The sequence below is a fragment of the Bos mutus genome, unplaced genomic scaffold, assembly GCF_027580195.1.
Source record: "Bos mutus isolate GX-2022 unplaced genomic scaffold, NWIPB_WYAK_1.1 CTG393, whole genome shotgun sequence".
NCBI lineage: Eukaryota > Metazoa > Chordata > Mammalia > Artiodactyla > Bovidae > Bos > Bos mutus.
The window spans coordinates 1-63,335 of NW_027219879.1; the positions used below are offsets into that span (position 1 = coordinate 1).

The 63,335-nt window shown below is 48.7% G+C and overlaps 2 protein-coding genes across 2 annotated transcripts; one reads left to right on the plus strand and one right to left on the minus strand.

Annotated features, from left to right (window-relative positions):
• Window positions 1-8,412: 8,412 nt before the first annotated feature.
• LOC102264827 (melanoma-associated antigen 9-like) lies at window positions 8,413-9,048 on the minus strand. Its single transcript, XM_070366980.1, has one exon. The coding sequence runs from the start codon at window positions 9,046-9,048 to the stop codon at window positions 8,413-8,415; it is 636 nt and encodes a 211-aa protein (XP_070223081.1).
• A 3,987-nt stretch (window positions 9,049-13,035) lies between these two features.
• On the plus strand, window positions 13,036-13,821 carry LOC102287773 (melanoma-associated antigen 10). Its single transcript, XM_070366981.1, has one exon. The coding sequence runs from the start codon at window positions 13,036-13,038 to the stop codon at window positions 13,819-13,821; it is 786 nt and encodes a 261-aa protein (XP_070223082.1).
• The last annotated feature ends 49,514 nt before the right edge of the window (window positions 13,822-63,335 follow it).

The following is a 63,335-nucleotide window of genomic DNA, read 5'->3' on the forward strand; positions in this document are numbered from 1 at the left end:
AACAGAGGAGAGACACCCAGAGATAGCAAGTGCCAAGGCTATACAGCAGGAGAAGAGCTGATGTCCAAACCCAGGTCCCTGGATCCAAAAGCCCAGGTTCTGGATCATGTCATTCACATCATGAGCACAAATAGGCAGCCCCTCTGTGTGCCCTATGCACTGGCCCAGCCTATGAGCTACATGGACACACATCCACTCAAAAAAGGAGCCATCCACCCTCACAGACCCGTGGGATACAAATAATTGGCTTCTGTGCCAATGCCTGGGCTCCTGCTATAGGCTTAAGGTACGGAACATGCAAATTCAGTTTCTATATCTTTGTGGTAATGAGAGTTAAGAATCCATTTTAATATCCATTGCTGTGTATCTGACATCTCCATGCCTTGGGAAAGTTAAAAGGATTAAGAAGGCAGAAATGGTCAGAGGAGGAACAGGAAACGAAATACATTACAATGTATTACATATTAGGTTTAGCACCTCATTTTTATATTTACACCCTCCAAGCACTGCATGGAGCTTTCTGCCATGGAAGCTCTTATTACCAACCACTTTTAACTAAAACTGAAGCTGCAAAAAAAAAAAAAAAAAAAAAGACAATCCAATCAAAAAATGGTCAGAACACCTGAATGGACATTTCTCCAAAGAAGACACAGATGGCCAAAAGGCACATGAAAAGAGGCTCAACATTCTTAATAATAAGAGAAATGCAAATAAAAACTCTAATGAAGTATGAACTTACACTGGACAGAATGGCCATAATTAAAAAACCTATGAAGAATAAATGCTGGGGAGGGTGTAGAGAAAAGGGAACCCTTGTACACTGTTGGTTGAAAAGTAAATTGGTACAGTCAACACGAAGAACAGTATGGAGGTTCCTTAAACAATTATAAACAGAACTACCATATGATCCAGCAATCCCACTCCTGGATATATTCCAGGAAAAGACAAAAACTCTAGTTTGAGAAGATACATGCATCCCAATGTTCATTGCAGCACTATTTATAATTGCCAAGATATGGCAGCAATGTAAATGTCCATCAACAGATAAACAAGATAAAGAAGATGTGGTGTACACACACACACACACACACACACACACACACAGAGGAATACTACTCAGCCATGAAAAATAATGAAGTAATACCATTTGCAGAAACATGAGTGGACCTAGAGATTATCATACCGAGTAGAGTACGTCAGAAAGAGAAAGACAAATGTCCTATGATATTAATTATATGTGAAATCTAAAAAGATGATACAAATGAAATTATTTGCAAAGTAGAAACAGACTCAGAGAATAAACTTTTTATTATCAAAGGGGAAAATCAGGGGAAGGGATAAGTTAGGAGTTTGGGATTAACAGATACACGCTACTATGTATAAAATAGTAGTACTGTGGTGCTGGAGAAGAGTCTTGAGAGTCCCTTGGACAGCAAGAAGACCAAGTCAGTCAATTCTACAGAAATCAACCCTGAATACCCATTGGAAGGACTGATGCTAAACTTGAAGCTGCAATATTTTGGCCCCCTGATGTGAAGAGCCAACTTACTGGAAAAGACCCTGATGCTGGGAAAGACTGAAGACAGAAGAAGAGGGTACTAGAGGATGAGATGATTGGATGGCATCACTGACTCAATGGACATGAGTTTGAGCAAACTCTGGGAGAGAATCAAAGACAGGGAAGCCTGGTATGCTTCAGTCCATGGGGTCACAAAGTTGAACATGACTGAGTGACTGAACAAAAATGTATAAAATACATAATTAAGGTCCTACTGTATAGAACAGGGAACTATACTCAACATATACAATAACCTATAATGGAAAAGAATCTGAAAGTATTTATATAGTGAATCACCTTGATGTACACCAGCAACGATGGGCACAACATTGTTAATCAACTATGTGAAAGTGAGGGAGAGTCACTCAGTGGTGTCCAACTCTTTGTGACGCCATGAACTCTACAGTATACAGTTCATGGAATTCTCAGGCCAGAACACTGGAGTGGGTAGCCTTTACCTTCTCCAGGGGATCTTTCCGACCCAGGAATCGAACTGGGGTCTCTTGCATTGCAGGCGGATTCTTTACCAACTGAGTTATGAGGGAAGTCCTGACTATACTTCAAAAAAAAAAAAAAGTGAAGCTGGAAGAGCTGGCCAGCAGATGGCACAACGAGCAAGCAGCACATTACTGTCAAACTCTAGTTTCATTTCAGACGCGAAGCTGGCCCCTTTCCTAAAGCCTCCTCCAGGTGCCATTTGGGAACACTAGGTGGGCAATACAGCAGGCCAAGGCCAGCCTCCCATATCATCTTGTCTTCACTGCCTGCAATACTCCTTCAAAGGCAGTAAGCGAGGGGCCCACACTGCCAAACTCCTCTTGGCGCTTGAAGCTGCCACAGTTCAGGCCACTGGGGAGCTGGTCTGGGCAAACCTGCACCACGTCTTCCTTCTCTGCACAATGCATCAGCAGCAGCCACTCTGCTCAGCCTGGGGGACACTGGGTGCCACAGGGGGCAAATCAACCTTCTGCCGGGAGCCAGGAGAATCTGGGCCCAACGCCCTCACCTGTGTGTGTGTTTGGTCGCTAAGTTGTGCCCTACTCTTTGTGACCCCATGGACTGAAGCACGCCAGGCTTCCCTGTCCTTCACCATCTCCCAGTTTGCTCAAATTCACGCACTCACCTGTGCACCCCTCGTGTATCTGCTGCCTGACCCTGTGTATGGGAGGCACACAAAGCTTTGTCCAATCACTGTCTAACCAAATGACTGAATCAATGAATTCTTCTCAGGCAGAGAGGCAATGGCTTGCCTTTAAAACTGCAAGTGAGAGCATTGACCAACTGTACGCAGGGCAAAGGCCAGATGACTTAGAGTCGCCCGAGTGGGACCCAGGCTAGTGTCTCAGGCCCTTTCCCATGACCTTGATCCAGCTACACACCTGGGCTCAGTTCCCTCCATGGGTCTGACCCTTCTGGGGGCCCTTCCCCCATTTCCCAGCCAAGGAGACCCTCTTCACTATGAGACCCAGCCCGGATGACACTCCCATCTAAAAAGCCCTTGATGTGAGTCAGTGGTTGGTTCCCCACTCTTTATCCTCCCCAACCTCTGCCTCGTTTCAGGCTCTGCACTTTACAGATCTGCCTGGAAGATGTGCTCCAGCCTCCCCACCCCCAAGCCCTGAGTGATGCAGGGGTGAGTGGAGACCTGACGCCCTGCACAGTGGAGGAGCCTCTTGCAGGACGGGTGTCTTGGAATTGAATGTGCTTTGCTTCGTGAGGTCTGGCACCCAGACCTGCCCTCTCACATCAGGCTGTGCTTACACCAGGTCTAGCTGATGGCCAGGTGGCCAGTACACTGGAAGCAGTTCTCTTGCCCAACCCAGTCTGATGAGAAAGACATCAAGAGCCCCTCGCACCAGCCTGTGTGCAGGGCAGAGCGTGGCGCCACCCAGCCAAAGGCACTTGGTGTCCTGTGTGTACACACGGCCACCGCTCAGGCACCAATTCCTTTGTCAGTTCTCCTGCTTGGTCAGTAGTGATCATGAGCCTCAGGCACTGTGAGGGCCCGACCACCAGGGCCCACTGTGGACACTTTCAATGCCTGTCTGTGCTCTGCACCTCCCGACGGGCTGGCAAGAACAGTCAGGTAAACACTGCAGGTGAAGGGATGCCCTGCCCACCTCTGCCTGCTCCCTGTCCCCTTTGTGGTGAGTCCCCAGCCAGCCTCTGGCACCAACTCCCCCCCACCCCACCCCCGGGAATAGCCTCAGGAAGGACCCATCCCGAGGAGGCTGGCCCTGGAGACATCTGAGGAGAGGTGGCGAGATGGGGCCTTGGTATGAGGTTCACATCCCCTGCCCCACGGGTTATGAGGACCCATCCTGTGCACTCAGCCCTGGGCTCAAGGCCACAGCCCAGCTGCTAGAACTTTCACTGGGCTGGCAGTGGGAGAGGAAATCCCTGGCAAGTGAGAAGATCCAGGAGTGTGGGACAAGGGGGAAATAGAGGGAAGTGACTTCTTTGCTCTGCTGTCCACAGGGGGCTGAGCAGCTCAGGGTGAAGAACAGTGAGAACTGGGGGCGGGGGAGCCAGGGTCTCCCCGGTATCTGACAAAGCTTCAGACAGTGGACAAACATCAGCCCAGGATTCTACAGGATTGGCTGAACTTCAAAGACACTGAACATTCCACTAAGGCAGGCCTGACCCACTGGCATCAAAGGTCCTCTTGGGAAAACCTGCATCCCTGACATGAAGGCCAGGGAGACTGGGAGGCAGGCCCCTGAAGACCAGGACTACCCAGACATCTCTGAAATTCTGAGCCTGCAGCAGCAGCCCAACCCCCCACCGGATAAAGAGCTGGTGCCCTCCCACCCCCACCCACAAGGGAGCAAATGGGACTGGAGCCCTCCCTCCCAGGAAGCAGGGGAGCTCGCCGCCCCAAGTTGTGGCAGGACCCACAGCACTACCAGCAGGAGAACCAAGGAACCATGAGAAGAGGTGGTCACCTACTGCTCGGCCACCAAGCAGAGCAAAGTCACCACACAACACAGGCCAGGCTCGCCGGGCCTCATGATGGAGGAGATGGACGACACTCCCACTCCCTGTCCCCACTGCCCAGGGACTGCAGCAGAGTTTGCAGGGTCGCACTGAGTGGCCAGGAGCCAGGGGCCATGATGAGGGCTGCTGCCCCTAGAAGACCAGACCCACAGAGCAGGGCAGGTGGTCAGTACATGGCCTCCTGGGGCTCAATGGATGGGCAACGGATTAAGGTAGGCTCCACAATGACACTGAGGCCAAGGGCAGCCACCCCAGTAAACAGGTCAAGATCCTCATCCATGTTCGGCCCCCAAGCCAATTCTCAGATCTCGAACTGAGGAACAGGGATAGGGTGGGCCTCCGGGGGAAGGACGCTGCAGCACCACAGCAAACAAGGGAATGACCCCAGCCCTTCCCAAAGGGACCTCAGGCTCTTGGTCAGTGACCCTATGTAGGGAGGTGGGACCTTCAGAGGGGTGGATGTTGCCAGACACAGGGTCAACTTGACAATGACGTGACAGACTAGTTAACTCTGACTCTGCAGTCACTTTGGGAGGACCCCCTGGGCTGAGCTTTCTGAGTGGAGGGGGTCAAAGGGCAAGGGACACAAGGCCAGTCCCAAGGAATCATCAGTCGGTCTTGAGCTGGGAGAGTCTGGAATGCAGTATCCCCCAGAGCCACGTGCAGGGCTTAGTGAGACCTGGGCGAACATGTGATATGAGTGAAAGATGGTAAGGCCAAATGGAAACCCTGTGTAAATTCCAGTGAGTAAAAGAAATACACAGAAAAAGAGGAGGGGATACATGTCCCACTGATGAACTGGAGAACCTTCTCACCTCTGGTGGCGCCTCATGGACATTCTCTGCTCCTGACTCCTCACACCCTCTCTGTGCTTAGCCAAGTTACCATGGTGTGCACGCAAGTACTCATAGGGTAGCCAGATGGGTCTCCTGCCCAGAGCACAAGAGTCCATTCACTGAAGTCTTCCCACCATGGGTATGGGATGGCAATGTGCCCTCCAGACCGCCCTCCCTGCTCCTTGATCTCAGAAACAAAACAGCTGGACCTATTCAGTGGGCTGCAGCCTGGTGTCCAGAAGCCCCATCCAGTGCTGGGGGGCCTGGCGCCCGTGTCGTGGCCAACCTGTCCAGATGGAGGACAGTGAAGAGCACATTGTCCCCAGAGTGATGGAGTGATGGAGACATGCAAACCAGCATCTCCCGCTCCCGGGTCAGATGCGATAAAAAGGCCTGTGATGTGAATGTGAGCGGGGCAGTGCCAGAGGCTCACATAAACTCCCGAGGTCCCCCTGGGCGGTGCCCCATCCCCTGGGCAGGGAGCAGCGGCAACAAAGTGGACACCTATGTCCTCTCAAGGAACTGCAGTGAAACTGAGATGAAATCAGAAATGCGGTTGGTTCTCAGGCTGGCCCCTCGATCTGGGCTGCATGGAGAGGGGCAGAGCCAACAGGAGCTGCCCCGGGGACAGAGGGGAAGGCTGGTTGATGTCCCAGAGCTACACGGCTGCTCCTGGGCTTGTCCTGTGGGAGTCCAAGGCCTGGAACTGAAGCTAGGCAGCGACCAAGGGACTGACATGGATGTGAAGGAGCCCTCTCTCACAGGCAGAGTGCTGGATGCCAGGGCAGTGTCTCCTTGAGGAGTGCTCACCCCAGGTGCCAAGCCTGGGGGTGGATGGCGGCCCCCAGCGGGAGGGTCTGAGGGACACGCACCGACCTCTGGGGCACTTACAGCTCCAAGAGACCGGGTGAATAGAGTCTGCCACTAGCCTGCAAACAGAAGAGGATGAATCTGAAACACAACCAACCAGGGCGGGATAAGCACCCAGACCCAAAAGAAGTGCCCAAAACTCAGCACAGAAAAGACACACAGCTCAGTGGAGAGATGGGCAACAGGCATTTCAGAGAGGAAACCGCATCGGCCAAGGAGGACATGCGGGAACCCGAGAATCTGGGTTGAGCCCGTCCCAGGTCAGTGTTGCCTGTAAACGCACAGCAGGAGGAAAGTGGAACCCTCACCAAGCCTCAGAGACCCAGGTGGGGTGGGAGGCAGCACTCCCTGTGGCTCAGTCCCCACATCTGGGCACGTGAGGAGAGCTGGGGCCAGCAGCAGGGAAGGGACTGCTGCTGCTACTGCTAAGTCACTTCAGTCGTGTCCGACTCTGTGTGACCCCATAGACAGGGAAGGGACAGGTGCAGAGAAACGCCACGGAGCAGGTCCTCACAGCTGCCCCATCAGCAGCCACGTGTCATAGGTCTCCAGTTCACTGGGCAAAGTCTACTTCAAAACCAGGATTTGGGAGGAACAGCAGCAGCCCACCAACCATTCACAGGACCCTCACTCATTTTCTGAAACCACTACCAGGAGATTCTGGGGTGTCTGGAGGCTGCTGGAGCAGGGTGCCAGCATGAGGGAGTTGGATCTGGTGACCACTCCGGGTCCTGGCAGTGCTGAGGCCTCAAATCCAGGAGGCAGCCTCTGCCCCTCAACTTGTGGCTGGGAGGCTTCTGCAAGGAGAAAGCAGGCTGCACACTGGAAGGGAAAGCACTGCTCTGCTGACTCAACATTCCCACAGCACCAGTGAGACACCGATCCTGCCTTCCTGGGACTCAGCTAACCTCGGGGGTGGGGGGCAGTCCAGACTTGTGCACAGCAGCCACAGCCTGGGAGGAAGAGGGGGGCAAAGGCAGGCTGCAGGAAGACACAGGGCGCCCCAGAACTCCCAGATGAGAGCACCTGACACTCGGGCGGATGGAGAAAGGATGTTATGGTCCTGCCTGGAAGGAGGACAGTAGGTGGTCAGGACAAGAAGAGCCAGTGGTCCAGGGGCAGAACTGCATGAGAAAGTGTTGGGTCCCGGATGAGCTCTGTGCAGAGTGCATGGCCAGCACAGCCACCCAGAGTGCTGGGCGATGAGGAAGGAGACCTAGGACCACCGGAAGCCCCACCAGGGCACCATGGACACGTTGGGGCTGAAACAGGAGAGGGCTCGGGTATGCTTTCCATCCGGGGCAGATGAGGACAGATGTGCATGCAGGGTGACACAGAACCATGGTATATGAAACACCGGTGGGAGGAGGAGAGACAGGAGGGGTTCAGGCTGGTGGGGGCGCCTAGGCTGACAGCACCGGCCCCAGGCCATGCAGTCTGAGCTCAGATAGTAGCATCGGGGACAGGAAGAGGAGCATTTACTCTGATCAGGCAGTTGGGAGGCAGGGACACAGCAGGGAGGGTGGCAGTCAGGAGCAGAGTTAGGTGGCTGTCCTGGTGGGCTGAGCCCCCAGACGAGAGGAAGAGGTTCGGGCCCTGTGGGGCAGGTTGTCTTGGGGGCCCGGATCTGGGTTCTGGGTTCACCACTTCTCCAAAGCTTCCTCTGAATCCACATTTGAATCTGGGTGACATCAGGGGGATGCCCTGCTGTGGGCTCTCCATCAGTGGATGGGGCGAGTGGAGCTGCACATGGCTTGTTGGAACTCTGACTATCCATGGAGCCAGTCTAGTTCAGGAGCATTCTCTACCCAAGCAGTGAATGGTCAGGGCAGAAGGGCCTCAGAGCAGGGTGGTAGTGCCCAATAAATACTGTCTGGAGATTCTAGAATCTGGATCTTGGGCCAGGCAGCCAATTAAGTGGTCCGCTTCCTTACTTGTCTCATGATGTCACAGAGGTGATGTGGAGAGGCAGCCCTGGCCCAGTGTGGGGAGGGGTCTGGGGACAGAGATGTGATCCCCAGCTTGTCTCTCATCTGAAAGTACAGAAAAGTATGTTTCAGGTTGCCTGCAAAGGCTCCCATCTGCTGCCATGCGCCTTGTTTCAGGGGGCCAGGCCTAGATGGGTTGACAAACATGCCCCTGGCTCCACCCCTACCCTACCAAATACCAAGGCTCTGGGTATCCCTCTTGCACCCACACTTGGGTCAGCAGCTCTCTGGGCTCCCCAAAGACACAGTACACACTCCCAACATACACCCCCATCCTGCTGAGTGCTCCCAAGACTGCCTCCTCAGGGGCCAGGTCTTCATTGTGCATGATCAGGCTGAGGACCAGCACCAGGAGGCTGGCCTTGGGCAGGCTCTGCCCACTGCTCAGCATCTCATCACAGGTGAGGCCCAGGGTGGGGACCATGATGTAGGTGTGCTCCCCGGGGTCCAACTCCTTCACCTCCATGCCAATGACCACCTGTAGGCACTCTGAGGCTTGACTGAAGACCACCAGGAAGTGCTCCTGGTTATCCTTGAGGACCTTCTTCAGCATTTCCGCTTGGGAGGTCAGCTGTTTGGCCAGATACTTGAGGAGAAAGAACTTCATCAGGTTAGCCACCATCTCATTCAGAGCTTCCTGGGGCAAGGCCTCTGCAAGGGCAGAGCAGGAGACTGTGGGGGAAGAGGCTGAGGGGGATGCAGCCTCCCCTGCCTCAGCCCCAAAGAGCTGTGCCTCCACAGGGCCCTGGGCCTTGCCTGGGTCCTGAAGGTCTTCCTCGAGCTTGCTCAGCTCAATCATCTCGACCCATGAGCATGATGCCTGTGATCAAACCACAGAGTGAGGCATGGCGGCAAATGGGGACAGATGAGGACCACAGGCCTGGATGGTGGATAGAAGGGCTGTGAATGGCCTCACCTGAGAACTGCACCCTGGGCAGCCACAGGCCACTTGCAGGTCTCCTCTTGAAGGTGCTCTCAGACCTCACAGGGGCATGCCTCTGGAATGGCCAGTCCCCTGGCTATCTGAAGGAGGAAGTGAGGTGGCTCCCTAGGGTGTGGTCAGCACAGCCCGAGATTTCTGGGACTGACAAGGTAAGGGGATTAGGCCCTTGTGGGGCCCCCTCTGTTCTGGGATGGGGAGCCCTTGGTGTACACTCAGGGCACCCTCCTCACCTTGACTCCTGGCACTGCCTGGACCTCCTCTGCTCTCCAAACTCAGGACCTGGGCCTCAGATGTCTGCCTTCACCTCCTGGTTCCTGCAGCTCCTGTGAGAGAAATGGAGGGGGCACCTCAGTGGTATCCTGTGGCACAGCCCTGAGCATTCTCTGACGGTACGAGGGGTGGACTCTGTGAGGTCCCCTCAGTTGTGTGGTGGGAGGTCCCCTCAGGGCTCCCTTGTAGTGCTCACCTTTCCCCAGCACAACCTGGTCCCTCCCCTCTGGGGGCCTTCAGGAAAACTCAGAACAAGACCTGAGACTGAACAGAAAGCGCTGAGGGGCCCCACATGTGGCAGCACCTGCCCAGGGTCTCCTGCAGCTTCTAGGCTGGGGAGATGTTTGGTCCTCAGCTCCTCCTCACGTCCTGCCTGGCCTCCCAGCACTGACCACAGGGGCAGGAGTCTGCTCAGTCCTCCATTGGGGTTGGGAGTCCAGCTTCTGCTGACCTGAAGCCTCCACCCTCTGCCTGAAAAACCTCACCTCCCGAGGTCCCTAAGCCAGAGGTCAAGAAACTGCTCACCCCACTCTGGGCCCTCCAAGACCCTCTTGCAAGGGCCAAGATCCCTCCCTGTTGGGGTCTAAGCACCTCAGTCCTTCCTTGCATGGAGCCTAGACTCCAGACAAGACCTGGAAGTGTACTGTCTGCCATTTGCAGGTTCCGTTGCTATCAGCAGGTCCCCAGTCTCTCTGACAGGGATGTCAGGCAATGCGGCACGAGGCTGTCCTGCCCGGGGACTACCAGGTTGCCTCTGGTCTGAGATCTGGCTACCCTCAGCCCTCCCTCAGGGTCCTCACCTTGACTTCTGGTAGGACCTGGGCTCTGTCCTCTCCCCACCGTAGTCCCTGCTCCTCACACCAGGTCCCCAGTCTCACAGAACTGGATGTCAGGAAATCAGGACAGACCTAGTGTGCTCTTCCCACCCTGAGGGCTCCCAGGGCTGATGGAAGGGACAGGGATCTGTGGAGTTCCATCAGCCTTACCTTGGGATCCCTAGAATCTCCACTTGAGGTCCCTTCATTCTTCCCTCAGGGACCTCACCTTATCTCCAGGTAGGACTTCAGATTCTTTCCTCTCCCCTCCCCTACTAACGCCCCAACCCTCATACCAGGACCCCAGTCTTTCTGAGATTTGGATGTCAGTAAGTCTGCTCTCTATACTAGGACACCAGTCTGAAATCTGGATATTAGGAGTCAGACCCCTGTACCAGGTTCCCCAGTCTCTCTGAGACCCAGACGTCAGGAAATGCAGCATGTGCTCATCCGCCTTATGTCCTCCCAGAGCCCACTGTGCTCTTGGGTCCAGGGTCCCCTAAAGTCCTCCCTCAGGGTCCTCACCTTGACTCTCAAAAGAACTAAGATCTTTCCCTCTGCCCATCTGAGGCCCTGCCCTGCTGCTGCTGCTGCTGCTAAGTCACTTCAGTCGTGTCCGACTCTGTGTGACCCCATAGATGGCAGCCCACCAGGCTCCCCCGTCCCTGGGATTCTCCAGGCAAGAACACTGGAGTGGGTTGTCATTTCCTTCTCCAATGCATGAAAGTGAAAAGTGAAAGTGAAGTAGCTCAGTCGTGTCCAACTCTTAGCGACCCCATGGACTGCAGCTTACCAAGCTAATGTCTCTGAGAAACAGATGCGGAAGTCAGAACAGGCTGCCAAGTGCTCATCCTACCACCAGGGCGGCCCAGGGCTGACAGCAGGGTCAGGGGTCTGTGGGGTTCTTTATATCTTCCCTCAGGGACCTCATCTTGATCCCTGGCAGATCTGGGGATGCCCCTTGTGTTGACTGGAGGCGGGACCCTCACATCAAGGCTCAGGGAGCACAGAGGGTAGATGAGCACATGCTGCATTTCCTGACATCTGGGTCTCAGACAAACTGAGGATCTGGGAAAGGGGGTGTAGCCTCAGGTGAGCAGAAGGAAGAAGCCCAACTCCTCCAGGGTTTCAATTTGAGGACCCTGAGGGAGACTGAGGGGACCCTGGACCCCAATCAGAGGAGACCTCAGAGAAGCCTGTAGCTGCTGTTGGTCCTTGGCGGCCCTGGGATATGATGAGCCCAAAGTGCGTGGTCGCACTTCCTGACATCCGGGTCTCTGACTGGGGACCTCGCATATGGGGCGGGGCCTCAGGGGGGCCGATTCCCAGGTCCTGCAGGGTTGAAGACCCTGAGGACCCTGAAGAGGGACTAGAGGACCCTGGACCCCTAATCAGAGGAGACCTCAGAGAAGCCCATCTCTGTTGTCAGTCCAGGGCAACCGTGCGGGCAGGATGAGCGCAACAGGCATGCGCTAACCTCCTGACATCCGGGTCCTCAAGAGACTGGGGTCCTGGTATAAGGGGCGGGGCTTCAGTTGCGGAGAGGTGAGAATCCAGGTCCTGCGGAGGCAAGGTGAGGTACCTGAGGAGGACTGGGGGGACCCTGAGTGAGGACCGACAGAACCCCACAGATCCCTGCCCCTGTAGTTGGCCCTGGGAGACTTTGCGGTGAGAGCACACTCGGCCTGTCTGACTTCATAACATGCGAGTCTCAGAGCAACTGGAGGCCTTGTGAAAGTGGCGAGGTCTCAAAATGGCGGACGGGACAGCCCTGGGTGCTGCCTGGAGTCCAGGCTCCATGCAAGGAAGGACTGAGGCGGTTAGACCCCAACAGGGAGGGATCTTGACCCTTGCAAGAGGGTCTTGGAGGGCCCAGAGTGGGGTGAGCAGGGTGAGCAGTTTCTTGACCTCTGGCTTAGGGACCTCGGGAGGTGAGGTTTTACAGGCGGAGGCTTCAGGTTGGCAGAGGCTGGACTGAGCAGACCCCCTCCCCTGTGGTCAGTGCTGGGAGGCCAGGCAGGACATGAGGAGGAGCTGAACCGAGCATCTCCCTAGCCTAGGACCCGTGCGAGGCCCTGGGCAGGTGCGGCCACATGTGGGGCCCCTCAGCGCTTTCTGTTCGGGCTTGCGTCTTATTCTGAGTTTTTTTCTACTCCTCCAAAGGGGACGGTCCAGGCCATGCCAGGGAAGGGTGAGCAATACAAGGGACCCACCACCACCTCACAGAGTCCACCCCCTCCTACCAGCACAGAAGGCCCAGGGCTGTGCCACAGTACAGCCCTTAGCTGTCACCTCCATTTATCTCACAGGAGCTCCAGGAACCAGGAGGCGAAACCAGAGGTCTGAAGCCTGTGTTCTGAGTTCAGAGAGCAGAGGAAGTCCAGGAATCAAGGTGAGCGGGTGCCCTGAAGTGAACCAGAGGCTCCCTATCCCAGAACAGAGGGGCCCCAGAAGGCCCCAATTCCTCCCACTTTGTTGGCCCTGGAAATCTCGGGCTGTGCTGACCACACCCTGGGGAGCCACCTCACTTCCTCTTTCGGGTATCCAGGGGACTGGCCTCCCAGGAGGAGCACTCCTGTGAGGTCTGAGGGCACCCCTCAAGGGGAGACCTGTAAGTGGCCTGTGTCATACCATCCAGGATGCGTTTCTTAGCCAAGGCCACTCACACCTCCTGTCTCCCGAGGCCCTTGGTCCCCATCTGTATCTCTGCCTCACTTCCATGTCTTGTTCAACCTCAGGCATTGTGCTCGTGGTCAAGATGAGTGCACTTAGCAAACCCGAGGAAGACCTTCAAGACCCAGGCGAGGCCCAGGGCCCTGTAGAGGCGCAGCCCTTGGGGGCTGAGGTGGGGGAGGCTGCATCCCACTTGGCCTCCTACCACCCAGCATCCTCCTCCACTCCTGTGGAGGCCTTGCCTCAAGAAATTCTGGATGAGATGATGACTAACCTTATGACGTTCCTGCTCCTCAAGTATCGAGCCAAGAAGCTGACCTCCCCAGCAGAAATGCTGAATAAGGTCTTCAGGGATAACCAGGAGTACTTCCCGGTGGTCTTCAGTCAAGCCTTAGAGTGCCTGCAGGTGGTCTTTGGTGTGGAGGTGAAGGAGGTGGATCCCACAGAGCACCTCTACGTCATGGTCCCGACACTGGGCCTCACCTGCGATGAGATGCTGAGCGATGGGCAGGGCCTGCCCAAGGCAGGCCTCCTGGTGCTGGTCCTCAGCATGATCATGTGGAGTGGAGACCTGGCCCCTGCAGAGGTGGTCTGGGGAGCACTCAGCAGGATGGGGATGTATGTTGGGAGTGAGCACTGCATCTTTGGGGAGCCCAGGGAGCTGCTGACCCAAGTGTGGGTGCGGGAGGGGTACCTGGAGTACCGGCAGGTGCCTGACAGTGACCCTGCCCGCTATGAGTTCCTGTGGGGTCCCCGGGCCTATGAGGAGACCAGCAAACAGCAAGTCATGGCATTTGTGCTCAGGGTCAGACAAAGGGCTTTGAGGGCCTTCCCACTCCTGTCTGAAGAGGCTGCAAGGGAGGAGGAATAGGGGGCCTGAGCCAGAGCAGCAGCCAGGTTGATCCTTCCCTCTGTGATTGAAGAGGGAGTAGTCAGCCTTCAGTCAGAAGTGAGGGCCAGTTGGGAGAACCAGTGTGTGTAGCGTCTTTGGTTGCTGTTCTCTATAATGACATGGGGATTCATTTCTGTTTTCTTTAGAAATTTTTCAAAGTTTGGTTTCATAGAAGGTTAAAGAAACTTCAGTATCTTAGCTTTGTGAATGATACTGAACCCAGTGTATTTTTGGTTACCCAGTTTAAAAACAAGAGTTTTGCTGTTTTGTAAAAGAGATTGGGAAGTCTTCCATTTTGTTTTGTGGTCCTGAACAGAATACAATGGAACAGGAATTAGAACTGTTTTGAAATGTGAACTTATGTAGCAATAGTATTGAAATGGAGAAGAATTAGATAATAAAAGTAATTATAGTGAATTCATGTTTATGTCCTTCTTGTATGTCATTCACAGTAACTAAATTATCTCAGTTTATTGAATTTTCCTTAGTTATTAAAGAAAGTAGCAGACAATCTGCGACCCCTGCTCACTGGCTCATTTATTCCAAAGATGTGTACAGATTCTCTGCTCCGTGAAAGGCCATGTTAGCGGTGGACACACTAGGAGAAGCAGGACACCCCTGCACTTACAGCGATGGTCTAGGAGCTGCAGTCACATGAGCTTTGTCTTGGGGATGAGGGGAATCTCTGAAATGGATCATTGCTGTGAGGTGTCCTTTTGCTTCTTGGATAAACCCCAGAGAATCTCTTTCTAGGGCAGGAAGGAAGGGGTCCTGGCTCTTGTCCCATAGCTGTTGACCACAGGGATGAAATAGGTGTTTTCTACCCACCATCTGCTAGGAATCCTAGAGAAATGTGAATCTTGCTCTTTTATGTATGGCCCAGTATTCCCTGTGCTGGCCCTCCTCTCTCTGCCCTGGGAAGCTGATTACCAAGTACATTGAAATGACAGTTTATTTGGGCATCTGGACTTTATTATTTTCACTTGTGAGCATGGTCTAGATTTCATTTGGATGAAATGAGTGAAGAGAAGCTGCAAAAGTGGACAGGACCTGCTGTGTGACTAGAATCTTGGGATCTTTGAGTGAGCTGTGCCCAGCTGGAGACACTGCTCTCCACCCTGAAACACACACAAACACTGACATTGAATAATATATTCTCTGGGAGGAAAACACAGAACAGCAATTCTGAGTGGTTTTCTTTCTTTCTTTTTTTTTTTTCTTCTAAGTAATATTTAGTTTATTTTCTCACTGCGTTTATTAAGAGTGACAGGTAGAAACTTAAAAAAGGTACACAAATCCTTCCATTTCCAATTGAGCTGCCAATTCTCTGAGGTGTCTTGAAAACAAAACAATTTCCAGGGGAGAGAGGGACAGAGTATGAGATCCGAATAACACAACAAATAAGTAGTAGCCAGGAAAGATGCAACATCCGCCAGCGTCCCCGGGTTCAGGCAGGTTCAAAAGTGTGGAGGCAACAGAGACACAGGTTAAGGCTGTGCCTGGCATCAAAAGGCAGGAGCAACTTCTGGGCCTAAGGAGGTGGTAAGGTCACTGCAGTGGGGGGTGTGAATGGGTGCAGGGGGCTGAGGGGCAGCTCTCCGTGCTGAGTGCCAGAGAACAACAGAACAGGAGATGTCATTCTGGCCACGTATATGGCAGCTGCCAGATAGTCAGTGGACACTTGGAAAAGGTGGAGAATTTCAAGACCCATGTGACCTGCTCAGACTCTCCTCCCCAAAACAAAGGAGATTTTTAACTGCTGCTCTTTGTTGAGCATCTGCTAGGCAATATGGAACTGAAGAGATGTCAGGTGTTCAGTCACCTTTGTCTTCCTCTCTCCCTGCACACATGGGGGCACAACCCTGCCAGGCCTCTTCACTTAGGAAGGGTCATGTGATGACCCAGGGCCAGTGAATTTTGAGCAGAAGCATTTTTGTCACGACCATTTGTTTTGAAGGGACACAGGCGCCTGGGGGTTGATCCTCAAGTCAGGATAACACACAGACACACATCTCTCCGAGTGTGGTTCCTCTCCCAGAGACTAAAGTCCTGTACCTCTGACCCTTGACAGAGGCTGCCCCACAGGGAGCTGGCTGCAGGAATTCCACCCACCTTCCCCAAAGACCCACAGCCCGCCCCCGCCCCCCATGAGCTGCACTGTCAGCCCCTTCAGGGCTGTGCTCAGTCTCCATCAGGAGGGCAGCAGCCAGCTGCCAAAGGCCCCTGTTGGGGTTGGGGTGTCCTCCTCGTGGGTCCCAGCCCCGAGGCCCCCACACCTGCTGCCCATAGCGCCCCCTCTCCCCCGGCACCTGGCCTTGGGTTTTGTCCTGCTTGCCCCCCCATCCTGCCCCATGCACTGAGAGTGGATTAGGCCCTGGTCCTGATGTCCTCATGTGTGTAACTTTATTTGGAAATCCCACAGCAGCATCCCTTCCACGGTGCTTCAGGTGGAGCCAGCAGGACTTGATGCAGCCCCTGGGCAAGTCTCTTGGTGGGTCAGTAGTAATCATTGCCATGGAAGTGCAGGGCACATCTCTAAGATCCTGAAGTATATCAGACCATTCCCTGTGGAATCCCTGTGGAACGTGTTACAGTAAACTCAGGATCTTTTGAATGTGACTGTGAGGTACTGGCTTTTGAGCCTGAGTGTGAGAGGCAGAGGGGTTTCTGGTCAGCCACCTGCAGATCCAGCTAGCACTTTGGTGTCCCCATTCAGGCTGTTCAAGCAGAGGACAAGCTCTAGCAGATGCCTGGGAGGACGCTCACCCAGGCGCCAGAGGCCCCAGACTCCAATGAGGATTCAGAAAGGAGCCAGGCAGGAGAGGAATCTGGGGTCCCAGGGGTGCAGGCTGCAAAGAGGGTCAGCAGCCCCAGAGACATGGAAGCAGCAAGCCCCTGGAGATCTCATGAGACCTGCCCGGGCTGGCCGGGAGAGGGAGTGGGGAGCAAATGCCGCTGCAGATGAGCTGCCACCCTGGCCTCCATGAGGACGTCTGTGCTCTGGGGCCAAGGCTGGGACCACAGCCCCAGGGGGCACTCCAGGATGTATATGTGGCAGCTCTCATTACAGGTACTCCTCATGCACCTTATTGGATATGACTGCTAAGTGTGGTTGGATTCTTGCTCTGGGTACATAAGAACCTCAGGCCTTTGATTGCTAGGAGGCCCAAACTGCCCCCCGCCCCCACCGACTCATCTGGGGTCATTTCCAGGATCCAGCATCTTCTGCAGCAGTCTCTGTGTGGATACACACCACCCTGTTCCCAAGCTGATTTTGCCTTGGGCATCACAGATTGGACAGGCATCTCCCCTGGGTTAAGGATTCTCAGTGAATGTTCTGTTCCTCTGAGAAGTCCCTGTGTTTCCTCATGGCTTCTCTGGAGGCTCACTGTTAAAGAATCTGCCTGCAATGTGGGAGATGCAAGTTTGATCCCTGGGTGGGAAGATACTCTAGAGGAGGAAAAGGCATCCCACTCCACTATTCTTGCCTGGGAAATCCCATGGACAGAGGAGCCGGGGTGGGGGCTGCGCCACAGTCCATGGTGTCACAAAGAGTCAAACACGACTGATCGATGGAACACCCACATGTACGCACAGCTAAAGGTTTGCTCTGGACCCTTGTATCCTTGGCAAGACACTTACCCCTGCCTGGATCTTGACAGACTTCTGTGGCAAATAATACTGGCAGATGTCTTAAAGTGGTTTTTGAGCAAGTACAGGGTTCCAGGTCAAAACACCTGGCCTTGTTTGGGGGCTTGAAAAACGTGGATCCATGAGGTTTTGGATCAGAGGCAGTGTTTGTGGGATTGGAGGTGAGAAAAAGTGGATCCAGAGATGTTTCCAATGTGGTGGAAGAGGTAATGTCCAATTAGTATATTATATGGGATTGAAGGTTAAGGGACAGGAAAAGCTGAAGCTAATTTAGCAAGGGTTGTTTCACACTTACAGGTTCTGTGTGCTTGTGTTTGGTTTCCTTTCTGTTTCCTTTTTTAACATACTCAGCATGTTTTGCCCAAATTTTCCTTGCCTTTTTTATTTTGAAAACAAGACTTTATTTTCACCTTTTCCTTTATAACCCTTTTAACCTTTGTAGCCCTTTAAGATTTGAAAAGAAATTGTGAAAATAGCAGAAATCTCTTATGTCCCTCACCCAGTCTCCCCTATTCCTAATATCCTACAGTAATATGTTATATTTATTACAATTAAGGAGGAAGTATTGATGCATTATTTGTTATCAACTAAAGCCCATGCTTTACTCAGATTTCTATAGGTTTTACCCATTCCCAGATCCTGGCAAGGAAACTACCCTAACATTTAGTTGTAATGTCTCCTTGGGTTCCTCTTAGCTTTAACATTTCTTTGCTTTGGATGATCTTGACAGTTTTGAGGAGTACTCGGTAGATGTTTTGCACCATGTCCCGTGACTTGTATTTGTCTGATATTTTACTCATGACTAGTCTGGGATTACAAGTTTGGGGGAGGAATTTTACAGATGTAAAATCCTATTCTCATCACATTGTATCAAGTGTATATATTATTAGCACAACTGATCACTGATGATGCTCTCATTGATCATGTGGCTGAGGTAGTGCTTGTCAGGTGTATGTGATAAAATGATTGTTGTATGTCCCCTCTCTATCCTGTCCTCTTTGGAAGAAAGTCATGATGTGCAGTCCATGCTTCAGGGGTGGGGAGTTATGCTCCACTTTCTACAAGTGGGAGTGTCTGCATAAACTGGGGTTTTTCTGTGTGGAACACTTGTCTATCCTTGTTTGTGTAAGTAAGAAATTATTTATGTTTCTCAGTATGGAATCATGGTATCTTTATTACACTTTGGGTTAAAATCCAATACTGCTGCTGCTGCTGCTAAGTCGCTTCAGTCGTGTCCGACTCTGTGCGACCCCAGAGACAGCAGCCCACCAGGCTCCCCCGTCCCTGGGATTCTCCAGGCAAGAACACCGGAGTGGGTTGCCATTTCCTCCTCCAATGCATGAAAGTGAAAAGTGAAAGTGAAGACGCTCAGTTGTATCCAACTCTTAGCGACCCCATGGACTGCAGCCTACCAGGCTCCTCTGTCCATGGGATTTTCCAGGCAAGAGTGCAACTTTATATATTTTAATTTTCAAATTGTTCTCAGATTGGCCATTGGGAGCTTTTCCTGTCAAATCCCTTTGTATATACCTTTGTCATACCCCTGGAAATGTTGCTTCCTCTTTTGAAAGTTTTTTGAGCACTTTTTTTTTTTTTTTTTTTCACACCGTACAAGATGCTTCAGGCTCATTTTCCGTATTTTCTGTCCCAATTCTAGAATCATCAATTTTTCCATGGAGCCCTTGTTCCTTTTATTGCCGAATGGTATTGACAAAACTAGATGTGTGCACTGAGTGTGCTCATTGGTACTGAAGGGTCATTGCTTCTGGGCACCCGTTGGTTGACAGGGCAACGAATTATATGTGTACTTCTTATCCTGTGTTTATTTATATATCTAGAAATATTTTAAATGGTAATGATTTCATGCATATGACACCAAAAACACAGGCCAAAAAAAGAAAAACATAGATAAATTGGACCTCAAAAAAAAAAAAAGTCTGTGCATCAAAGAACAAAATCAAGGAAGCTACCATATGATCCAGCAATTCCACGTCTGAGTGTATGAAAGTGAAAGTGAAAGTGAAGTCACTCAGTCGTGTCGTGTCTGACTCTTCGACTCCATGGACTGTAGCCTATCAGGCTACTCTGTCCATGGGATTTTCCAGGCAAGAGTGCTGGAGTGGGTTGCCATTTCCTTCTCCAGGGGATCTTCCCAACCCAGGAATCGAACCCAGATCTCCCTCATTGCAGGCAGATGTTTTACCATCTGAGCCACCAGGGAATCAAAAGGAAATGAAAATAGGATATCGAAAAGATATCTTCATTCCTACATTTATTGCAACATTGTTCACAATAGCCAAAATATGGATACAGCCTAAGCGTCTGTCAGTGGATGAATGGATAAAGATACAAATATTCAGTATACAGCCATGTGAGAGAAGGAAATCCTGCCATTTGAAACAACTTGGAAAGAGCTTGAGGGCATTATGCTAAGTAAAATAAGTGAGACAGAAAAAGATACGTATGGTTTGTTATCATTTACATGTGGAATCTAAAAGGACAAACTGGGACTTCCCTGGCAGTCTAGTGGCTAAGACTCTGCACTTCCAATGCAGGGAGCATGGAATTTGATCCCTGGTTAGGGAACTAAGATCCCACACTGTTGTGCTGTTATTGTATTATCTAACTACTTGGTCATCTAGGCGAATCCATTCAAGGGAAGTACACAACAGAGTGAGGAAACTAAATACCCTCAACTCCGTGTGAGAGGACCACAAGGAGAGTCTCCTGATAGCCAGAGTGAGGGCAGATAGTGGGGAAGAGCAAAGGTGAGCAAGGGATCCCAGCAAGTTGTAGGAACTCCTGAGTTCAACCTGAGCTGTACATGCAGGAATTTCACCAGAGACAGAATATCAAAAGCATGGAGAACTGAACCATTGCCCAAGGGGCAGGCTGTGCCCTGCGTGATTCACAAATACTATGGATCTAAATATCACTGCATCAACCACAGCAAAATGCACATTTATTTCAAGCACATGTGAAACATTCAACAAGATAGAATCCTGTATCCTCAAAACAAACTAAAAAAATTTAAATGATGCAGAGTATGTTCTCTGACAAGAAAAGAATCAAACTAGAAATCAAACAATATGGAAGGAGAAGAAAAATCTCAAAACACTTGGAAATTAAAGAACCATCACAGGTAAAAGAGAGATTCTCAAGGATGTAGAAACTACACTGGAATGAATTAAAATGAAAGGGCAACGTATTGGAATTTATGGGATGCATCTAAATCAGTGTTGAGGGAAAATTATAGCATTTAATGCTTAGATTAAGAAAGAAGAAAGACCTCAATCAATAATCTGTGCCATTGCTTTCTCCGATTGGAATTTATGGGATACATCTAAATCGTTAACATTTAATAGAAAAAGAAGGAAAACTATACCCTTAGAAAAAAAGAAAATCTGCAAACAAACAAACAAACACACCAAAAACAGAAAAGAAAAAAATTGAAATCAAAAATAAAAAAAATAATGGGAAAAAAAACTGGTTCATTGAAAAGATCAACAAAATTGATAAAACTCTAGCCAGATAAACAAAATCAAAAAAGAGAAGACAAATGACTAGTATCAGAAATGAAATACTGACTATCACTACAGTTCTACAAGCCCTACACTAAAGATGTTGGAAGGATAAAAAGGAAACACTAAGAAAAAATCTATGTACTGTACATAAATTCAAGAACTTAAGTGGAATTTTAAAATTACTCAAAATCCAGAAACTACTCAACTCACCCCTGATGAAATGTATAACCTTTATAGTACCACAACTATTAGAGAACGGATATCACCTTTTAAAATTTTCTAAAAAGAAAATCTTTAGAACCTCAGAAATATCAAACAGCTCAAGCAGAAATTGTCAGAACCAACTTTATCAGAACTCTGAAAAATTGCCAAAACTTAGCAGCAACTAAGCTACCAAGATTGTGAGCTCCAATGGGTAAGGGTTACTTGTCATACTCTGTGGTCCTGGTGTCCACCATGGGCCTTGGCACTCAGTGGGAGATCAGAAAGTGTTCACTAAATAATGTCTTTCTCGAGGCTCCTGCAATCTGGTTGGATCAACTTTATTTGACCCCCAATACATTTAACCAGAGAAGGCGATGGCACCCCACTCCAGTACTCTTTCCTGGAAAATCCCATGGACAGAGGAGCCTGGTAGGCTGCAGTCCACAGGGTCGCTAAGAGTCGGACACGACTGAACGACTTCACTTTCACTTTTCACTTTTCACTTTCATGCATTGGAGAAGGAAATGGCAACCCACTCTGGTGTTCTTGCCTGGAGAATCTCAGGGACAGGGGAGCCTGGTGGGCTTCCATCTATAGGGCCACACAGAGTCGGACATGACTGAAGCAACTTAGCAGCAGCATCAGTACATTTAACAGGTCTAACGTGACCATAAACACAAACAGGAGCGGTGACACAAGTATATCTCTGCAAACATCTGTGGGAGAGGTCCCTGACACTTACATAGCCAACAGAGACAGAACTATTTTAGCCCATGGGTAGCTTCAAAAAATTCTTTTTTTTTTTTTTTTCATGAAAATCTGATCACTGCTGTGAAAGAACAAAATGATGGCAAGAAAGAGCTCCTCACAGAATGAGAAGCTGAGCCTGTGTCCTCCAAGTGCTGGGAGAACCAAAGTGGCATTTAGGAGGAAATGACCAACCAGGCACAATAGGAAGGCTATTTAGGTTTGGAGGAGTACAGTATTCTGTGACTTCCAGAAGTATAAAACCCAGTCCTTTCCTGAAATACCCTCTGGCACACTCAAGACACAGAGACCTGCCTCTTCTAACGGGATAAACGTTCTGGCCCTTCCCTTATAGTGTGTGTGTCAGATGTCAGCACACAGGAAACAAGTGCTGCACAGTGCCAGTTCCAGGCCTGGCCTTCCTGTCACTATTATCCAAAAGGGAGTGTATGAAACGAGCAGTTATAATTCTGTTCACTTTTGCTTAAGTCAAAAGGACCTGAGACTGTGTTTGGTTAGCAAATCCACCCTTCTAGCAACAGAGAGGTCAAGACAGTAAGGTGATAGATACCTAAGCACAAAAATAGGCCTAAGACCAAAATTCTGATGCAAATGAATGGTGCACATGACCACAGGTTAGAGAGTCCATAATACACAGTGAGGATGCTCAGCTGGTGTTTTCAGCTCCTCATCAAGACTTCATGCTTTCCTGGGTTTGGGGCCATGATGTCGAGCAGTCACTGGATGGAGTTTGATCTGAAAGCATAAAGAGAACACAGGTGAACTGAAAGTGTGTCTTATTGAAACAACTTGATCTCAAAATGAGCAAAGGATTGTTCTTAGATGGGAGTTTAAATGGTGCCCTTCTTTTGAGGTATTCATAAGTACATTGCAAACTGAGAACATTTAAGCTTTTCTCATATCCAGTGAGGATAGTATATAAGAAAACAGATCCAAATCCCACTCCCAAGAGGAACTGAGGAAGATGAGACAGCCCAGGTGTGATCATGTCACTCTGCTGCTTATTTCTCTACCATCCATAAAATAAAAGCTTCCCAGGTGGCGCCAGTGGAAACAAACCTGCCTGCCAATGCCAGAGACATAAGAGATGCAGGTTTGATCCCTGGGTTGGGAAGATCCCCTGGAGAAGGAAATGGCAACCCACTCCAGTATTCTTGCCTGGAGAATCCCATGGACAGAGGACCCTGGAGGACTACAGTCCATAGGGTCGCAAAGAGTGTGACATGACTGAAGTGACTTAGCATGTAAAATAAGGCCCACACCCCTTCCTCTGATATTCAGGGTCCCTTGAATTGGACAGAAACCCCCATATATTCTCTATTTACACTATGATCCCTTTTATTGTTTCCCATGTTGGAAGATTTCTGTTTCACTGCAGGAAATAGGGCTGAATATTTTTTGTTGGGTTGCAATCTGTGTGACAAGTTAGCCACAGGTAGCAGTGATTTCTGGCTGGTTATTTAGGAAGTTTTTCAAGTGCTAGCTTCCTCTCTTCTTTATTTCTGCATCTGGGCTCAAGAGAGGAGAAAACCTGACAAACAGTACTTCAGCTAGGTGATCAAGGTCAATATCAATGGTGATAAATCATGTTGATAGAATGTGCCCTTGATATGATGTCATAAGAATGGCACTTTGTCTCTGGTCTTCCTCCCCAAAACTCTTTACCCAGTTTAATACTTTGGACTAACACTTATTTTTATGATGACTGGATGTTGATTTTTATTAGATATTTTTCTGTATTGATGTAGGTCTGATTTTTCTCAATCTGTTACTGTAATAAGGCAATCCTGGGCTTATACATTCCCAGATCCATCCCTCATTCCTCCTTGCTCTGTTCTAGATTATACAGGGGCCGACTCCAGCAGGCTGCAATCAAACTAGCCAACAGTTGGCTGCCATTTTGGCTCAGCTAACCAGAAACACCAGCAAGAGATTAGAAGCCTGGAAGACAGAGCAGTCAAACATTTTTTCCTTCCTCTGCATCAGGTGGCTTGTCCTTCAATGGTTCCATATTCTTCATGGCTCCAGCCATTCACCCATGAGGTTGACCCATCATGGCTCTGAATCCTGTTGAATCTAACACCCAGGTTCCAGTAACACTGTCTCCTTTCCTTGTCCTTCCATCCTAGGGATGAGTGATTTACTCGTGTTGCTAAAAATTGGGTTTCCCAATTCTCTCCTGCTTGTCTTCCTACCACTTTTGTAACCAACCCCTTGCATTAAGTTCCCTCCATGGTAAAAATTTACAGTGGTTTCTGTTTTCCTGGACAATCCTTGACTGTTACATGCAGCCAATTATAATGACTGATCTTCTAGTCTTAAACTCCTTTGCATTCCTGGTGTAAACCCAGCTCTGTCACCAGAAGTTAAATGTTTGTCTCTTCTGTAATTAATAATAATAATAATAATAAAACAAAATACCCTGGGCTCTGAAACTTTCCCCAAATAATGTATCTTTCATCATCATCTTCACAGTCTTCTCAAAAATAATTTTTACACTCACTAGTTTTTGGGCATATATTGAAAAATTCCAACAGCATAAGTAATAAAGTGATTTAGTAAACTTGTAAAAAATAATTCAAGCAATATCACATGATTAGTTAAATAGTTATGTGACTCTTTGCTTGAATGCAACCAGCCTCCCTGTCCAAAATCCCAGGTCAGACTCACGTCCATCAAAGGGAAATATATCCTCTGTCATCCCCTTCTCCTCCTTAAATAGATGTATTCCAATGAGTCAAATAAGAGCTATTTAAATCACCCAAGAAATTCAAAATGGTGGTCAAAGGGAAATGAACTTAAACAGATGTATTGAAACCTATTTAAATCACCCAAGAAAAGGTAATGAAATATGAAATGAAGAGGTAGAAATAATGAAGAAATATAGAAATGTACATGTACACCCATGGCTGATTCATGTTGATATATGGCAAAAACAACTACAATATTGTAAAGTAATTACTCTCCAATGAAAATAAATTAATTAATTAAAAAATAAAAATAAAATGCAATAAAAAAAAAGAGAAAGCAATAAGGCCGAAAAACAAATGCCAATTACTTGAAAATATTTATGAACAGACTTTTTAAAAAAAAAATATGAGCAGATACTAAAGAAAAAAATAACATGTAAACAATATAAGTTAAAACTGTATAAACTATAGATGCCAAAGATATTTAAATGATGTAAAAGCACAGCAACTATGCTTATATGATTCCCTCAAGAGAAGCAAATGGTGGACAAGGAAAAGTTTCTACATGTAAAGTATTTATGGTAATAAACTAAAACTGAATGAGAAAATTTGCAAATTACCCCTCTGCAACCCCCAATGGGTAAAAGAAGGAGAGGATCATCAGTGACTGCCAACTCAGCACAAAGGACAAGAAACATTATGTTCTTCTTAATGGAAGTACATGCCATCACCTAGGTAGCAGTCTTGTAAATAAACAAGTTAATCAAACTTCTACCTGTAACTACCAATCTAAAGAACTGCTGAGGGGCCAAACGTGTTAAATGACACCAAACTGTTTCATTCAACACAGTCTATATTATGGAAAACTTGAAAATAAAAAAACCTGCTTTTTTCACAACAAAAGCTACAAGAAAAAAAGATGATGCAGGGGAAACCTATTGATTAAAAAAGACTCAAGGAACATAAAAAAAAAAAATCACAATATATAGAGGTATTTGTGATCCAAACAAACTAAAAAAAAAAATTAATGTATAAGGTAAATGTGAAAAATTACTAGATATTTGCTCTTGTTAAAACATTTAAATTTTTAGGAATGATCATTGTTTTGGGTTTATGTTTTATAAAAGATTCCTTGTGTTTTAGAAATGCATGCTGACATACTTAGAGATGAATCATCCTGTTGTCTTGGACTACCTTCACATTAGTCCATTGGCAGAGATGTGGGGAGGGTGAGGGTACATTGGAACCAGACCGGCCAGGTACTGCAGATGATTGATGCTAACTGCCAAGTATATAGTGTGCCTTATACCATTCTCTACTGCTGTATGTGTTTTACAGTATCTGTTATAATAATAAAGTTTTATTATAAATATCATGCAATTAAATTTGAAATTCTGGGTGAAATGGACAATTTTTTTTAAAAAGACCAAATCAGTCCATAAAGAAACAGGAAACTTTAAACAATACAAACTTTAATTGTAGTCAACACCCAAGCTACCTTCAAATGTTCCAAGACAGGCAGTTTGGGTGGGCAGTTCTACCAATGGTCAGGGAAAACTAATCTCCATTTTATGTAAACTCTTCTAAAGCACATACAAAAAAACTGGGAAATTAGTTAACTTATTCTCCCAGACCAGCTCTCCTTGACTATAAAACCAGATGAGTACTCCCACTCCTACCATGCAAAGAACACTTGAGCAAAGTTCACCCACACAGTAGCAAATATTCTAAGCAAACTAATAGCATATTCAATATAGCAGTGGATTACATGAACAGACAGGTTATGGCTAAAGAATGAAAATATGATTCAAACTAGAAAATAGCTCAAGTATAATTCTCCACAGTAACAGATTAGGGAAATCATTGAAGCATGTCAGTGGATGTGGGAAAAGCCTCTGAAATCAATTCAACATGAGTACGACTTTTAATAAATTGAGATTAGAAAGGAACTTCCATTTCCTAATATCTACAGCAAACATACTTACACATGAAATGTTTGATGCATTCCCATTAAAGACAGGAACACATCAAAGATGCATGCTCTCCCTTGTACAATGCAAAAATTCTCTGGAACAGAGAGTTAGGACTGTGCATGTCAAAGGAAATGAGAAGTATGAATATTGAAAAAGATAATATTTTGTGACAATATGGTCATCCACATAGGGAATTCAAAGAAACCGATACATGGAATACTCAAATTAATAAAATGAGAAAAAACTTTGTATGGAAGATTACTACAGTAAAACCAAGAGCCTTGCCACATACACAAAGCACTATTTAGAAGATGTAATTTAAAAATGCCCCATTTGCAACACAAATCCAAAAATTACCTAAGAAGGCTAACAAAATATATAAAATCTTAATAGAGACTACAACACAAATTTATAGATAGATATCGAAGAAGGCAATGGCACCCCACTCCAGTACTCTTTCCTGGAAAATCCCATGGATGGAGGAGCCTGGTGGGCTGCAGTCCATGGGGTCATGAAGAGTCAGACACAACTGAGCGACTTCACTTTCACTTTTCACTTTCATGCATTGGAGAAGGCAATGGCAACCCACTCCAGTGTTCTTGCCTGGAGAATCCCAGGGACGGGGGAGCCTGGTGGGCTGCCATCTATGGGGTCGCACAGAGTCGGACACGACTGAAGCGACTTAGCAGCAGCATGGGGAAAAAAGTCTCAAATAAATAGTCTCAAATAAAAAGTCTCTAGCAGTATACCATATTCATTTATGGGGGAAAACTGTTATAAAGGTTTCAAGTCTGCTTAAATTATTTACAGATTTAGTGCTTTACCTGTAGCTCTCAAGATGGTGGTGAAGTGTAGGCTGCTGTCTCTGTTCCCAAAATCTACCCTGGCAAACTAAAGAAGAGAAAATGAAGCAAATGAGAAGTACAATATCGACCACAAAAGCTAAATAACAAAACATGAGAAGCCTCTGGAGGAGACTGAATTCTGTGCTGAACAGGATAATAAAATAAAATGCAGGAGGAGAGACTGGGGAGTTTCTGGGGTTAACAGTGTGAGAGATTCCTGCGCCGCCATCACAGGGCTAACAGCCGCCAGACCCTTTGAGCTCTGTCCTGTCCCTCAGGCCCATCCTGCAGCCCAACACACGGGGCTCTTCACACCTGCTCGCCTCCCAGATGAAGAACTGAAGCCACGGGGCTTGGGCATCTTCCCAGGACCACGTGCTAGTGAGGGCCAGGGTGGGCTCCGAGCCCTGGTCTCAATTTCTCTGGAGCTCCCACCCTTCCCGCCCCACCCAGGCTGCGGCCCAACCTTCTGACCTCTCACGCCTTCCTCTCTCAGTGCTACACGATGCCTCTGAGGTGAGAAAAAGCAGGCCTGCGGAAGGAAGGGGTCAAGGAGAATCAGAAGCACTGTGGGGCTGCTCTGGGGTTTGCTGAGAACTGACTGGCGTCTCTGTCCAGTCCCAGCGCCTCCCACGTGAGGGCAGCGCCCTGTCCCTGCTGCTGCCATGGGGCCTCCTGCCCAACTGAACCTGCCAGTCTGACCAGCTCCTCGCTGCTGCCCCTTCTGAAGGCTGCACAGGAGGATCTCCTGTCCTTCCCTACACAGAGCTTTCCAACTCCCTGCAGAAGTCCTCTGGCTGTCCCAGCCCTCACTCCAGAACCCTCCAGAACTCCAGAACAGTTCCTTGGCTTTGGATAGTAACCTTTAGACACCTGGTAATCCTTCTGGGCAACTTCAACATATTCTCCAAATGTTTTCTTGTTGGGTGTGTGAGTACTCTGATGTGCCACATAATCAGCAGGTTCTTTGGATATAAACCTGAAGTTAAAGAGAGGGATTTTTTAAAACCCCTGACATTTCCAGCCAGATTTTAATGGGATGTCTTCTTTGAAACTGGCCACGAACACATGCCCAGATGGATGAGCTTACTAGGTGGTCAAAACCCAAAGCCTCCATCCTACATGGTAGATGAGGAAGGGCCACAGAAGTGGAGCCAAGGTTTTCAAGGCTGAACTCTTGAAAACTGTGGGATCCTCCTCTGAGGTGAAGAAACAGTTTCTTGGTAGCTCAGATTTTAAAATAAAAAAAAAAATTATCCATCTTTCCTTGGCCTCTTGTCTGGTACCTGACCCACAGGAATGTCATGGTTGTCAGTGTGCCTAATGGTACCTGGGCAGGTGCTCAGGCAAGTCCAGTTGTGTGGAGGCAGCTGAAACTCCCAGGAGAAGATAGCCTTGCATCAAAAGAGACCATTCTCATTCGACTGACCTTACAGTCAGTGTTACAGTCAGGATCGCAAAGGGAAGTACAGAAATGTGCTATGTGGTAACATGCAAATCCACCTGACAGACATTTACATGCTTCTCTTAAGATTAATGTGACACTGTGTTTGGAAACAACTGACATATAGGAGGCACTTAGGTATCTGGAGGATATCAAGGCAAATCTGGCTTTCCCAGAAACTCTTCCAAGAAATGAAGAAGCTAGTCATAACAAATGATAATGGCCACTCTTAATTGAGCACCTACTGTGGATCACTATACGAGAGAGACTACAAGTGCTTGTCCGTATCTTGTCTTCCTTTCCTCCGTCCCAGACACAGGGGACGCTACATCGCCTGTCCACTTGTAGTTAGGAAGGGTCATGTGACTAGCCATTACCATCGAGAGATACGAGAAGGAGCATTGTTGCTCAGGTCTGGAGCCAGTATGCCATTTCTGTGCTTTCTCTTTCTCGAAGCAGCAAACATGGCTATCCAATGGTAGAACTCCAGAATGGAAACAGCATGGGAACTGGGGCCCCCTCAGATCAGAGTTAGTGTTAGTGGCTCAGTTGTGTCTGACCCTTTGTAACCCCATTTACTGAAGTTTGCCAGGCTCCTCTGATATTCTCCAGGCAAGAATACTGGAGTGGGTTGCCATTCTCTTCTCCAGGGGATCTTCCTGAACTAGGGATGGAACCTGCATCTCCTGTCTCGTGCGTTGCCAGCAGTTTCTTTACTGTCTGAGCCACCAGGGAACCCCAAGTTGAGCCATTTAAATTTCAGGTTTTGCCTGTTGTGTCAACTAGCAGTTACTTTATCTGATATACAGCAACTATTTTGGCTTCCCTGATGGCTCAGATGTTAAAGAAAACACCTGCAATGCAGGAGACCCAGGTTCAATCCCTGGGTTGGAAAGATTCCTTGGAGAAGAGCATGGCAACCCACTCCAGTATTCTTGCTTGGAGAATCCCATGGATAGAGGACGCTGGTGGGCTACACCCCATGGGGTCTCAAGGAGATGGACATGACTGAGTGACAATAACTAACAAATGTGCTGTTAGAGTTATTTATGTATTGTAATTACAATGATAATGGTGCATGCACTCTTCTTGAGAAAACTTTTTAAACTTCAGACAAATCATTTTTTCCCTCTACAAAGTTTCCTCAAAATTCAGCCCTGCCTTCAGAAATAACCACATCTAACAATCTGGTGTATGAATGTTAAAGTTGATTCTAGACTTTCACACATAATTGTTCGTGAGTCTGAGGTATGGGGGCTGATTATGACCATGATATGGCAGTGGCATGTGACAAGCTTTATATGGGCGGTGCTTTGACAGGATGGCATGTGAAGGGAAGTCCCTCACAGCAAGAGATCTTGCAGAGATCATGGCAAAGACTCACCACCCAGAAGGGCAAGATGCAAGAGAAGTCCCAGTGGAAAGGGAATCGGAGGGTGATGGGGAATCTCTGGGTCAGAGAGCTCCGAAAGGCAGCAGTGGCTTGAAGTCTTATGGGTTCCAGGTTATAGTTATCTCATCTATGCCCAGTTACTGTTATCTATGCCCATCAGGTTTGGGGTACAGTTTTTCAGAGTATGCCAAGAAAGCAGGTTCTAAATGGTGAAAATCAGTTTATTTGGACTACATTTAAAGTAATTAGATGTTTAAAAATTTGAGCTTCTTGGGGAATATTTTAGGGAAGGGCTCCATCTCACACTTCTGCAACCATTCTGTAGCACACTCCACTCCCAGCCCCAAGCTTAAGTTGCCTTCCTACTGTGCCTGATGGGTCATTTCCTCCTAAATGCCACCACAGCTCCCCCAGCACTTGAGGGACACTGGCTTAGCTTGTCATTCTATGAGCTGCTCTCTCTTGCCACCATCCTGTTCTTTCACAGCATTGATCTGATTTTCCTAGAAAATGGGACTTTTTACAGTTACCCATGGGCTAAAATGGTTTGTCTATGTTGGCTGTGTAAGTATCAGGCACCTCTCTTACAGATGTTTGCAGAAATGTACTTGCGTCATTGCTCCTGTTTGTGTTTATGGCCTTGTTGACATGTATTGGGGGCCAAATAAAGTTGATATGACCAGATCATGTGATCTGTAAGTCATTTTCTGATTTTCTACTGAGTGCCCATGGGGGCCACCAGGACCACAGAGCATGACATGTAAACTCTGACTTGAGCAACTCATGATCCAATAGGCAATCTGGCCACATACACTTTACAGGATTCTCAAGGCAAGAATGGAGAAGGCAATGGCACCCCACTCCAGTACTTTTGCCTGGAAAATCCTTGAGGCAAGAATGGAGAAGGCAATGGCACCCCACTCCACTTTTCACTTTTGCATTGGAAAAATCCAATGGATCCAGTGTGCTTGCCTGGAGAGGCTGCAGTCCATGGGGTCACACAGAGTCAGACACAACTGAAGCGACTTCACTTTCACTTTTCACTTTCATGCATTGGAGAAGGAAATGGCAACCCACTCCAGTGTTCTTGCCTGGAGAATCCCAGGGACAGAGGAGCCTGGTGAGCTGCCGTCTATGGGGTCGCACAGAGTCGGACGCGACTGAAGCGACTTAGCAGCAGCAGCAGCAGCAGCGAGGCAAGAATACTGGATTGAATTGGCATTTCTTCCTTTGGTGGACCATGTTTTGTCAGGACTCTTCACTGTGACCTGTCCGTCTTGGGTGGCCCTTCACAGCATGGCTCATAACTTCATTGAGTTATGCAAGCCCCTCTGCCTCGACAAAGCTGTGATCCATGAAGGGTACCTTGATGCTGGAAAAGACTGAAGGCAAAAGGAGAAGGAGGCTGCAGAGGATGAGATGGTTAGATAGCATCACCTAACCAGTGGGCATAAATTTGAGCAAACTCTCCAAGATAGTGGAGGACAGAGGAGCCTGGTGTGCTGCAGTCCATGGGTCGCAGAGTCGGACGTGACTTAGCAACTGAATAACAATAAATGGCCACATAACAAAGTTCCTTCTTTATGTTCTAGAAATACCAAGGCATATAGACAACAAAAATGGATAATCACAAATGTATTCGGTTTTGAGTGAGAATACTTAGTCAGACTTAGGTTTAAAAGAGTTGGCAAAGTACATGGCTATAAACAGGGACTCTGAATCCAGCCAGCCTGGATTTCAATCCTGACTCTTCCACTTCCCGGCTGAGTGATCTTGTGTAAGCTTTTGACCTCTCTGTGCCTCAGTTTCCTCATTTGTAAACCATGGATAGCAATAGTACCTAACTCATGGGACAGTTTTGAGGACAAAACCAGGTAATATCTGTAAAGCACATTCAACAGCACCTGCCACATAGTAAATGCCAAGTGAGTGCTTATTAAACCAGCAAATTCTGACCTCACCAGACACTGCTGTGCAGCCTCAGGATTCTGTCATTCAGCTCGATTAACAGAACTTGGAAAGTCTGTAAAACAGGGCTAAAATGTGTGCTCCACTGAGATGTGATGAACCTGAAACACAGCCTCCTGCCAAGCATGGTGTATGGTTATCCTTATCCTTGATGGAGGCCTGGAAGCCCTCCAATCCTCCCATGCTCCAGAGGGTGTTATTGCACCTCTCGAATGTTCTACATGGATGCCTCCCTTCCCATGACTTAAGCCTCCAATAGCAGAACTGCAGGGTAAAACTTGCATTTCACTCTCCCAGTCATCTCTGTTGCCATTTCAGATCACAGAGGTCACAGTAATGATTTGAAACCAGATGACTGGTATTCCCTAGCCTCTTCTCATTTAGATAAATAAGTGTCAGTAGATCAACATCCTGACATGTGCTGCTCATCCCCAAACACTCATTTATGCTTTTTCCACACCCTGTCATGGGCATGTGCTTTTGTTATGCATCAAACACATCCTGCTGTTATAGCAGAGGCAACTGGGAGCCTTGGCCCGAGTGGGAAATTCAAATCAACAGGAATACTCATTATTTGCGATCAGCTTCTAATTAGTTCCATCATTTCTGTGCTCTTCTGAGCCTACCTCTGGGTTTTTTCATATGTCTGCTCCCCTGGTACTTGAAGATGCATGTTGCTTTCCGGCACTGGTGGTCAGTAGCCCAGGGTAGACAAAATAACCCAGCGCCTGCAAAGACAGTTCCCTACAGGGAAGGAGTGCCAGTGAGAAGAGCCAGACAGGCAGCTTCCTGCCATGCTCTCAGAAAAACAGCCATTGTAGGGACCACATCTGTTATAGGGACCCCAAACAAATTGCTTTAAAATTATTTGTGAATACATTAAAACTGCCATTACTTAAAATTGCCCAGCACATCAAGAAACTTTGCAGACCTCACCTTGGGGCTTAATTCCTGAATCATGTCAAGAGCTGCCACACTTTCAGGCACGTTGGAGGTAGCCAATGGACCGTGACCCAATCTCCTGGGAGATGTCAGGCTGGTGGAGGAGCTGAAGGCATGCTAGTGAATGCTAGCTGAAGGCATGCTAGTGAGTTTGTCCACACCTGTGTTTTCACTTATAACATAATGGAAACGGCTCCTTCTGTCTTCCCTGCCACCTTTGCTTTGAGATGTATGTGATGTTGAACCTGGAAAGGCCCTGAGGGATTTTATATGGCAGGAAAGGTTAGGTTATTCTGGTCCTCCATGACTGACTCTCTATGAGTTTTCTGATCTAATCTTCAGATGATATGATGGTCACTCCTGATAAATGTATATCAATACCAGTGTACTCCGTTCAGTTCAGTTCAGTCGCTCAGTCATGTCCGACTCTTTGCGACCCCATGAATTGCAGTACGCCAGGCCTCCCAGTCCATCACCAACTCCCGGAGTTTACCCAAACTCATGTCCATCGAGTCAATGATGCCATCCAGCCATCTCATCCTCTGTCATATCCTTCTCCTCCTGCCCCCAATCCTTCCCAGCACCAGGGTCTTTTCCAATGAGTCAACTCTTTGCATGAGGTGACCAAAGTATTGGAGTTTCAGTCTCAGCATCAGTGCTTCCAGTGAACACCCAGGACTGATCTCCTTTAGGATGGACTGGCTGATCTCCTTGCAGTCCAAGGGACTCTCAAGAGACTTCTTCAACACCACACTTCAAAAGCATCAATTCTTTGGTGTTCAGCTTTCTTCACAGTCCAACTCTCACATCCATATATGACCACTGGAAAAACCATAGCCTTGACTAGATGGACCTTTGTTGGCAAAGTAATGTCTCTGCTTTTGAATATGCTATCTAGGTTGGTCATAACTTTCCTTCCAGGGAGTAAACGTCTTTTAATTTCATGGCTGCAATCACCATCTGTAGTGATTTTGGAGCCCCCAAAAATAAAGTCTGACACTGTTTCCACTGTTTCCCCATCTATTTCCCACGAAGTGATGGGACCAGATGCCATGATCTTAGTTTTCTGAATGTTGAGCTTTAAGCCAACTTTTTCACTCTCCACTTTCACTTTCATCAAGAGGCTTTTTAGTTCCTCTTCACTTTCTGCCATAAGGGTGGTGTCATCTGCATATCTGAAGTTATTGATATTTCTCCCAGCAATCTTGATTCCAGCTTGTGCTTCTTCCAGCCCAGTGTTTCTCATGATGTACTCTGCATATAAGTTAAATAAGCAGGGTGACAATATACAGCCTTGACATACTCCTTTTCCTATTTGGAACCAGTCTGTTGTTCCATGTTCAGTTCTAACTGTTGCTTCCTGACCTGCATATAGGTTTCTCAAGAGGTAGATCAGGTAGTCTGGTATTCGCATCTCTTTCAGAATTTTCCACAGTTTATTGTGATCCACACAGTCAAAGACTTTGGCATAGTCAATAAAGCAGAAATAGATGTTTTTCTGGCACTCTCTTGCTTTTTTGATGATCCAGTGGATGTTGGCAATTTGATCTCTGGTTCCTCTGCCTTTTCTAAAACCAGCTTGAACATCTGGAAGTTCACGGTTCATGTATTGCTGAAGCCTGGCTTCGACACTTTTGAGCATTACTTTATTAGCGTGTGGGGTGGTGGCTGAGAGCAGCTACCCCACGTCTGAGGTCAGAGGTGGTATCCGAGAGGAGCAACCCCACGTCCAAGAAGTGGTGGCTGCGTGGGTGCAGGAGGACAGAAAGGAGCTACTCCACATTCAGGGTCAGGAGGGGTGACCTCGTCCAAGGTAAGGAGCAGTGGCTGAGCTTTGCTGGAGCAGTTGTGAAGAGATACCCCAGGTCCAAGGTAAGAGAAACCCAAGTAAGATAGTAGGTGTTGTGAGAGGGCATCAGAGGGCAAATACACTGAAACCATAATCAGAGAAAACTGGCCAATCTGATCACACGGACCACAGCCTTGTCTAACTCAGAGAAACCAAGCCATGCCGTGCGGGGCCACCCAAGACAGGCGGGTCATGGTGGAGAGGTCAGACAGAAAGGGGTTCACTGGAGAAGGGAATGGCAAACCACTTCAGTATTCTTGCCTTGAGAACCCCATGAATAGTATGAAAAGGCAAAATGATAGGATACTGAAAGAGGAACTCCCCAGGTCAGTAAGTGCCCAATATGCTACTGGAGATCAGTGGAGAAATAACTCCAGAAAGAATGAAGGGATGGAGCCAAAGCAAAAACAATACCCAGTTGTAGATGTGACTGGTGATAGAAGCAAGGTCCGATGCTGTAAAGAGCAATATTGCATGGGAACCTGGAATGGCAGGTCCATGAATCAAGGCAAATTGGAAGTGGTCAAACAAGAGATGGCAAGAGTGAATGTCAACATTCTAGGAATAAGCCAACTAAAATGGACTGAAATGGGTGAATTTAACTCAGATGGCCATTATATCTACTACTGTGGGCAGGAATCCCTTAGAAGAAATGGAGTAGCCATCATGGTCAACAAAAGAGTCTGAAATGCAGTACTTGTCTGCAATCTCAAAAATGACAGAATGATCTCTGTTCATTTCCAAGACAAACCATTCAATATCACGGTAATCCAAGCCTATGCCCCAACCAGTAACGCTGAAGAAGCTGAAACTGAACGGTTCTATGAAGACCTACAAGACCTTTTAGAACTAACACCCAAAATAGATGTCCTTTTAATTATAGGGAACTGGAATGCAAAAGTAGGAAGTCAAGAAACACCTGGAGTAACAGGCAAATTTGGCCTTGGAGTACTGAATGAAGCAGGGCAAAGGCTAATAGAGTTTTGCCAAGAGAACGCACTGGTCATAGCAAACCAATGTACTAGTGTATACCAATATATTGGTATGTACCAGTGTACCAATTTATACAGATATAAATCCAAATGTACAATAATTAATGAATAAACAGAATGTGTATCTATGCAGGGCTTCCCTGATAGCTTAGTTGGTCAATGACATATTATTCAACCATTAAGAAGGATTGAACTAAAAACTTAAGGGGAAAGAAAGAAGGATGTACTGATACTTGTTCCAACCTGAACCAACCTTTAACAATTTGAATGGGGTAAGTTCCAGAGAATGGCTTTTCTTCCTAGAGAAGGATGTGATGGGTAATTTCTAGCTAGTGATTTTCTAGAGGGGGATTCAAATGTGGGGTAGGGCTTGGGAGTAGATGTATATTACACTCATATACACGTGAAAGGTTCTCTCTGGTTGAATTTACTGATACAACACCTAGAAGAGGATATAACATTTTAACAGGATAACTTTTGGAAGGATATGAAGAAAGTGCAACCTACAGCTTTAGTCATTTGCTTGTCTCTGATAACAGCTGCAACTCACCTACAGCCTCCAATCCATGACAGGGCAGCAGAATTCCCAGGGATCTTGCTGTTCAGGCTGAAGGGACATAGCAAAAAGGCAGGTATTCCAAAGGCCTGTGTGAGGCATCCGCTGATTGGTTGTCAGCTGCAGAGCCAAGAGTAACATCAGCACCCCAAACGTGTGGTTCCCTAGCACCCACTGTGTTTGTTAACTTCCCTGAACAAGCACCAGCAGATGGTAGGGGAGGCCAGCCTGGGATCAATACTGTAGGGTGATAACATCTGTGCGGGGCTTTGGGGTTGGGGGAGTTGAAGTTCTAAGCTCACTGACCTGCTTCAGGGATCCAAATCCCCTGTCAGTGCCGCATGGCACAAGTTGATTCTCGAGGAGGGACTGGAAGAAGGAAAACTCCATAATCCATGTCACACCCCAAGGTTTGAACACATAGTTGTAATTGGTTCAGAGGCTGTTCTTTAAGCTGAGCTAGGAGCTGAGGAGGCTCTGGTTTGCACAGTGAGGCAGGGACCTGTTTATGTGTACAAGCTGACTTTCACACATATTCTGGTCAGTATGCCACAGGCTTTGCGTAGACCCCATCTGTGGGCACAAATAACTTCGCCAAGTGAGAACAAAGCCAGTGGCCTCTGCAAAAACCAAAGCTACAAGTGAAGCCTCAAGAGATATAACTACGCTACTGCTCTCTGAGCTCTTTCTCTGAGCCAGGCCCTTGGTTAGACACATTGGGCAGTAGGATGAGAGGAAGGAAAATCAAGGAGGCAATGTTATCAGGAGCCAGGAACACAGGCCTAGGGAACCTCTGTGCCCCAGGGCCCATGACATGTTAATGAGGTCACTGGCCTCTTACCTGGCCAGAACTGGATCGGCTTTGTGTCTCCTCTCCTTCTCCCACCCACACCAGTACCTAAGCCTCCACACTCATCCAGCCACCAAGGTCCCCCAGTTCTAAGTCAGAGATGTCTAGAACCCATTTTCTCCCATGGCCACGGGCTGAATTCAGGCCTTCATTCTTTCTGGTCTTCTAACTGCTCTCTACTCCCAGGACCTCAAATCTGTCCTCCACACTGCTGATGAGGAAGTATCTAGAAGCACTGACAGGACCACTGAGATAGGCTGTGAGCTTTCTGTAGGTAAGGGGAGGAAGTTTCCAGTTCAAAAGCAGCCCACATCATCAGCGTTGGACAGCCACTCTGGCACTCTACCCTGCAGCCTAAAGGGCGGAACAACAGGCACGGAGCTGCCTGCCACTCCCGGGGAAGTGGGCAGTCAAGAAGTGGGCCACCCAGAAATGCGGACCTTGTGCCTCCTCTGCCCTCTATGCAAATGCCCAGTGCTTCCGGCCTGACTCTTAAAAATAGTCTTTGCACTTCATGTAGCACCTTTCATCGGAGGATTTCACAAAAGAAACTCAAAGCAATCTGCTCAGAGACCTGGATCACAGGCTTCCCTTTCCCAGCCATGTCTGAGGGCAGGAGGAGAAGACAGGCGAGCAGGGCCCTGGTACTTCCTTGGAGACTTTCTTCTGCTTGGGAATTCCTTCCTGGCCCTCTGAAATCTAAAGTATAATCCCATTTAATATGAAGAATAGAAACAAATAGCACTGTGTGTTTGAGCATGAGACCGAGGGGCAGCGGTGAGGGGCAAAGAAAGTCGGGAAGAACTGAATGGTTACCAGTGTTACTTCCTCTGGGAAGGAGGATGGGGGCGGGCTATGTGGAATGATTGCTCCTTTCACTTCTGGGCTGTATGATTTTTTTTTTCCAGAAAGTATATTTATTGCTTGGGTAATATTAAAAAAAATCTCTTTGTAGTGTATCATGAATATTGGTGAAAAAAGTAATGAAGCATTTTGGTGGGGCAGTAAACCAGTACCATGCAAATCTCAAACCACTAAAATATTAAACAAGTAACGACCATTTATATTGAATATAAATATAAATGAATATTGCCCCTGCTTCTTCAAAACAAGCTTTAGATGCTGCTTTTCTTGGACTTAAAGACATGGAAAGGAAAATATTTTTAGTATTAGGCTATTAATAGAAGATACTCATATCCTGCTTGCACTGGTAGTTACACAGCTTAATGTGTTTGTCAAAACTTAGCATTGTATGCTGAAAATAGTGAATTTTACTCCATGTAACTTATGCCTCCAAAATAAGTAAAACAGGTTATCATTAGAGGACGGTTGGCAGTCCACAAGAACTACCACCGCTCATTGCAGATTTTCTCCATGGAAGACTGTTTATCAGCTTAAATACAGTATTTCATGTATTCCTCTCAATGAGCCTGACACCATCATTAATTCTCTTTTACAGATAAAATAGTAGATGCTTGGAGATGTAATGTGCGCAGTGGCACAGCTGGTAAGCAGCTGGTCTGGAACGGGAATCCGGCTCTCACACCATGCGCCCGCACCACCCTACACATGTCCATCCAGAGGATCCACTGCAGATGCCGTACTCCCTCCTTCTGACACCCTTGGCCTCTCCAGGGAGAATCTGGAGTGAACTCACTTCAGGTCTCTACTCAACCGTGTCTTTGGGTCTGCCTTCATGTCTGAGTGATGCCGAGGCCACCAAAGGCAGCAGCCTTGCACTCCCTGCCCACCTTCCCACCTACTTCTCCCAGAGCAGCCTCAGTGGAAGATGCCCCAGTGTCCACCTGGTCACGTTCTGACTAACCATCTGCCCACAGATGGATCTGCCCCATCAGAAGAGCAGAACTAGAAGCGGTTGATCTAACTAGCGTGGTCCAGCTTCTATTACTCCATGTCCACCAGAGAATTCATCCCCGGTGCACCCTTTAATCTCCCAGGCCATGCTTAGCCAGTCAGGAACCGCATTGTGGGACTGAATCTCATTCGAGGCAACTCAGGACACAGGAGTGATGTGTCAAATCACGACTTGCTTGCTGGTGTACAGGCTCAAGCAACCCCAGAGTTCTACTTGTGAGAGGGAGAACAGCACATCCATGCCAGGAACAAGCAGGGCAGTGTGGAAAGGCTACGGGGTGGGGGAGGGTGGGGACAGGAGGCCCCTGGCCGCCAGAATTCCCCTCACTGGCCTTCACTCACCTGCTGCTCAGACACAAAATCCAACAGTAAAGTGGGAGGGGGCAGTGAAGTGAGCCTGCGTACCTGTCAGGAGCTAGAAAGGGGAGCAGGTACTAGGGGTGGGGACAGGGCTTGGTGTGGGCAGAATCCGGAGAATGGCAAAGGACCCCAGGAAGGGCATAAACTTGGGAGAAGGCCCAGGCATCCTGGGAAGGTCCTCAGGGAGGCTCTGGGCCTGGGGAGGTATGAAGGGTGCTGGCCAGTGGGCTATAGGTTTCTGAAGAAAGACACTGGGTTTCTCCAGGGTCTGGAGAAAGCTGAAGAGTGTGGGGTCAGAAGAGGATGTGGGGCTGTGGTGGGGAGTAGGGGCAATAAGCAGATTTCAGAGATAGGGAGAGGGCCTTGGAGCTTGGAAGAGGGGAGAGTGCTCCAATAAAGAGAGGGGGCTCCAGGGAGAGGGCACAGGATCACAGATCAGGATGGAACCACAGGGTCTTGGGAAGAACATGGAGTCCTGGGGATTTCCCAGTGGACTCCGGGGCTCCGGGGAGGGCAACGGGGTGCAGGGAAGGGATGTCGAGCTTAAGAGAGGGTGCTAGGGTTCTGAGAAAGGGCGCTGGGTCCAGGGGAGGAACTCGCGGGGTGAGAGGTGGAGCTTGGAATTGGGTCGTGGGCAAGCAATCTGGGGAGGGGCACCAGGGCCAGGGAAGAAACTCCAAGTACAAGGGAATGGCAAGCCGTCTGGGGAAGAAGCACGGGGTCAGAGATGGGGGCACCCAGAGTACAGGGAAGGATGCAGGACTGGGAGAGGGCTTGGGGTCCCGGGGAGCAACACAGAATCCATAGGAAGAGCTCGGGGTCCTGGGAAGAGACACAGATTCCAGGGACAAAAGCGGGGTCACGGGGCTGGGGCCTCAGGGGGCTGAGGCAGAGCTTTACCTGCTTCGGATGTAATCATCGTACAGGTCCCGGCAAATGTACCACAAGATCACGCAGAGGATGAGCAGGATAGCGAAGAGGAACAGAGCCATGAAGATGGCCTTGGTCCCCGGGGAGACCAGGGCCTGCATGGTGCCACCGAGGGGGTGCTGCGGGTCCTGAAGTAGGGACAGCGACGAGAGCGGTGCGGGCTGCCACCTGCACCCATGGAGAGACGCCCTGACAGGGAGGAAACTGCTGCAGGCCAGCACCCCTGGGGCACCTGCTCACTTGGGGCCAAGGGCGTGCCCGGTCTGGCGGAGACACCGGTCCCCTGAGGGAGAACGGTCAAGTGCTGCGGGCACCTCCCGAGGGGACCCGGGGTCTCCTGAGGAAAGAGACTGGGGAGAGGTGTGGGGTCTCCTGCGTGTTCCCTAGGGCATCCCTGAGAACGATCCCACTCATCTCTCTGGCACTTCGGGGAAGGACACACTGGGGAGGTCATATCTCGTCCCAGCCCGTCCCATCCCGTGCCCAACACTACACACTGACATTTGCCTGCACACACTGACCGGTTCCAGGGCTGTCACCATCCTTTGGTGGATCTTTAAGGAAAAGTGAAAGTCGCTCAGTCGTGTCTGACTCTGCCAGTCTCCTCCATCCATGGAAATCTTGAGGCAAGAACACTGGAATGGGTTGCAATTCCCTTCTTCAGGGAATTTTCCTCACCCTGGAATCGAACCCTGGTCTCCTGCATGGCAGGCAGATGCTTTACCATGATTCTGAGACACCAGAGAATGTCTGATCTCTAAGAAGGGAGGAGCCAAAAATAGCTGTGACAGGCCAGGGCTGCTTGAACAAATCCCAAGCCTTTTCAAGGACCAGCAGGGTGCACCCACCTGTGCCTGGGGTGAGCCAAGGCCCACTCTTGCTCCTTTGTCTCCACTGCAACCCACCCTCCTCCCCACCCCAACTCCTGCCCTCCTCTGCAGCCCACCAGTGGTTCTGGACCAGCAGCACCCCATCACCTGGATGCAGAGAAGAGAACCAAGATCACAGGCTCCACCCAGCTACACAGCGAGGATCTGCATATTAACGAGGTCCCCAGAAGGGGGAGGGGCGTCCCTGGTGCCTAAGATGGTAAAGAATCTGCCTGCAATGAGAGGGACCCAGGTTCGATCCCTGAGAAGGGGATGGCAACCCCGGAATTTCATGCAGAGAGGCGACTGGCAGCTTCCATGGGGTGGCAAAGAGTCTGACACGACTGAGACTCACTTCCACTTTCAGGAGGGGGAGGGGACAAGTCACCACGTGTTCACTGCGCCTTGTGCTGTGCTCCTCTGCCTTGTAGAGTCTGTGAATGCAGGGTCATTGTGTCTTCCATGGTCAGGAGTGGCTTCCCCAGTGGCTCCTGCGTGCCTGCTAAGTCGCTTCAGTCGTGTCCTGCATTGGCAAGAGGGTTCTTTAACCCCTACCGCCACCCAGTGGTAAATATTTCGCCTGCAATGCAGGAGCCGCAGGAGATGTGGGTTTGATCCCTGGGTCGAGGAAAATTCCTTGGGGGAGGAAATGGCAACCCGCTTCAGAGTTCCTACCTGGGAAATTCCATGGACAGAGGAGCCTGCTGGGCTACAGTCCATGAACGACTTAGCATGCACTCATAGGAGAAATCGTGCCTGATTTCTTCAGTGGAGACTTTCTAGAAGCTCCAGTTAGTTACTCACCTAGCAAGAGTCGTTCTCAGTTCCTTAGGAGCATGATTTCATTCACTTTGGAGAAGAAATTTTTCATGACTGAAGAGTAGGGCCCACGGAGAAAAAATTGATCTTAATGGTTTAAAGGAAAATAGAAGTTAGGACTTCTCTTCCCAGTCCCCACCCCACCTCCAAACCTCTGTTCTTGGTTTTCTCCTAATGTCTCAGGTGGAGACAGGCAATAAATACTGATTGCTGTGCTCTGTATGTCACCCCTGAAGTCTAGCCTGTTCTGGTGGGAGGGGGAAGTAGCGCTTTGCCCACGGGGTGGTCAGAAAACGTGACTGTCAGATTTGCAAGCACTGGCTGCAGAGGCCAGATCACCTTTCACTCCCCCAGCTGCCAACACACCATTTACCAGCCACCGTCAGGAGAGCATTGCTGTTGGAAGGAATGAGGCCACTTCCAATTTGAGTGAGATCCTACGTGCTCAGTCGCTCAGTTGTGTCCGACTCTTTGCGACCCCATGAACCGCAGCCCACCAGGCTCTTCTGTCCATGGGATTCCCCAAGCAAGAATAGTAGAGTGGGTTGCCATTTCCTCCTCCAGGGGCTCTTCCCGACCCAGGGATTGAACCCTCATCTCCTGCACTGCAGGCAGATTCTTTACTGCTGAGCCACATTGAGAAATATCTCTGAATGGGAATATCTCTGGACAGGCTTAGCTCAGTTCAAGCAAGGAGTGTTTTCCCATGGTCTTTGCTGCTGAATGCCTCCACTTGTCACTGCTCCTCTGAGTTAGTGTACCATAGTTTTCTGTGCTGAATCTTTTCCTATGGTGATAGCAACTTTCCTTCCTTAACACCAGGCTGGGACAGCAGGACCATCCAGTCTGTAAAATATTAGGCACCCACTGATGAGATGGTTGGATGGCACCACCAACTCATTGGACATGAGTTTGAGTTAACTCTGGGAGTTGGCTATGAACAGGGAAGCTTGGCGTGCTACAGTCTCCATGAGGTCACAAAGAGTCGGACACGACTGAGCGACTGAACTGAACTATGTACAGGGTATCTAGGGGGTATGGCAGTCAAGGTGGCAATCTGTAAGACAGAAACCAGCATGAGAGTCTAGTGGAGGCCCTAGAACAGCAGGAAAATACCTAGGGCAGAGGCAGGTGTGGAGTTTGCCTACTCAGATCTGAGCAAGGTTCAGAAGAGAGACTGAAGAGTGAGGTCAGATATGAATGGAAGAACGGGAGGAGGCTTCATGGAAGAGCTAACAGTAGCAGAGAGAGGGGAAGGCCACTGCATGTACCGCTAACCCACAAGTGTGAAGTGCAGTCCTATGTGAGATGTCCCAGTAGGGTCATTCTGTGGCCAGAACAGAAGACTGTGGTGCAGGGAAAGACAAAAGGAACACACAAATGCAGATGCTGGTGGGAGCTCGGTGGCTGATAAAAATGAATGAAGCTGCCCAGCTGCAGGGGAAACACTGGCCCAGCACAGGGGCCAAGTATTGTCAGTGCTCCCCCTGAACCATTTTTTAATTGAGCCGTAAATCCAGAGTTTGATGCTGCCGCTCCCAATTTTAAATGGCTGGCAACCATTGCGGATTTTCTAAAAGCATCCTTTCTCTCATACTGACATATCTCCCAGCCCCGTTCCCCCACATATGACTGCCTCTGCTTTTCTCTGCTCTCCTTTCCCAGGGTCACACAGCGCCCAGCCAAGATGGTACCTGTGGGTAACAGGCAGTGGGTGGGAAAGGGTGAAGGGAAGAGAAAGGGCCATGGTGATGGAAGCTACCAAGTTCAGTTACTCTCCAGAGAGGCAAGCCGTAAGTTCCTGGTAGTTGTTCTTTCTCTCTACCAGTCAGAAAGAGCACCCATGAGACCAACATGAACAACTGATCTACCAATTGTATCGACATATATTTTACATACCGGAGAATTTACTCTTCACTCATTTTCAGTGTATCATTGAATGCATCTTAGTATTGAGCATGATGTGTGCTGTGAGCTTTTATTTATGGATACCCTTATCAGGTTGAGGAATTATTCTTCTATTCTTAACTCACTGAACAGTTTTTATTATAAAATGTATTGGATTTCACCAAATGCTATTCCTGTATATATTAAGGTAATCTTGTGATTTTTGTACTTTCTTCCATTAATATAATACGTGGCATTAATTGATTTTCACATGTTAAAACAACTGCATATCTGGTACAAACCCAACTTGGCTATGGTGTATCGTCCCTCTTGTGTGGTGCTGGATCCAGTTGATCAGCATATTGTTGAGCACTTCGTACCTTTGTCATGGTCTATCGTTGTCTTTCCTTGTGCTGACTTTATTCAGTTTGGTATATGATATGGCTGCATAGAACAAGTTGGGACGTGTTTCCGCTCTCTTTAACATTTTGGTACAGTGTGTGAGGATCAGTGTTCATTCTTTTAATGTTTGTTAGAATTCACCAGTAAAGCCATCTGAGCACGGGCTTTTCTTTGTGGAAAGAATTTGTATGTACTAATTCAAAACCCTTAATTTTTAAAGAATTTTATTTCTTTTATTTGTGGCTGTGCTGGGACTTTGTTGCTGCCTGCAGGCTTTCTCCAGTTGCAGCTAGTGGAGACCACTCTCTCGTTGCAGAGCACAGGCTCTAGGGTGCACGGGCTTCAGTACCTGTGGCACATGGGCCCAGCTGCTCCATGGCATGTGGAATCTTCCCAGACCAGAGATTAAACCCTCATTCCCCGCTGTGGCAGGCAGATTCCTAAACACTGGACCACGAGGGAAGTCCCCCAAATCCTGACTTTTAAAAGTTTTATTTAGATATTCTATTTCTTCTTTTTAAATATTGTTTGAAATAAGTCTATTAATACAAATTCATATAGCTCACAATTCGTCCATTAAAAGTGTAAAATGCAGTTATTGTTAGTGTGTTTGGAGAGCCAGACAAGCATAACCACAATCAATTTTAGAAAATATCCAGCACACCAGTAAGAACCCAAGTGGATGAACATTCACAGACACTATATCCACCACCACCTCCCTCCGGCCCCCCTCCAGCCTTGTGTATGTGTGTGTTCAGTCGCTCAGTCATGTCTGACTCTTGGCAACCCCATGGGCTGCAGCCTGCGAGGCCCTTCTCTCCATAGGGTTTCCCAGGGAAGAATACTGGAGTGGATAGCCATTTCCTTCTCCAGGGGATCTTCCCAAGCCAGGGATCCAACCTATGTCTCCCGCATTGGCAGGTGGATTCTATTCCACTGCACCACCTGGGAAGCCCCTAGCCTTAGGTAACCATTAATCCTCTTTCCTTATCTGTAGATAAAGGTCCGTCTAGTCAAGGCTATGGTTTTTCCTGTGGTCATGTATGGATGTGAGAGTTGGACTGTGAAGAAGGCTGAGCACCAAAGAATTGATGCTTTTGAACTGTGGTGTTGGTGAAGACTCTTGAGAGTCCCTTGGACTGCAAGGAGATCCAACCAGTCCATTCTGAAGATCAGCCCTGGGATTTCTTTGGAAGGAATGATGCTAAAGCTGAAACTCCAGTACTTTGGCCACCTCATGCGAAGAGTTCACTCTTTGGAAAAGACTCTGATGCTGGGAAGGACTGGGGCAAGAGGAGAAGGGGACAACAGAGGATGAGATGGCTGGATGGCATCGCTGACTCAATGGACGTGAGTCTCAGTGAACTCCGGGAGTTGGTGATGGACAGGGAGGCCTGGTGTGCTGCGATTCATGGGGTCGCAAAGAGTCAGACACGACTGAGCGACTGATCTGATCTGATTCTGGATATTTCATATACATGGATCATAATATGTGGTCTTTGGTGGCTGGCTTCCTTCACCTAGCAGGATGTTTTCAAGGTTCACCCACATTGTCTTTTTTCATTTTGTTCTTCATGCATTTGGTGTCACATCTACGAATCCATTTCTGAAATCCAATGTCATAAAACTGTGCCTCCACATTTTCTTCTGAGATTTTTAATGGCTCAAGTCTGGAAATTGATCAAAGGACCGTGACTCTCTGTTTTTGTGATTCAGAGTAGACTTTTGTTCATTTGACCTGTGACATCTCTGCTTATACAGATCAAGTAAGAACTTACTGGGCTTTCTAACTCTTACTTCTAGAAAGATCATGAGCAACTAGATAAAACCATAGAGGTGCCCAAGTCAGCCTGTTGTGAATGTGCTTTGACTCTTCTCTCCATTACTGTAACCAGGCCCACCTGGCCCTTAGTGGTTGTGTGCTCCCATTTGGCTCCAGCCATCTGGGGATCTAAATACTCCACTGTATTTAGGATTCCCAGTTCAGTGACTGCAGTTCCTACTGTGAGTTCTGGCCTGCAGAGAAGAGCAATCACAGAGTTCTTCAAGGGTGCTGGGACAAGGTGAAAGGTACGCCTTCAGGACTCTCCCAGTATGGATGACTATGTCTTCAATGCCAAATCCACACTAACAGTCAAATCTCTGTAAACCTCTGAATGCCTTCCTCTGTATTAAACCAAGGCAGGGCTGACATTTCCAGCTCATTCACTGTGGGCCAAATTTTGGTCCATAGTTCAACCAACCAGACAAACCAATAAAAGTGCTTTCTAACACCCAGAGTTGCAATATTAAATGCAGAATCTATGCTTAGTGAATCATTTTGGCCTGATCTAGCTTTCTGTGGTGGAGAAGGAAATGGCAACCCACTCCAGTGTTCTTGCCTGGAGAATCCCGGGGATGGCGGAGCCTGGTGGGCTGCCGTCTATGGGGTCGCACAGAGTTGGATATGACTGAGCGATTCCACTTTCACTTTTCACTTTCATGCATTGGAGAAGGAAATGGCAACCCACTCCAGTGTTCTTGCCTGGAGAATCTCAGAGATGGGGGAGCCTGGTGGGGTGACGTCTATGGGGTCGCACAGAGTGGGACACGACTGAAGTGACTTAGCAGCAGCAGCAGCAGCTTTCTGTGGGGAGGCTGATCCCACTGGGGTCAGGAGGCTGCTTCCAACTGAGGGTGGGGAGGATTCTTCTACTGGCAAGGATGACTCACCAGACTTGATGGGCTCAGTGTCCCCAGCTTCCTCAGGGTCTCCCCACACAGCTCTATCACAGTGTACAGAATCCCATTCTTTCCAAGTCAGCGCCTTCATTTTACCAGGAAACACTCTAGTGGCAGAATTCAACTTCCACTGTAATTCAACCAGTTGCAGGATGAGTGCTTGCATGTGATCATTAGCAATCTCAACCCTTTATCTACAGGTGATAACTGTCTCCTTATGGGTACATGTAGAATCTTTTAGGTCTTTTACTGTAAACTGAGCTAATCCTTTTCTTTCACCACGCTTTCCAACTACACTGGGAACAATCAGGAAGCTCATCATATCTATCGGTGTTTCAAAAATGTCAAAAAGTATCATATACACAGTCACAGAACACCTTGCACCCAGCACTTCTTTTAAGTGGTTCATCAGGCATATCCAAAGGAGATATTTTCCATAAACCTATTGTCATAGACTATTGATGCTGTCTTTACTACAGAGTCATTACCAGCTTTAAACCTAAGCAGATTACAGAGCTAATTCTAGAAACCCCAGAACCATTTGAGAAAATTCATTTTTTAAAAATTGAAGTATAGCAGCTATACAGAACTATATGTTATAGATGTACAATATAGTGATTTACAATTTTAAAGGTTATGCTCCATTTATAACTATTACAAAATATAGGCTATATTCCCCATGTTTTGCAATATATCATTGTATCTTATTTTATACATAATTGTTTGTACCTCTTACTCCCATATTTCTATCTTGCCCCTCCCTCCCTCCCTCCCTCTCCTGACTGGTAACCACTAGTTTGTTCTCTGTGTCTGTGAGTCAGCATCTGCTAAGTTAATATTCAGTTTTTGTTCAGTTGCTCAGTCATGTCCTACTCTTTGGGGCCCCACGGACTGCAACACGCTGACCTTCCCAATCCTTCACCATCTCCTGGAACTTGCTTAATCTCATGTCCATTGAGTTGGTGATGCCATCCAACCATCTCACCCTCTGTCCTCCCCTTCTTCGCCTGCAGTCAATATTTCCCAACATCAGGGTCTTTTCTAACGGGTCAGTTCTTTGCACCAGGTGGCCAAAGTATTGGAGTTTCAACTTCAGCATCAGTCCTTCCAATGAACACCCAGGACCGATCTCCTTTAGGATGGACTGGTTGGCTCTCCTTGCAGTCCACTGGACTCTCAGGAGTCTTCTCCAACACCACAGTTCAAAAGCATAAATTCTTCAGTGCTCAGCCTTCTATATGGTCCAACTCTCATATCCATACATGACTACTGGAAAAACCATCCATAGCTTTGACTAGATGGACCTTTGTCAGCAAAGTAGTGTCTCTGCTTTTCAATGCACTGTCTAGGCTGTTCATAGCTTTTCTTCCAAGGAGAAAGCATCTTTTAATTTCATGGCTGCAGTCACCATCTGCAGTGATTTTGGAGCCCAAGAAAATAAAGTCTGTCACTGTTTCCATTGGTTCCCCATCTATTTGCCATGAAGTGATGGAACCAGATGCCATGATCTTAGTTTTTGGAATGTTGAGTTTTAATCCAGCTTTTTCTCTCTCCTCATTCACCTTCATCAAGAGCCTCTTTAGTTCCTCTTCGCTTTGTGCCATAAGGTTGGTGTCATCTGAGTATCTGAGGTTATTAGTCTGTTTTATTTTTAAAATTCAACATCTAAGTGAGATCATAGAGTATTTGTCTTTCTCTGACTGACTCATTTCACTTAGCACATTGACCTCCAAGTCCATCCATGTTGCTGCAAATGGCAAAATGCCATTCATTTTTATGTCTATGTAGTATTCCATTATGTGTATATGTGTGTGTGTGTGCACGCCACACCTTATTTATAGATTCACCAGTTGATGGACACTTAGATTGCTTCCATATCTGACAACTGTAAATAATTCTACCATGAACATTGGGGAGCATGTATCTTTTCAAATTAGTGTTTTTATCAGATATATACTCAGGAATGGAATTGCTGGGTCACATAGCCCAATTTTAGTATTCTGAGAAACGTCCCTACTGTTTTCCATAGTGACAGCACCAATTTACACTCCCAACAACAGTGCACAAATATTCCCTTTTGGCCACATCCTTGCTATCACTTGTTATTTGTGTTCTTTTTGATGATCGACATTCTCACAGGTATGAGGTGACATCTCATTGTGATTTTGATTTCCATTTCTCTGATGGGTTAGTGATGTTGAGCATCTTTTCATGTGCCTGTTAGCCATCTGTATATCTACCTTGGAAATTTTCTTTTCAGTTTTTCTGCCCATTTTTAAAGTGTGTGTGTGTGTGTTTCTTTTTTTTTCCTGACGCTATGTTTTTGAGCTATTTGTATATGTTGGATATTAGCCCCAAATCAGTCATTTGCAATATTTTCTCTCATTCAGTAGCTTCTTTTCATTTTTCAATGGTTTCTTTTGCTGTGCAAGAGCTTTTAGGTTTAATAGGTCCCTATGTTATGCTAAGTAGCTCTAGTTGTGTCTGACTCTTTGCCACCCTATGGACTGTAGACCACCAGGCTTCTCTGGCCATGGAGCTCTCCAGGCAAGAATACTGGAATGGGTTGCCATGTCCTTCTCCAGGGTATCTTCCCAACTCAGGGATCGAAACCTCATCTCTTATGTCTTCTGCATTGGCAAGCAAGTTCTTTACCAGTAGTGCCACCTGGGAAGCCCATTTGTTTATTTTTGCTTTTATTTCCTTTACTTTAGGAGATGGATCCAAAAATAAGGCTGTTGTGATTTATTTCAAAAAGTGTTCTGCCCAAGTTTTCTTTTTTTTTTTTTTTTTTTTAGGCGCGTCACACACTTCTAGCTCTCGAAGCCTGAGCTCCGTTTTACAGCCTGGGAGCCCCCCAGACGCTGCGTCCTTCTCTGATGCCTCCTCCCCGCTTGCGGGTACCGAGGTCTGAGGCGCTCTTCTCTCTCTCTCCAAACTTGGAACGAGACTTTTCAACCCGCACCTCCCAGCCTGCCCAGGCAGCTCTGCCCAAGTTTTCATCCAGAAGTTTTACATATTCAATCTTACACATAGGTCTCAAATCCATTTTGAGTTTGTTTTTGTATATAGTGTTAGAAAATGTTCTAATTTCAATCTTTTACATGCAGCTGTCCAGTTTTCCCAGCACCACTTACTGGAGAGACTGTCTTTTTGTCCACTGTATACTGTATTCTTGCCTCTTTTGATGTAGATTAGCTGACCATAGGTGCATAGGCTTGTTTCTACGATTTCTATCCTATTTCCTTGATCTGTAGGTCTGTTTTTGTGCCAGTACCATACTGTTTTGATTACTATAGCTTTGTAGTATAGTCTAAGGTCAAGAAGCTTGATTCCTCCAGCTCTGTTCTTTTTTCTTTTTACTTTATTTGACAGTGTCTGGTCTTTGTTGCAGCATATGGGATCTTTGATATTCATTGAGGCGTGTGGGATGCTCAGGTGCAGCATTTGGAATCTTCAGTTTCAGCACCTGGGATCTTTTTAGATGTGGCATGTAGGGTCTTTAGCTGTAGCATATGAACTCTAAGTTGTGGCATATGAATCTCTGTTGCACCATGCTAACTCTTAGTTGCTGCATGTGGGATCCAGTTCTCTGATCAGGGATCAAACCTGGCCCCCCTACATTGAGAGAACGGAGTCTTAGCCACTGAACCATCACTGAAGTCCCTCCGACTCTGTTCTTTTTTCCCAAGATGGTTTTGGCTATTTGGGGTCTTATGTGTCCATACAAATTTCTAGTTCTATGCAAAATACCATTGATAATTTGAATCTATAGATTGCCTTGTGTAGTATAGTCATCTTACAAAATTGATTCCTCCAATCCAAGAACACAGTAAAGTTTTCCATCTCGTTGTGCTGTCTTCAATTTCTCTCATCAATATTTTACAGTTTTCCAAGTACAGGTCTTTTGCTTCCTTAAGTAGGTTTATTTCTAGGTAGTTTATTCTTTTTGATGAAGTTACATGGGGTTATTTAATGGTAAATGGGTAATATCCTGAAGTTCTCTTTCTGCTATGTGCTGTTAGTGTACAGAAATGCAAATAGATTTTTATATATTAATTTTTTTTTTACTTCTATATTTTTTTTTTTTTTTTTAATTTTATTTTTGTATACTGCAACTTCACTGAATTCATTGATGAGCTCTAGTAGTTTTCTGGACCAGAACGCTGGGAGGTCTCTTGGCCAGAACAAAAGGGAAAATCAAGTTGCCATGGACAGCCAAGGGGAGCAGGGGTGGGTGAGCATCTCTCAGGAGGATGCAGGGGCAACCAGAACATACAGTGGGGAAAATGGGGCCCAGGGGTTCAGCCATTGGCAGGGAGCACCCTGCCACAATCCTGAAAGCTGAGGAGGCAGCCGAGAGTGTTTGCTGGGCCCCAGACAGTCTAAAATGGAACTCAGCTTTTCAGGGGTCTGAGGCATCCCTGGATCACATGAGAGGGCACTGAGTAGGGCTTCTGTCTAAGGGGAACACTGGGCAATTCTATCTAGCTCACCTGAGCTGTGTCTAGAAACATTTAATTCAGATGTGTTTCAGCCCCCAGTTTGCAAGAATCGACAAGGAATCCCTCAATGGTGATGGGAGGCTTCCAGCATGGAATCGAGGTCCACCGGGAGATCAGTGCTTACGCGCCTTAGATGTAGACTTGCTGTGAGATACAGCATACTTCCCCATAACCATGTGACAGTCTTAAGTGTCAGCACCCTCGCCACCTCCTGTACCTCCCCCAAGTCCTCAGCACCCTGTGAGGCAGGTGCCCCTAGGATTACCCATGTGGGGAAGCAGAGTCTTAGATTGGGTGAGCCAGGCAACTGGGGATCAGCAGTGCTGTGGTGCCCGCCGTGGCATCTCCTCACCCGAGCCCTCTCTTTCACCCACTGGGCCGAGTGCCTGGGTCCCAGATGGCTGACACCACAAGGTCAGAGGCATTTCTGATTCTGGAAGTCTCAGGAAGATCCTCAACCCCAGGAACAGAGTTGGGCTGTGGGGCATTAGTAGGGTGGGCTGCATGTGAGGGCTGCCCTGCATGGCCACCACTTTGATGCTAGAGCACCAGGCCCAAGAGCAGGATGGCAGCTCTCACAGCCTGGATGCAGAGCTGGACAGAGGTCCCGTGGGCATCAGTCACAGGAAAGGAAGCCACAGTGTGCATGAAGGCCCAGGGTGACCACCCCCTCCCGCGTTCCTGGGACCGTGGTGTGCAGAGCAAGGCTGGCCTGGGGTGGACATGGGCAGGCTGCGGAGCCCAGAGGATGGTGGCCTGTCCTCCTTCTGTGTCCCCAGGATCTCACCCATCACCTCCACAGCCCCCATCCTGGGGCTCCTGCAGACTGGTGGCAGGTTGTAGGCGGTGGCCGCTCCTGCAGCAGGGGCTTGTGTAGGGGACTGGATTCCCAGCCAGGGACAGTGCACAGAGGGCCAGGTGGCTGTACCCTTGACCGTGGACCCCCACCCAGGACATGGCTGTGCTTGAGCACAAGGGTGCCATGCCGAACCCTCAAGGCACCTATGAACACAGAGGAGGGGCTGACTTTGAGGGTCACACGTCTGTCGGTGCATGTCTCCCTGGCGTCAGGGCTCCAGGACCAGAAGGCCATGCCCGGTTTGTATGAGTGCTCAGCCTGAAACTTCACACCCATGCACAAGTGTCATGGTGCCTGCTGCCATGATGAGCGTGGACCAGGAGGCTGACATGCTGACCAGCCTGGGTGCAGCCAGCCCTTTATTAGTTCACTTAATGGCTGCCTTGTGATGTCAGCCCTGAGGAAGCAGAGGCCTTTGGTGAGGGGCCAAGCACCCTTGTGAGCCTGGACTGCTCCTGGCCACTGCACTGTCCCATTTCCAAGGAGGGACACACCACCCTCTGTGTGGCTATGGACAAGGAGGGCCCCGTGATGGATGGGGTGCCCGGCTTTGGGGAGTCTCCCTTTCTTCCAAACACAGGGCCTCTGGCCCTCGGCTCAGGGAGATGCACCCCTCCCTGTGGACCTTTCAGCCGTCCTGGCCCAGCTCGTGCCCACAGGGCCACTGCAGCTTCAGGCTGCTGCTGGAAGAGAGCACTTTTTAGGCTTTGGGGGAAGAGCCTTTGTTGAAGAGGCTGCACACTGAGTGTGGTGCCCTGCCTCGGGGAGAGGGCAGCCTCCTCTCCCTCCCCTTTCTCAGGAAGCTGAGGACCATCGTCAACAGTCACCACTTTGTGTCCATCTGGTGGGAGGAAGATGGCACTTGCATAGGCATCAGTGAGGAGCTCTTCGAGAACATTTTGGAGAGGGTGGGCTCAGACAAGGTATTTGAGACAGACCTCATGAAGAGCTTTTTCCATCAGCTTAGCCTGTATGGATTCAGCAAAGAGTGCCAGGATGTGCTCACCTCCCTCTGCCTGACCACCCTGCTCACGGATGAGCCACCTGTCTGTGTCCTGAGCAAGGTAAGGGCAGGGGAGTACCTGCTGGGCCCTGGGGGTGGGGTGGGTCCAAACCTCAGGGCCACCAGGGACGGTGGCCAGCCTGCAGGGAAAGCTGTATGTAAAGATAGGACTGGGGACTGGCATGACTGCCGGAGCTGCCAGTGCTGTGTTGGGGAGTTGTGAGGGGGAGAGCCTGAGCATTCTCAGTGCAAAGAAGTCACTGCCCCTCCTCTCTTTCTCTGGTGGGGATGTCTGTGGGAGATGCTGCAGGTAAGCTGAATGCACAGTAGGGATCAGGTCAGGATACCCAGGGGCCAGGTGTCACTCTGTACCGCTGACCCATGGGCCCTTAGATCGCAGTCACATCAGGGAAAGAGATGACACTGCTCAAATGCTGGACCTTCCTCTCCTCCAGCCAGGGCACAAATGGGCCCAGGGTGGAGGCAGGCAGGGAGAGGGGTTTGTGTACCCCCATGACTCCCTCATGGCTAAGACCAGAAAGAATCTGCCTGGAAGGCGGGAGACCTGGAGTCGATCCCTGGTTTGGGAAGATCTCCTGGAGGGCACGGCAACCCACTCCAGTATTCTTGCCAGGAGAATCCCCACAGACAGAGGAGCCTGGCGTGCTATTGTCCATGGGGTCCCAAAGAGTCGCACATGACTGAGTGACTAAGCACATGACTCCCATAGCTGTAGAACAGAAGTTTAGTGCAGGGAAGCACAGGTCCTTTCCTGGGAAGTGTCCTGGTCAGCCGAGGAAGTGCAGGCCAGGGGTCGACACCTGTATAGAAAGCAGGGAAGCTTCTGCAGTCTGCCTGCTGCAAATGCCAAGTCCCCTCTCTGGGCCTTGTGCGGATACTCTTGGGCCACTCTATCATTTTCCAAGGTCGAGAGATGATGAATTACTGAGTCTTGAGGATGGGCAAGCTGGGACACCGAGTCCTGTGGGACAGGGTCCCACTTTCTCCATGAGGCCTGGGGGTGGCTGGGTGAGGGCACCCAGGGGCCTAGCTGGGAGGGTGCTGGTTTCAGTAAGCCTTTTGAGACTCGGATTTTGCTATTCTCTCTCTCTTGGTGAACCCCATTACAGTTCTGCTACAGTCCCCTTTTTAAGAGAGACAGCCCACACCTCCTTGGGAAGATGAAGAGTAGAGGGGGCATTAAGTCTGTGTCTCAGCAGGTGGAGGGCAGGCTGGTAGCCCTGGGTGTCCCTCCTGCACCCAGCACCATGCAGCCACAGGCCGGCCTGTCACCCTGCCCTGAGGGTGCCCAGGAAAAAGCAGGCCACCTGGAACTCGCCCCCATCACCGCCCTGGCTGGGACCTATGACGCCCTGCTGCTGGTCCGGGATGGAAGTCCCTAACCACTTGATGGGTCCTGATGCCTGGCAGCCCGAGTGCACACAGGCTCCAGTTTCTCTAATCCCTGTCCTGATGGAGGTGGCCCTGCCCATCAAGGGCCCGTGAGTCTGCTTCACCTGGCCTCCTGCCCAGATGGCTCCTCCTGTGGTGGTGGTTGGCCCCACCACTGTGCCCACCCAGATTTTCAGCCTGCTCCCTGGGCAGCTCCCAGTGGCCATGCTGGTGCCTCTGTGCACCATCTGGATTCCCAATCGTGGCTCAGGCACGGAACCCCTTCTATTACTGCTTAGGCAGCCCCTCTTCCCCATAATCTCCAGGCATTCTTTCCAGTAATCCCCACAGCCTTCAGGTGCACACCCAAGAGGACCCCAAATATGCACCCTATTCAGACAGATAGAGGCGGCCCTGTGGTCAGAACACTGCATGGCAATAAGGAGCCTGAAAACACGAGGGATTTCCCGCCCGGCACACTTCTTCAGCGCCTCCATCCTGGGCCTGGCTGAGCATGTGAGTCCCCTCAGGCAGCTGCTTGCTCAGGAAGGTAAGACAGATGGCCGCCCACCCCCGGCACAAAGCAGGTACCTCGTACACACCCAGGGAAGCCCCTCAGATGCTCTGCACCCACTCATTGAAAAGACCTATCAAGGGCTGGACAAGAGCCTGGCAGAGTGGCTTCATAGAAAAAGGGACACTGTCAGCAGGCTCCTCACTTGACAGATGAGGAGAAATTAAGCCTCCCCTTGTCGGGGGCCCCAAAAGAGCCCTTCCTGTCCTGAGACGCACAGGGCTGGAGCCCGTGGTCCCTGCCCGAGGTCTGTGGGTGTTTAGTCTGGGGGCTCACTGGTGTTTGGACAGCAGGCCCAAGGTTTGGCTTCATTGCAGGGCCTGCATCTGGTGACATTTTCTTGTTTCTTTTTCTTTTCCTTTTTCAGCTGAGCACTCTGAGGGTGTCACACCTCAGCACCCTCTGCTCGCTGGGGTGTCCAGTTTATAACATGCTCTCTCTTAAAAGAGTGTTTGTCCTGAGGAGCATAGCAAATAGCCCTCCAGGGTTGCACTGCAGAGACAAGGGCTCTAAGGTCAGGAGAGAGAGCGCACACACCAGTCCACTGGAACCGGAAGGCCAGGTCTCCCTTGTTGGCAGTCTGGTGCAGGCACAGGAGGCCCCTGAGAAAGGACTTGGGGCGGTGAAGGCCAGGGCTCTGTCAGCCCCAGCACTGAGCTGCTGTGACGCCCGACCAGGCTGCTCACTTCCAAGACAAAACACAGCCCATTACAAAGGTTCACTGCCTGGGGAACACCTTAACTTTTCAGAAGGTTTCATTTGATTTTTTTGTCTTGACTTCCATATGCCTCCTGACCTGGAATCACATGCAGATGCTGCTATTTTTAAAACCACATTCCTAGAAACCTCAGCATGTGTGGCACCTGCTTACCTGTAAATCTATAGAGAAAGTGAAGATGTTCAGATTGCAATCTCAAGTCATCTGCTTGTCACAAAAGGCAACTTTTATTTACAAAGTCAAGGCTGCCTGACATCAAGAGACTCATGTGGTACTTCACTCCCACCACTCAGTCCTTGGTAGATTCTGACTGATAGCTGCAGAATGAAGGGACTAAGCATGGGTCTTCCTGGGCTGGGCAGAGGCAGCAGCCTAAGGTCACACAGGAGTGTAGGGATGGAGCAGGGACTTGATGGGCTGGCCCTGGAAAATCAAACTGTCTTGAGCCCCAGGCGTGCCCAGGTCACCAGAGGAGAAGCCAGGCAGCTCCAGAGGCACAGAATTAGTTCTGTCCCCAGGGCCACACAGGCAACAGTGTCTAGGAGAGTGGAAATGCAATTCAACCAGACAGGGTGTCTCAGAGAGGGGCCCTGTGTCACAAGTGCTCCAACTAGGCAAGGGTGACCCTGGAGGCCCAACTGGGCAGACCCCGGGGAGCTGGTGATCCACGGCCAACTCCCTTCCCACCAGCTCTGCCCGAGCCTCCCTCGGCCCAGTGCTCATCTTGGGTCCTCAGTGGCTCTTTCATCCTCTGGGCTCCCTTGATCTGTCGTTTCACAAAGGGAGGTGCCATGGCCAAACGGAGGAGGTGGGAAGGCTGGAAGAGTTTGATTTCTGGATGACAGAAACAAGGTTTAGCCTATGATGAGCAAACCTGGTGGTGCTCTGGAGTGCCAGCTCTCTGCAGGAGGAACCACCTGGGACTCTGTGGGAACTGTCATGAGGAAATGCCCGGGGATGAATCAAGCTACAAACTGGCAGGGGAGGCTGATGAGACACCATGACCTTGGTTTTGTTCACACCCAACCCACAAACAAGGCCTGTGAATGGGCAGCAAGGTGCTCAGCCATCCGCTGAGCCTCTGAAAAGGGAGGGAAGGTCCCCATCTCCAGGGTCTGAGGTCCCAGCCAGGGGGCCTCCTGAGGCCCCATGCAAACCCCCCAGACGATGATCTCTGCATGCCCCTGCCCTCAGCAAACCTGGGGATGCCCAAGTCTCACTCAGGCAGCACCTCTGGCCTCTGAGTAGTGCTCTGGGGGGTTCTAGGGGGCTGGGGGCTGCCAGGCCATCATGGGGGCTGGGCTGGACTGCAGTGAGGCTGAGTCCTTGGCCCTCAGGGGCCCCAGGGGCAGGGTGGGTCAGCCACCCACCCTCCCCCCGAATGTCTCTCCTTTCTGGTAGAAGAGTCTAAGGTCGCCCAACCAGTGAGGACTTAGAACCCAAAACAAAGGAGTTTTGGCCTCCAAGAGCCCCTCTGGCCACTCAGCAGAAGCAGGGCCCGTGGAGAGGCATCCATGCCGACCAGTGGGAGAGTCACCAGATGACCCTGGGGATACCCCACAGAGGAGGAGTGTGAAGTCACTATGAGCAGCCAACGCCATCTCTAAGCTGCTGAATTCTTGCTAACTCGCCTGCCACTCCTCACCCTCTTTGGCAAAAAAAACATCTTTAATACAAAAGTTTACAAAGTCTGGTGACTGCTGAGGGGTCCCCTTGGAAAGGTGAGTGGTTACCTGTGCTCCCCGACTGTCATGGGTGCAGAAGCCCCCCATGCAGCATCTGTGCTGGGACTGCAGCCTTCTCTCAAGGGTTAAGGAGGCCCCTCCTGAGAGACGGTGGGGGGGTCCAGGCACCCTGGAACAGAGAGCCCCACAGAATACAACTCCACCCCTACTGGGCCTCCTGGGTGCCCCAGTCTGGGCCATCAGGCTGAGACCCCAAGCACCCTTACTTCCTCAGTGAATTCAGGGATTCAGAGGCTTGGTCTTTGGGGTGCAGTCACAGGTGGGCAGAGGGAGGGGCCCACGTCCTGTGGAGACTCGAGGTGAGGACCAGTGGAGGCTGAGGATCCCCGGGGGATGCATGTGCTGCCCTCCCGACAGCCCTGGGGGACCATGGGGTGTGGCGTCCAGATGTAACGTCACTCACTGATCCCGATGGGAGGGGAGAAGTGAGGGCCTGGGTCAGGTGCCCGGGTTCAGGTCAGCAGAGTGAAGGAGCCCAGCTGTGCTAGGAGTCAAGATAGAATCCTGACAGGGGCTCCGGGGCCCCAGGACATCCAGGTCATCACTGCTCTCAGCCCTGGGAGACCCTGGCAGGGTTGAGGTAATGAGCCCCCTACTCCTGCTTGCCTCTCAGGGGTCCTGGCTGGGGTGGGCCTGATTTTAAGGGGAGAAAAGTCAGGGTGAGAGGGTAGTACCCAGACCTGCTGAGAGTTAAAGTGAAGAGCAGAAGGAGGGTTGAGGATGGCCAGGGGCATCATCTCAGCTCTGGGAAACCCTGGGCATGGAGCCCTGATGTCATGCCCACAGACTTCCCTTTGGGGTCTCAGTGAAGTAATGGCTTGGTGTGAGGGTCTTGCCTCTGGTCAACACAAGGGGCATCCCCAGATCTGCCAGGGCTCAAGATGAGGACCTTGAGGGAGGACACAGGGAACCCCACAGGTCCAGGAACCTGTTGTCAGCCTGGGGCGACTCTGGTGGCTGCATGAGCACACGATCTCAAGGACATTGGAGACGTGATATAAGGTGCGGGGCTTCAGAGATTGGAGGGCAGATTCTTAGGTTCTGAAGGAGTTTAGGTGAGGACCCTGACGGAGGACTGAGGGGACCCCTCAAGAGGAGACTTTTAAGTGGCCTATCTCAGACCATTCCCAGGTACGATTCTCAGCCGAGGCCCATGGTCCCCAGGTGTCGCCTGCCTCACTCCTGTCTGTGGCTTGATCCTGGGCATCACGCTTGTGGTAGAGATGATTGAGCTGAGCAAGCCAAGCAAGCACGAGGAAGACCTTCAGGACCCAGGCACGGCCTAGGGCATGGTGGAGGCTCAGCTCTCTGGGGCTGAGACAGGGAGGCTGCATCTCTCTAGGCCTCCTCTACTCTTGGGGTGGAGGGAGCAGCCACCCTGCTCACTATGAGTTCCTGTGGGGTCCTGTACAAAAAAGATCTTCACGACCCAGATAATCATGATCGTGTGATCACTTAACTAGAGCCAGACATCCTGGAATGTGAAGTCAAGTGGGCCTTAGGAAGCATCACTACGAACAAAGCTAGTGCATGGAGGTGATGGAATTCCAGTTGAGCTATTTCAAATCCTGAAAGATGATGCTGTGAAAGTGCTGCGTTCAATATGTCAGCAAATTTGGAAAACTCAGCAGTGGCCAGAGGACTGGAAAAGGTCAGCTTTCATTCCAATCCCAAAGAACGGTAATGCCAAAGAATGCTCAAACTACCATACAATTGCACGCATCTCACACACTAGTAAAGTAATGCTCAAAATTCTCCAAGTCAGGCTCGAGCAATACGTGAACTGTGAACTTACAGATGTTCAAGCTGGTTTTAGAAAAGGAAGAGGAACCAGAGACCAAATTGCCAACATCCACTGGATCACTGAAAAAGCAACAGAGTTCCAGAAAAGCATGTACTTCTGCTTTATTGCGGAGAAGGCAATGGCAACCCACTCCAGTACTCTTGCCTGGAAAACTCCATGGACCCAGGGGCCTGGTAGGCTTCAGTCCATGGAGTCGTGAAGAGTTAGACATGACTGAACGACTTCACTTTCACTTTTCACTTTCATGCATTGGAGAAGGAAATGGCAACCCACTCGAGTATTCTTGCCTGGAGAATCCCAGGGACGGCAGAGCCTGGTGGGCTGCTGTCTATGGGGTTGCACAGAGTTGGACACAACTGAAGTGACTTAGCAGCAGCAGCAGCTGCTTTATTGACTATGCCAAAGCCTTTGACTGTGTGGATCACAATAAACTGTGGAAAATTCTGAAAGGGATGGGAATACCAGACCACCTGACCTGCATCTTGAGAAACATGTATGCAGGTCAGGAAGCAACAGTTAGAACTGCACATGGAACAACAGACTGGTTCCAAATAGGAAAAGGAGTATGTCAAGGCTGTATATTGTCACCCTGCTTATTTAACTTACATGCAGAGTACATCATGAGAAATGCTGGACTGGAAGAAGTACAAGCTGGAATCAAGATTGCCAGGAGAAATATCAATAACCTCACATATGCAGATGACACTACCCTTACGGCAGAAAGTGAAGAAGAACTAAAGAGCCTCTTGATGAAAGTGAAAGAGGAGAGTGAAAAAGTTGGCTTAAAGCTCAACATTCAGAAAACAAAGATCATGGCATCCGGTCTCATCACTTCATGGGAAATAGATGGGGAAACAGTGGAAACAGTGGCTAACTTTACTTTTCTGGGCTCCAAAATCACTGCAGATGGTGATTGCAACCATGAAATTAAAACATGATTACTCCTTGGAAGGAAGGTTATGACCAACCTAGACAGCATATTAAAAAGCAGAGACATTACTTTGTCATCAAAGGTCTGTCTAGTCAAGGCTATGGTTTTTCCAGTAGTCATGTATGGATGTGAGAGCTGGACTATAAAGAAAGCTGAATGCTGAAGAATTGATGCTTTTGAACGGTGGTGTTGGACAAGACTCTTGAGAGTCCCTTGGACTGCAAGGAGATCCAACCAGTCCATCCTAAAAGAGATCAGTCCTGGGTGTTCATTGGAAGGACTGATGTTGAAGCTGAAACTCCAATACTTTGGCCACCTGATGTGAAGAGTTGGCTCATTTGAAAAGACCCTAATGCTAGGAAATATCGAGGGCAGGAGGAGAAGGGGACGACAGAGGATGAGACGGTTGGATGGCATCACCGAGTCAATCGACATGGGTTTGGGTAGACTCTGGCAGCCTGGAGTGCTGTGGTTCATGGGGTTGCAAAGAGTTGGACACGACTGAGCAACTGAACTGAACTGAACTGAATGGAAATCTGAGTTTTCATCACATATGTAACTCTAATGACAAGCCCACATCTTTAACAAACACTGATGATGTAATTGCTGGATACATAGTACTAGGCTGGTGACTCATGTCACCGAAAATGATATGGCAGGTTCTGAAAAAGAGACGAATTTAAACTGAGAACATCAAAACTGGGCTGGAGGTTTTCATGATTTTAATACAGTCTAAAATCTTTAGAAGTACAAAGGGATCTGATTTGCAAAATTCGAAATGACAGTGTTTAAAACAAAGCGAGGATTTTATTTTCATGGTTACCTATTTCACCTATGGAACTAGAAGTCCACTCAAGTGATCCAAAGTTTGAAAGGAAGTACACCCAGGGCAGCCTTAATTTTGTTTAGAGTATCAGAAATTTCTTATGTAAATGAACAGCTGGCTGGACCAGTGCCGTTGCAGGAATTCTGGCAGTAACAATTGCAATGCTTACAGCAAGCGGCAGGACAGGACAGTGAGAACCATGTGACTTCAGATGTGAACTAGAACCTCTGAGAGCTACCATGCATTAACACGACAGAGGAAGTTGAGGCCTGTGGTCAAGGTCTGTCAGAAAGAAAACCTCTTCAACCAACCAAGGCTGTGACATCCTTATCCCCACAGTTAGCTGGAAAGCTGACCTTCAGGGGGCTCTTCATCTTCCTTTTTTTATTCTTTCTCTTCCTCTTCTTCACTATCCGTTTCAAACAAATAGTAATCTCCTCTCCTGACCACTAAGTAAAGCAAAATATGTACTTATTTCTTGGAAGAAATATGAGACAGTTGGGGGCATATTTATGAAATGCCCCCCAAAGACACATAAATTGTCCATCAAAGGCATCAGTGGGGAGGAGGAAACAGGAGATGAGGAGGCCTCACTCTGGGCTGAGCTACATGGTCTGTGGAGGCCATGGAGGGGACCTGGCTGCTGCTGGGTTCGTCTGGCATTTTCTTCCTTCTTCATAGGAAATTGTACATGTATGCACCAGATCAAGCCTGCAGCAACCAGTTCTGTTACCAAGATGGCCCAGAAGACTGAAAACTATCATGTCACAGTTCAGCACTTTGGGACCTCAGACAAGGTCTGAGGAAGTGGAAGCTTCATTGTTATCTGAATGGGTCCAAATTGTTATGGCAAAGCTAACTGGGATGATTAGGGACCAGGAGTCAGTGTCATCACCTTCTGCTTTACTTTATACTGTGCAGACACAGGCCATAACACAGGCTGTAAGGCATTTGAAAGCTTTTTTTTTTTGTTTTTAATCACACATTATCATGAGGAGGAAATGGGCAAATAACACAGAAAAGAAAAGAAAAGAAAAGAAAAAAGCACAGTCACAAAAACACTACCACCACACTCTGGCTGTTTCTACTCATAGGCTAGGACAGAAGGAGCCAGGTGGACATGATCCATACGGTTTAGCACTGTTAGGCTTCCGGTCAACAAGGAGTCCCCCAGTTGCTTACTGAAATTTGAGGGGAAGTGTATTGACCACAAGACACAAAGCACAAACTGTATGGATGGTCCTTGCTGGCATTTTCCTTGCAAAGACATATTGTGTCTTAAGCACGGGGACAGTCTAGAGAGCTGAAATGTTCAGAGAGCTCAAGAAGTTTGAGAATGGAATCTTTATCAGTTTGATGACTACTTTATCAGAGAAAAGAGACCCAGCATGTGCATTTCTGATGCTACAAGAACTTTACTATCACTGCAGGAAAACATATGCGTATTTTCAAGTTATATTAGAATTTTCAAATGTTGAGGTGTCTTTTGGATGACACCATGTGATGTCTTTAGGTATCTTCTGGACTTATCCATTGTAAGGTCACAGGAAACCTTGGCTTGTTGAAAATTAGTTGCTATCACTAAACATGACAGTGAGAAATTTTGCCCATGTTTTCAGACATA

Bases quoted from the DNA above. Each gene is read 5' to 3' on its own strand.
- LOC102264827 (XM_070366980.1), bottom strand. From the start codon at position 9,048: ATGATTGAGCTGAGCAAGCTCGAGGAAGACCTTCAGGACCCAGGCAAG.
- LOC102287773 (XM_070366981.1), top strand. From the start codon at position 13,036: ATGAGTGCACTTAGCAAACCCGAGGAAGACCTTCAAGACCCAGGCGAG.